Raw genomic sequence first — 72,089 nt, 5'->3', positions numbered from 1 at the left:
GCTCACCTGAGCTTCGATCTGATGAGTTCCAAAGAAATCAAGGAAAGAGTGGAAGATGACATATTTCAAGCTAATAAGGACCCAGTTGTTGTCATCAGTGCATGTAGAAACAGAGGCCATCTTTGATCTCGAAAAGTTATACCAGTACCGTCAAACCCTAGCGAAGTGATGGTGTTCATCGAAGCAACCATATCGACTTTGGAGAAAGGGTTTTTTACGTTCTCATTTTGGGGGTGGGGGATTATGTCAAAAAATTAGAAACAAAGAGGGAAATTAAAAGATGAAAATGAAAAACAAACTTTGGTGTGGCGGGAAGTTTTTAATTTTAGGAGAATTGTGAGCGCTAAAATGAAAATAACAATAAAATAATAATATAGTGGCACAAAAAAAGATATGCCACTAAAAACGATGATATATAGTGGCACAAAAACTCATATGGCACTAAATATATACTATAGTGGCACAAAAACGAATGTGCCACTAAAACTTTGTGCCACTAAATGTAATATTGTTTGTAGTGATAAAAGGTAATTCTTACCAACATGAAATCGAGATATGGTTGGATGCTCAAGAATATAATCATAAAGATCTACTCTCTTGAAATGTTAGCTCCATTCTCATACCTAGTCAATAGCAAGCAAATATAACTTATCAAAATGAAAAAAGATTAAAATTAGGTTTAACCATTGAACATAATCATCCTCTATTTGTTTCAGATAATTAATCATCGTTTTTCTTAAAAACATGGTAGATGCATAAATTAGGGAATAAGGGTTATAACATTAAGTCATATGGGTTAGGGTTTAAGGGTTAAGGGACTAAGTCACATGGGTTAGGGTTTATGGGTAAATTACATGGGTTAGGGTATAAGGGTTATGACATTAAGTCATATAGGCTAGGGTTTAAGGGTTAACACATTAAGTCACATAGGTTAGGGTATAAGGGTAAGTTACATGGGTTAGGGAATAAGGGTTATGACATTAAGTCATATAGGCTAGGGTTAAGGCATTAAGTCACATGGGTTAGGGTTTAAGGGTAAGTTACATGGGTTAGGGCATAACGGTTATGACATTAAGTCATATGGGTTAGGGTTTAAGGGTTAAGGGACTAAGTCACATGGGTTAGGGTTTAAGGGTAAGTTACATGGGTTAGGGTATAAGGGTTATGACATTAAGTCATATAGTAGGGTTTAAGGGTTAAGACATTAAGTCACATAGGTTAGGGTATAAGGGTAATTTACATGGGTTAGGGAATAAGGGTTATGACATTAAGTCATATAGGCTAGGGTTAAGGCATTAAGCTACATGGGTTAGGGTTTAAGGGTAAGTTACATGGGTTAGGGCATAAGGGTTATGACATTAAGTCATATGGGTTAGGATTTAAGAGTTAAGGGATTAAGTCACATGGGTTAGGGTTTAAGGGTAAGTTACATGGGTTAGGGTATAAGGGTTATGAAATTAAGTCATATAGGCTAGGGTTTAAGGTTTAAGGCATTAAGTCACATAGGTTATGGTATAAGGGTAAGTTACATGGGTTAGGGAATAAGGGTTATGACATTAAGTCATATAGGCTAGGTTTAAGGCATTAAATCACATGTGTTAGGGTTTAAGGGTAAGTTACATGGGTTAGGGCATAAGGGTTATGGCATTAAGTCATATGGGTTAGGGTTTAAGGGTTAATGGATTAAGTCACATGGGTTAGGGTTTAAGGGTAAGTTACATGGGTTAGAGTATAAGGGTTATGACATTAAGTCATATAGGCTAGGGTTTAAGGGTTAAGGCATTAAGTCACATGGGTTAGGGGTTAAGGGTAAGTTACATGGGTTAGGGCATAAGGGTTATGACATTAAGTCATATGGTTAGGGTTTAAGGGTTAAGGGATAAAGTCACATGGGTTAGGGTTTAAGGTTAAGTTACATGGGTTAGGGTATAAGGGTTATGAGATTAAGTCATATAGGCTAGGGTTTAAGGGTTAAGGCATTAAGTCACATGGGTTAGGGTTTAAGGGTAAGTTACATGGGTTAGGGCATAAGGGTTATGACATTAAGTCATATGGTTAGGGTTTAAGGGTTAAGGGATAAAGTCACATGGGTTAGGGATTAAGGGTAAGTTACATGGGTTAGGGTATAAGGGTTATGACATTAAGTCATATAGGCTAGGGTTTAAGGGTTAAGGCATTAATTCACATGGGTTAGGGTTTAAGGGTAAGTTACATGGGTTAGGGCTTAAGGGTTATGACATTAAGTCATATGGTTAGGGTTTAAGGGTAATGGCATTAAATTTATAATCATATGTTAAATTTTAATTTTATGTTTTTCCACGTAATTAATTAATAACTATAATAATTAGAAGTTCCCTCCATTAATTTCACCAATTTTGATTTCCCTCCTTTAATTTCAGCGATCTTGATTTCCCTCACCACTCAAAGTAATCTACTTCTCTTTTTCTATCTTTCTTAAAACTTTTTTTATTTTCCTTTTATTTATCTTAACCTAATAGATTTTCCTCTTTGACTATTTGTTGTATACAAACACTGGACGGCCCTTCTCCACGTCGTGCCTGTAACAATATTTCAGCTCCAATCGGCGCCACCATGTTTCTTAAATAGTAATTTCAATTTTCCTAATTTCTGATTTGTCTTTGACATTCATTATTTCAGTATAAATCAAAATCGACTACTCTGCCATCTCGTCTCTTCTAATTCTCTGTAATATATATCTATGCTCAGGCTTCTATTCTAAGGATTTTGCTTCTATGGACTTCGAAAAAAAAGGATTAAAATGGATAGAGACATCAAAAGTCATTTGTATTGATCTTATATGACCTTATTATAACTCATCACCTTATTATGACCTACAATCCCGACCTTAATATACTTCTAATTTAAAATGTTTATCTCTATCCCCAAAATTTCTCCCAAGTTATTCCCGCAATTTACGTGGCTATCCTTCACCATTCTCCCCACATTCCCCATATTTTTACTCTTTTCCTAAAGGGATAACTACAGTAAAGTCCCAATATTTTTGAAAAAGTTTAAATATGTTTTTATATGTATAAATATTTTTTCAAAGTATAAATATATTTCTATATAAAGTAAAAAAAACTTTTTTAAGGTATAAAAGTATATAAATTTGTTTTTATATGCATTTATTACATTTATACATATCTTTTATGTATAAATATGTTTTTATACGTGTAAATGTGTTTTTTAAAAATTTACATATGTGTTTATTTAATAATATTCCTTAAAACGAATTTAAAAAATATATGTATTTAATTTCGTTTTTAATAATAACAATAATAGTAATAATTGCATTAAATCCTCGGAACGGTATACAATAATTAAAATAGTAAAGGACAAACATATGAAAAGGCATGTAGATGAATCGGTAGGCTTTAGATTTTGGATGGTAAGGTCGTAAGTTCGACCCTTCCCAAGGTCATTTGTATCCTATCTGAAATCTTATTTTTATTAAGAAAAGAAATTTGGTAGGTATTATATATAATTGTTCAGCATGAGAAACGTTAACAGCTTTTAGCCCAGTTGGGGAATACCTATGTTTGGGATATTGAGATCATGGGTTCGAACCCCATCTAAGCCTTTTCTCAAAAAATCCAATTTTTTAAGTCTGCAAGCATTTTGGCTGACATGACATGCCACATCAGCTGCCATGTTAGCAATCCCTTCCAACCTGGTATGCCACATAGGTGTTTACCTGCTAAAAAGGTTAAAAAAAAGGACTAAATTGAAGAAATTAGCCGGTTTTCTGGACTTTTTTATTTAAAAAAAAATTATGACTTTTTTAAGTCATTTTAATGAACAATCATTATTCTCTATAAACATCATTTACACCCTTTACACTTGCATGAATAACTTACTTAAGAATATAATCATACTTTACGTGGTTAAGTTATGTATATCGACTAATATCAAATTTAATGATAACCGTTTTTGCCCATTTTTGCTCTAAGTAATAGCCACATGAATATTTCACGGTGTGACTAATAAAATATAGTGGACATATATAACCACCAAAATTGTTAGTTGTATGACTCTCCAAAATTGAAAACATTTTTACTTTAAAAAGTAGTTTTTTGCCCATATATATTTATACTTTTTCCCATATTATGTAGCTTTTTGCCCATAAATGTTTATACTTTTGCCCATATTATATTTTTCACAAAAATATAAATGTAATAACCTGTATATGTACTTGTATATGTACTGTATGTATGGTGGCTATTGTCCACATATAAGAAAGTTTTCACGAACGAATGTAGTAGTTTTTTTTATTTGAACATAATATTCTACAACAACACATATTTTACAATTTTGTAGCACAATTCCGTAGGTAAATAGCTATCAATGCTACTTCCATAGCAAAGCAACTATGAAATGTTTTTCCGTTGAAAAATTTTGTTGCAGATTAACAACGATTTTTAATTCCGCATCAGAATTACAACGGAAAGTATTTTCGTAACAGATTTTGTTGCAAAATTGCTATGGATGGTTTTTCCATAGAAATATTGGTAGCAATATAGCAACGGATTTCGAGGTGGTAACAGTTTCCGTAGCAATGCACATGTTTGCTACGGAAAATTAATTACGTAGAAATTGGGTAGCAAATTAGCTATGGAACGACATTCCATAGCACGAACCGTTGCAGAATAACAACGGAAATACATTCCATAGCGTCATTCCCTAGCAAAATCGTGTTTTTCTTGTAGTGGAAACTCATGATTTTTATTACATAAAAATGGTGTTTATGGGTTGATATATACAAGTATAACAAAAAATATGTTTATATAAGTCTAATATATTTACATATATAACTTTTACAAAGTAAAAGTTGTATAAGTATAAAGAAATGTGGAAGTCACCATATGGTTTGTTTTTATCAAAATCGTGAGCTTTATGGTAAAGATGACAAAAATTAAACTATTTTGTGATACGAAATTTTAACCGGAAAAATATGAGATGTACAACACTACAAATTCTTGAAATTTTTACTAAAAATAACCTTTCTAGTAAAAATGGTTGTATTTTAGTCGTCACTGTTTTGATGATTTAAAAACCCAAGAATATTATGTTTTGACAACTTTACAAATAAATAATTATATAACTATTTATATAAATAGGTTCTCACAAAAACATACAAAGTAAATTATTGAGGATAAAATTTGCGTGTCATAATACATATGTCATACAACCCATGCCATAGCATGCGTGTCGTAAAACTCATGTCATAAACTTCCAATAGTATAATTATTTTATACAAGAAAAAGGGAGTCAAAGTTCACGTAAATTCGTTAATGCTCTAGTGAGACACATTCATTTCACCGTACCTACCTAGCGTACACTTTAAGCCCTGTATTATAACCAGAGTCTCCTGGAGGGAGAGCGAGATAGTTGCGTATAGATCTATACGGGGATTGACAACCCCACACCTGAGTTGTTCGCTACAGCTAGACGGGCCAGTCTAGGGTAACAAATATATTACCGATTTCGACGCCTGAAGAACGTCGTACAGGCATAACAGTCACATTAAGTATGGTTATAATAACTCACCTAGGGATTTACAATACTATCATGGTTTACGGGAAGCTTACACTTCACTGGTTTTATAAAATATAAAACTACATACCATTCTTCAATACTCTATTGTTTACATTCCTGGTTTTAGGGTTTTAAAACTACAGTTTTCATACATCAGAAAATATTGGATTTTCTGGGAGCATACATTTTACAGTTATAAGGAACAGAAACAAAGAACATGCATTCATACATTTTTAGTCTTTGGTGTAAGACTTACAACCCATTTTTATGGAAAAATATCAGATTTTTCTGGAGATATACAAACCATTTTTAAACAAAGCAGTTACAAACCTTTTCATACAAATATGCTTATGAACTCACCAACATTAAATGTTAATGCTTTTCAAAATGACTTGTATTCTCAGGGAACCAGTAACAGGTAATCAACTCTGTTTTGAGATCAAGTGATGCAGCATTATGGAATTTTACTTTTTGTCACTTTTATGTAACTTATGAACAAGTACAATAAGTAAACTATGTAAGTTAGTATTCTCAATGTATGCCGCTTAGGTTGCTATGTTTCATTCATATTCAACTGTTATGATAATATACAATGACGTCATCCGCCCCCGGACGTTTCCGTCGTCCTGGTTCGGGGGTGTGACAGATTAGTATCAGAGCATGTTTTGTAGTGAACTAGTATATCTAACCATACAATATATACAACTATAAATACAATGGGACTAAAAACACCTTGACCAGAAGTATACTTTAAAAATATAAGTATTTTATAAAAGTATACATACATGTGTGCATATTAAGGGTAGTGTCATAACAAGAAACAAATAAAAAGTCTCTAGAAGAGTTGGACATCACGACTAAACTTAGACAGTTATGTAATCACATCTAGGTTAAATATAGTCTGATCAACTATATTTATTCGAGATATGACCAACATGTGTCTAGGAGTGGTCGAGGTGGACAACAAATCTAAAACTTACCAACCTTATACCAAAAAGCACTAGGGAACCAAACATAAAGAATTAAAATACTATAGGAGTATTTTAGCGCATTATGAACCTTTCATGTACTTCTTATACTTATATTCTCGTACAGACTGATGCTAGGATTCCATCTTCCGGGAGACCCCTACTTCCCCAACCAAGGGAACGGGGGGTGGATCGAGGAGGATCAAGAGGAGGACCCCGAAGAGCTCATGGAAGAAGAACCAGAGGAGATCGAGGAGGAAGTAGATGAGGAGATAGATGGCGAGGAGGAGGAAGATGAGTCGGACATGGAGTCCGAAGTCATCGACCCTCCCTACATGGCCAGAGTACTTGCACACCGATTGGGCTACAATGGCCATACGCCCCCTAGGCATATGACCTTGAGAGATGGAGCCAGCATCAGGGGAAACGCCCACCTTTCGGGATGGAACGAGGATTTTATGACCTTCACTATGGAGGACTTGCTGACCGAGCCCTCCCCGTCATGGTTCGGAGGATTTCGGACATTGGAGATCAGGCGCAGACGACAGCGAACCGAGTTATGGAGATGAGAGCTGATGTAGAGGTCACGGCGGCGCGCACTCGAGACCTCGAGAGGCATTACTACCCTATGGACCGACTCATCGAGGACCTTACAACCGCACGAGCGGATGTGGGGGAATATCAGGAGAGCCATGCTGCTCTTGAGGAGAGAGTGCTGGTAGCCATGCGCCGACTAGCTGAGCTACACGGTGCTTCTACTTCATCGCAAGCACCGCAGGGGACTACTCGACATGAGTAGGATCTATCCTACTCACCAGCTATGATAGACTATATATTTGGGTATGCGTTAGTGCTACCCCCTTTCTTTTATTTTGTATGTAGGACCGACCCTACGTCAAAGTGATTACACTATTCAGAGGGTCGTTAATGCTGCTAGATTGTTATCTTGATGTATTGTAGACCTTATAAAGGTCAATTTTCCAAAAGTTATGTACCTTTACTTTATCATTAATGAAACGAACATGTGTTTTTATTTATGGATGTTGTTATCTCCTATGTCTTATCAATTCATTTTTATTTGGTAAAACAAGATTTTAATTATATGTACAAATAACGCTCGATAACCACTAGACTTGACATATCTAAATGCGATGTTTCATTACAATAGTATCCACATCATAACCCTTATCAAAAACTTATCAAATTCCACTTGGGCAGTAGAATGCCGCCCCGGAGATACAACCGACACAAGAACAACACGACAACACCACCGTCACCGCCGCCTCCACCACAAATGGATTCGGCCATATTCCAGGCAACAGTTATAGCCGCAGTCATTGTTGCTCTTGCACAGATCAGCAGCAATGGTGCAAATGGAGGCGGAAGCGGAAACGGAACGGGCAGTTCCAACCATGGGGTTAATCAAGGGCTTCAGCGAGCATGCACATATAAATACTTTACAAACAGAAAGCCAAGGCCATTGAACAGAAGTGGAGGTGTTATATCCCTAACTCGATGGTTTGAAAAGACAGAGTCAGTCTTTGAGATCTGTGGCTGCCCAGATGAAAGCAAAGTTAAATTCGCATCCTGTACTTTTGCCGATAGAGCCCTCACATGGTGGAATGGCCACATCAAGGCTCTAACACTCCCAGTGGCAAACTCAATGACTTTGGAGGACCTTAAAACCATGATGCTTGAAGAGTACTTCCTTAGGGGTGAGGCACATAAACTCAAACAGGAATTGTGGAATCTCACTATGAAGAACTCCGACATTGAAGCTTACACTGCCAGATTCAGCGACCTGGCGATCCTGTGTCCAGGAATGATCACTTCTGAAAGCAAGAAGGTCGAACGTTTCATTTGGGGACTAACTCCCCTGATTCAAGGGAATGTGATTGCTGCAAACCCAATAAAGTTCGACCACGCCAAGCGCCTCGCTGAAAAGCTTATTGACCATGGGGTACAAAATGGCATGATGACTTCCGTCACTGAACCGAAAAAGGGGATTGATAACAAGAAAAACTCTGGAAACAAGAGGAAAGGGCAACAAACTCAGGAGTCTGCAAGGAAGCAACAGATCGTGGCGGTTCATGCTGCTACCACTCCTACCACGCCAGCACCTACCAAGCCATATGCGGGAAATCTCCCAAAGTGTGATAAATGCAACTTTCACCACAACGGTGCATGTTGGTAGATGCACTGCACCAAATGCAATAGGAAGGGGTACACCGCCTGATATTGTAGAACACCAACACAACAGATCAACCAACCTACAATTACTGGTGTGAGTCAAGCATGTTATGGGTGTGGAGAAACAGGTCACTACAAAAGAAACTTTCCAAAGGCCAACAACAAGAACACAGGGGGAATGGGAAGAGTCCTAGCAATAGGACATGAAGAGGCAGTAGGGATCCCGCAGTGGTCACTGGTACGTTCCTCCTCAACAACATTTATGCATGCATTTTATTTGATAGTGGGGCAGAAAGAAGCTTTGTGAGTCATAAGTTTAAGCACCTACTCAACCAAAATCCTCAAGCATTAAACGAAACATTTACGGTGGAAATGACTAACGGAAAAATAGAAACAACAAAAAAATGTATTCATAGGGTGCACACTAACTTTAAATAACCATTCCTTTCAAATTGACTTAATGCCGGTTACGATTAGGAGTTTTGACGTGATCATCGACATGGACTGGTTAAGCCCCCACCGTACCGATATTATGTGTTATGAGAAGGTCGTTCGCCTTCACCTACTCGACAATGAAACCCTAGTTATATATGGCGACAAACCCGGTACGAACCTTCGCCTCATCTCGTGTATCAAGGCACATAAGTGTTTACACAAGAAGAACTACTCCTTTTTAGCTCATGTGGTCAATAAAAAGAAAGAAGAAAAGAACATTAAAGATATTCCGGATGTGTGCGATTTTCCCGACGTGTTTCCCGAAGATCTTCCGAGAATACCTCCCGAGCGACAAGTCGAATTTCGGATCGACTTGATACTCGAAGCCACACCAATCGCCAAGTCGCCATATAGATTAGCTCCTGCAGAGATGCAAGAGCTTTCCAGTCAATTAAGCGAATTACTGGACAAGGGGTTTATAAGGCCAAGCTTCTCACCCTGGAGAGCTCTGGTCTTATTCGTGAAGAAGAAGGATGGGTCGTTTCGCATGTGCATCGATTACCGATAACTCAACAAGCTCACCATCAAGAATCGATACCCTCTTTCCCGGATCGACGATCTATTTGACCAGCTTCAAGGAGCAAGTTACTTTTCAAAGATAGATTTAAGGTCCGGGTATCACCAACTATGGGTCCAAGAAGAAGACATCCCCAAGACTGCATTCTGAATCCGCTATGGTCACTATGAATTCGTAGTGATGCCCTTCGGTCTAACGAATGCGCCTGCAACATTTATGGACCTGATGAACCGAGTATGCCGACCCTACCTCGACAACTTCGTGATCGTTTTTATCGATGATATACTCGTCTATTCACGAAGTAAAGAAGAACACAGTCAACATCTGCGGCAGGTTTTGGAAACACTAAAGGCAGACAAACTGTATGCAAAGTTCTCCAAATGCGAGTTTTGGATTCGAAGGGTGGATTTTTTAGGCCATGTGGTCAGTGAGGAGGGAATACATGTGGATCCCTCCAATGTTAAAGCAATTGAAGGTTGGGCAAACCCAAGAACTCCAATGGAGATCAGACAATTCTTAGGCCTCGTTGGTTACTAAAGGAGGTTCATACAGAATTTCTCTAAGATCGCCAAGCTGCTCACCGCTTTAACTCAAAAGGGTGTACCCTTTATCTGGGAGAAGAAACAAGAGGTTGCTTTCCAAACCTTGAAACAAGCTCTATGCAGCGCCCCGGTCTTGTCTCTCCCAGAAGGGACAGAAGACTTCGTGGTTTATTGTGACGCATCCAATCAAGGATTAGGCTGTGTACTCATGCAGCGAGGAAAGGTCATAGCCTACGCGTCAAGGCAACTAAAGAACCATGAGGTGAACTACACCACACATGACCTGGAGTTGGGAGCAATTGTGTTTGCATTAAAGATTTGGAGGCACTACCTGTATGGTATGATGTGCACCATTTTTACGGATCACAAAAGCCTCCAGCATATTCTAAATTAGAAGGAACTAAATATGAGGCAGCAGCGATGGGTTGAGTTGCTGAACGATTACGAGTGCGAGATCTGGTACCATCCGGGCAAAGCCAATGTGGTGGCAGATGCCCTAAGCCGAAAAGAATACTCGGGTCACCGAGTCAAGTCGCTAACAATGACCATCCATTCCCACTTGACTTCACAAATCAAAGACGCTCAACTGGAAGCCTTGAAACCGGAGAACATCGCAAACGATGCCTTGCGTGGGATGGACAAGAACCTTACGATCAAAGAGGACGGAGCCTACTATCTCATGGAACGAATCTGGACCCCAAAATTTGGTGGTTTCAGAGATGTAGTCATGAATGAAGCCCACAAGACAAAGTACTCCGTCCATCCAGGCTCCGATAAAATGTACCTGGATCTCAAGCAACATTATTGGAAGCGGAATATGAAAGCCAAAATTGCTACCTACGTAAGCAAGTGCCTGACTTGCGCCAAAGTTAAGGTAGAGTATCAGAAGCCCTCGGGTCTATTACAGCAGCCAAAAATACCCGAGTGGAAGTGATAACGGATAACAATGGATTTCATAACCAAGTTGCCCAAGTCAGCGGGCAGACTTGACACTATTTGAGCGATCGTGGATCGATTGACCAAATCCGCCCACTTCCTGCCAATAAAGGAAACTGATAAAAATGAGAAGTTAACCACAACCTATATAAAAGAGATCGTTAGATTACACGATATGCCAGTATCTATTATCTCTGACAGGGATAGTAGATTTACCTCTCGGTTTTGGCAGTCACTTCAGAGGTCATTGGGAACTCAGCTCGATATGAGTACTGCTTATCATCCCCAAATAGATGGACAGAGTGAAAGGACCATCCGAACATTGGAATATATTCTAAGATCCTATGTGATAGACTTCGGTAAGACGTGGGATACCCACTTGCCACTGATCGAATTCTCATACAACAATAACTATCACACAAGCATCAAGGTCGCTCCCTTTGAGGCTCTATATGGGCGTAAATACAGATCACCTCTCTGTTGGGATGAGGTGGGAGACACACAACTGGCAAAGGGACTGGTACCTAACAGCACTCTCACGGGTCCTTAGATCATCAAAGAAACAACTAAGAAGATCGTTCAGATTAAGGAATGACTAAAGGCGTCCAGAGGCCGACAAAAGAGCTATGCGGATAAGCGTGGGAAATTGAACCCAAGATACATCGGACCATTCGAAATCCTTGCTAGGATTGGTCCGGTGGCTTATAAACTCCAGCTACCACCTGAACTCAGCAATGTACACCCTGTTTTCCATATGTCTAATATGAAGAAATGCCTATCTGACAAGACTCTCATTGTCCCGCTTGACAAGATTGAAATAAACGAGAACCTTGTTTTCGTTGAGGAAATCGTTGAAATAATGGATAGGGGTGAAACAAACAAAGCAAAGCCGCATTCCCATTGTAAAGGTCCGATGGAGTGCCAAACGAGGACCTGAGTTCACCTGGGAACGCGAAGACCAAATAAAACAGAAGTATCCACATCTTTTCCCTAGTTCTTAAAAGCCGCTTTAGAACTAATTTCGAGACGAAATTCCTTCTAACGGGGGGATGATGTCATAACTAGCAAAATTAGGGTCAAGATTGTATTCATGTACAAACAGTTCCTCTATGTAACCTTGTTGCATTAGATTATTGAATTTCAAAAATGGCTATGTTATATGAATAAATATGTGCATAAACTAAGAATCAGGTTGTAATAACCTTTTATAAGCCCAAGTTTGATCTAATAGCTAAACACAAAAACCAATTTTTGGGCTTGTGCTTAGGGTTCTCGGCCCAAATAACCCATGACCGAAAACCCTATTCTTTGGTTCATATTGAAAACGAAAAACCTCTTGGAATTAACCAAACTAAAACCGAAAACTCCTCTAATAAGAACCATGAGGCCGAAAACCCTTCTCCTAACCATGAATTTTTGGCTTGAGAGTAAGACAAGGATGATAGAATTGTTGGTGACACCTCACCACTTTACATCCCTTTGTCCATCAAAAACTATGCATGGCAAGCTAATACTCTTCATACTTCCATGCATGGCTCTTATGTAACCAATGTGTAAAGTTAAAGAGGAAGACCCCCCTCCCTTCTTAATACTCGGCTGAGAGTGGCGAAAGAACCCACTCTTGCCATTTTCTCTCCATTTCACTCTTACCTGAATACTCTTCCTCTCTCAAAAACTAGACAAGCTTCTTCAACTTCGATATCAGCAAGTCGGTCCTAGGAATTTTTGGTAAGCTCCTTGTAAAACTCAAGTGTTTTTATACATTCTAAGGTTAATATCATCATATTTACACACACATTCTCGTGTGCTAGATCCTTAGAACACTAGCATTTTCGAGAAGTACTTCAAGTGTGTGCAAGGCTAGGCTCGAAACCACTCTTCTTTTCCTTCCTACTACCACACAAAAATAACCAAGGTGAGCTTCATACCCCCAAGTTTTTCGTGTTTTTCATGCTTTAAGGGGGGGGGGAATACAAGTCAAGTTTCGTTTACCCAATGGGTTTTTGCATGCACCAACTTGTTTATGGAATGTTTTGAGCATAAGATGTCGAAAACCTCATACATACACACATGAAAATCGTGATTTACAAGCTTGTTATAAGTTAAAATGAGTTTCTCCATTGGACATTTGCATGCTCTATGATTATATGTTAAATGTGAACAATTTCTTGTATAAAATGGTTGATATCATTTGTTTACAACACAAAAATCGTGACATATGTGAAAATCATGATTTTTATTACATAAAGATCGTGTTTATGGGTTGATATATACAAGTATAACAAAAACATATGTTTATATAAGTCCAAATATGTCTGATCTTTGGATATTTACATGTATTACTTTTACAAAGTAAAAGTTGTATAAGTATAAAGAAATGTGGAAGTCACCATATGGTTTGTTTTTATAAAAATCGTGAGCTTTATGGTAAAGATGACAAAAATTAAACTATTTTGTGATACGAAATTTCAACCGGAAAAATATGAGATGTACAACACTACAAATTCTTGAAATTTTTACTAAAAATAACCTTTCTAGTAAAAATGGTCGTACTTTAGTCGTCACTGTTTTGATGATTTAAAAACCCAATAATATTATGTTTTGACAACTTTACAAATAAATAATTATATAACTATTTATATAACTAAGTTCTCACAAAAACATACAAAGTAAATTATTGACGATAAAATTCGTGTGTCATAAAACACATGTCATAATACATATGTCATACAGCCCATGCCATAGCACACGTGTCGTAAAACTCATGTCATAAACTTCCAATAGTATAATTATTTTATACAAGAAAAAGGGAGTCGAAGTTCACGTAAATCCGTTAATGCTCTAGTGAGACACATTCACTTCACCGTACCTACCTAGTGTACACTTTAAGCCCTGTATTATAACCAGAGTCTCCTGGAGGGAGAGCGAGATAGTTGCGTATAGATCTATACGGGGATTGACAACCCCACACCTGAGTTGTTCGCTACAGCTAGACGGGCCAGTCTAGGGTGGCAAATATCTTACCTATTCTGACGCCTGAAGAACGTCGTACAGGCATAACAGTCACATTAAGTATGGTTATAATAACTCACCTAGGGATTAACAATACTATCTTGGTTTACGGGAAGCTTACACTTCACCAGTTTTATAAAATATAAAACTACATACCATTCTTCAATACTCTATTGTTTACATTCCTGGTTTTAGGGTTTTAAAACTACAGTTTTCATACATCAGAAAATATTGAATTTTCTGGGAGCATACATTTTACAGTTACAAGGAACAGAAACAAAGAACATGCATTCATACATTTTTAGTCTTTGGTGTAAGACTTACAACACATTTTTATGGAAAAATATCAGATTTTTCTGGAGATATACAAACCATTTTTAAACAAAGAAGTTACAAATCGTTTCATACAAATATGCTATGAACTCACCAACATTAAATGTTGACGCTTTTAAAAATGACTTGTATTCGCAGGGCACTAGTAAGAGGTAATCAACTCTGTTTTTGAGATCAAGTGATGCAGCATTATGGAATTTTATTTTTTATCACTTTTGTGTAACTTGAATAAGTACAATATGTAAATTATGTAAGTTTGTATTCTCAATGTATGCCGCTTGGGTTTCTATGTTTCATTCATATTCAACTGTTATGATACTATACAATGACGGCATCCGCCCCCGGACGTTTCCGTCGTCCTGGTTCGGGGGTGTGACACACTCAGCGTTATGGTTCTTTACTAGAGTTGCAGGAGGCCGCCAGGCGACGTGAGATTGAGATAGAATTACAGACTAGGGAGTAGAGACCCGCTCCAATGCAGTCGCAGCTTACACCGAAGCGGTTCAAGGCCGCTGACACTAGATTTAGGAGTCAGAGGAGCCACACTTGTGGGAAATGCGGCAGGGTTAATAAGGGGGCCTGTCGATCAAGTAGTGGATGCCTAAAATGTGGTAGGGAGGGGCACTATGCGAGGGATTGTCGCCAACCGGCCTCATCTCCGAGTTCTAGGATTTGCTATCACTGTGATTGGATTGGCCATGTGAAGGTCAATTGTCCATTGCTCGCCGCCAAGCCGATGCAGGCCCCGACGCCAGCTACTCTGAGGATCACTGATGGGCGCCAGGGGAGGGCGGAGCCCCCGAGGGCTCGAGGTCGTGCTTTTCAGCTCACTGCCAAGGAGGCCAGAGCGGCTCCAGATGATGTGAATGACATGTATTTGTTCATTATTCTGTTGATTATGTTTTATGTTATGCTTATATATATATATATATATATATATATATATATATATATATATATATATATATATGTCTCTGATAGGTACATTCCTAGTGAACTCTTTACCTGCTCTTGTGTTATTTGACTCGGGTGCGAGTCGGTCTTTTGTATCTCGATCATTCAGTAAGGAGTTTGATATGCATATTAGGGATTTAGAGTGTCTGTTGCGGGTTTCTATTGCCAACGAGCATGGGGATTTTTCATATGCGATATATCATGGTTATGTTCTAGAGATATTCCGGGTGCCTAATCTGATTGATTTGATCCCTATCCTCATGGGGGATGTATGCGTGATAGTGGGTATGGACTAGCGGAGCAGGTTTGGTGCCATTATTTATTATGAGGGCCAGCGAGTGGTAGTTCAAAACCCAAGTGGGGGAGAACTGGTTATTTATGGAGAGGGCACCAGGGTTGGTTCAGGGTTTTGTTCAGAAGCCAAGGCTCGTCAGTATATGCATCACGGGTGTGCAAGTTATTTGGCCTATGTAGTTGACACTCGATTTGGGGATCAAATTCCAGTTTCATAGGTCGCGGTGATCAGGGAGTTTGTTGATGTATTCCCAAAGGAGTTACCCGGTGTGCCTCCTGAGACGCAGGTCGAGTTCAGGATTGACCTTGTGCTGGGTGCGGCCCCGATTGCCAAGGCGTCGTACCGCTTGACACCACTGAGGATGTAGGAGTTATCATCTCAGTTGCAGGAGCTGTTAGGCGAGCAGTTCATCAGACCGAGCAGTTCTCCGTGTGGAGCGCTGATATTGTTCGTCAAGAAGAAGGATGGTTCACACCGGATGTGCACTAATTACCGAGAGTTAAACAAGTTAACGGTGAAGAACCGTTATCCCCTTCCATGAATTGATGACATCTTTGATCAGTTGCAGGGTGTATCTTGGTTCTCCAAGATAGATCTGAGGTATGGGTTTCATCAGGTTAGAGTGAGAGAGGAGGACGTGGATAAGACCGTGTTCTTGACTCGTTATGGGCATTATGAGTTCGTGGTGATGCCATTTGGGCTCACCAATGCGCATGCTGTGTTTATGGATTTGATGAATCGGGTATGCAGGACGATGCTCGACCGATCGGTTATTGTATTTATTGATAATATCCTGGTGTATTCCAAGACCGGAGAGCAGCATGAATAGCATCTTCGAGAGCTTCTGGGGGTTTTGAGGCGGGAACGACTTTATGCCAAGTTCTTGAAGTGCGAGTTTTGGTTACGAGAGGTCCAGCTCCTGGGGTACCTCGTTAACCAGGATAGGATTTTGGTCGATCCGGCCAAGATCGAGGCTGTGATGCAGTGGGAGGTTCCGAAATCTCCCTCATAGATTAGGAGTTTCTTGGGATTGGTAGGGTACTATCGGAGATTCATTCAGGATTTCTCCAAGATTACGGTACTCGTTACTCGTCTAACGAGGAAGGGGGTGGATTTCCGATGGGGCCCTGAGCAGCAGTCGGCATTTGAGACTATGCGGCAGAGATTATGTGAGGCCCCGGTATTGACCCTCCCGGAGACAGTCGAGGATTTTGTGGTATTCTGTAATGCATCCATCACCGGTTTGGGGGCGGTCCTCATGCAGAGACGACGGGTGATTGCTTATGCTCTGCGGCAGCTGAAGCCGCATGAGTCAAGATATCCCACGCATGATCTAGAGTTGGGGGCAGTGGTGTTTTCCCTTAAGATTTGGAGACACTATCTATATGGGGTCCTTTGTATTGTATAAACGGATCACAAGAGTTTGAGATATCTGATGGACCAGCCAAACCTGAACATGAAGCAGCACAGGTGACTGGATGTAGTCAAGGATTATAACTGCGAGATCATTTACCATCCTGGTAAAGCGAATGTGGTGACGGATGCCTTGAGCCTCAAGTCGGTTGGATCTTTAGTACGGGAGACGTGTATGAGGATATCGGTTGATTCTCTGCTTTTGGGTTTGATCAGGGAGGCTGAGGCTGAGGGAGTTCGGAAAGAGAATTGGAAGTAGGAGAGGATCAGAGGTGAGATTGACAGATTTTTCACGGATAGTCGAGGGTTGTTGACCCGGTGTGTTCGGGTATGGGTTGCAGTGTCTGGTGGGGTGATACAGATTATGTTAGGGGAGGCTCATAAGTCTTGTTTTTCTATTCATCCGGGGGCCACCAAGATGTATCGGGATTTGAGATTGAGCTATTGGTGGTCGTGTATGAAGAGGGAGATAGCCTGATACGTTGAGAGATGCATGACATGTAGGATGGTCAAGGCGGAGCATCAGAGGTCGCATGGAAAGCTGCTGCCTCTTCATGTTCCCATGTGGAAATGGGAGTAGATTTCTATGGATTTTATCACCAAGTTGTCGAAGACGGCAAAGGGTTTCGATGCTATATGGGTCATCGTGGTCAATTATCAGGGTTAAGCCCAAACAACATGCTAGAAGCATTGGCTTGAGATATGATATTAGTTTTAGTAGTTAGTTGATAGTTTTAAAACTTTGTAACAAAATAAATGTAATTGATTTTGGTGAATGAATAATAGAGAATTATTAATGAGTATCGTATTGCCTTCTTCGATTATTTATTCTTGTGTTTCATTTTTCATGTTTAACTTCCTGAGTAATTTGATTATTCGAAACTCCACAGTCGCTCATACTTTTGGAAGTTAGTAATGATTTAAGATTGTTATGAATTGATTGCAGATTGTCTATAGTGATTAGACATTGCATAGGATTGCTGCAATCTTCATGAGAACTTTGAAAATAGAGATTTTAAGTATTGGATATACCCACGCTCAGATATTACTTCATGGATTTAGTCACGAATAATTCTAAGACAGTAATATCTTTTATTCTTCAAACGAAGACATGTATGTTGTGATTTACAAGTTGATTATGCATCTGTGTTGCGAAAACGCATTAGTAACATGATGTTATAAAATGCATTATCATGTATGATTTGGTAAGTAAAGGTCATAGTTATGTAGTCAAAGTGTATTCATTCCTTTTTCCCTAACGGGAAAAGCCATATCTTTGGGCCCCTCAATGATTTGGTGTTGACATAATAGTGTTGGGCTCAACCATGACTAAATTGATGTGTTCGGTTCATAGTCGTATGACGTCATCACGAATTTTGAAATCGAGAAACATAATTTTGGATAATGAGATTTGATTGGATTCCATGCCTTGTTTCTATACAATATCTTGAAGAACGAAGGGATAGCTGATCACTTATCTTAGGGCCAATGTTTTATTTGAATTAGAGTTCGACGGTGGCGTGGGAAGCTGATATTGTCATATATATACATTTATATATATATATATATATATATATATATATATATATGCATTATTTTAATACATTTAAGCTATATTTTGATAAAATGCAAAGATATTTGGTACTTATAATGTTAAATTGTATTTTGCAGCCAAAAAGACATTTAAAGAAAGAGCTGAAATTGACAAAAGTTGGATACTTGGAGGACTGGTGCTGAAAATAGGAGCTTAAGGAATAAGAAATCAAGTATTTTACATTTCCCACGACGTGGAGTAACAAATCTCACGGCATGACATTCAGAATATTCTCGATCCGTATATGAAGATGATTCTCACGATGTGACCGTCTCTTGGTCACAACGTAACCACGTGTCCTTAGAACATTCCTATACGGCGAAGTACAGTTTCCTTGGCACATATGGGATAATCATTTTTGTTTACGTCGTGACACCCTTATGGACACAACGTGAAGAACGATTTTATGGAAACTATAAATACCGAACATTATATCAGCTTTGGGAGATCGAGACGACTTCTGGACAGAAAACTGCAATTAAAAAGCGAAAAATAACCTTCTAAGAACCCTTGGAAAGAAAGAGAAGTTTAGAGATCAAGAGATTGGAGCAAGGAATTAACATCATTCATTCGATTTGTATAGCTCTAATCATGTCTAGCTTAGTTATCCATGTGATTATGTGTTTCTTTTAGGCAATTATGAGCTAAATCATTAGACTTTTCTCTAATACTATGTGTTAGTATCTACATTTCATGGATTTATGAAGTTGGTTTAGCTTGTATTTGATATATCAAAGCCTAACATGTTAATAGTTTCAAACATTGTTGTTTACATCTTCAAGTTTTGTGTAGTTGAATGATCAGTTTAATTGCATAAACTTGTTTATCTAGTTGTTTATGAATCTTAAATTGTTAGAGCTATTGATTGACCAAATCCTAAAATAGGTAATAAAGATAGTTACTTTAACTATGCTAAAGAACATAACTGGATCATAATTGTGTTTTGGTTATTTGTCTAGATCATAGATAATTAATTTTAGATTTATTGCGATCTGGATTCGGCGTTAAATACCAAAATTACTAAGAAAAAACATATAACATATTGTTCTTAGGGCTTAAGCACTTTAGTCGTAAAACAATGCAAATGATTTCTCTCATACTAATAAATGCAAAACAGAAAACAAGAACATAATCAATTTATATGGTTCACGTGATTAAGATGATCGGGTATATCCATGAACAAACACAAGAGAAATATATTATTGATATTTGTCAAATGACTTCAGTATATTAAATTACACGAATTCAAAGATCCTATTCTTTTATCTGTCTAGCCACTATATTACTATATGGTCAAAAGTTAAATCGTGCTCCACAACTCAACGGTAGTTTTTTTTTTTATCTTGTTTCCTTTATTATTATGTTTTTAGTTTTTAGTTTAATGGTAATGTAATTTTATTTTAAATTAATGAAATGTTTACTCTTATCTACATTTAATTGTTAAAATTAAAAAAGTAATATGACAAACCATTCCTTATGTTACCATTCCTTATGTGTGGAAAGTAGAGAAATTAAAACGTAGTAAAAGTAAAACAACGTTGATATTGTAGAAAAAAATAATAACAATTATAAAACCACTTCTACCGTTATACTTGTAAGGGTTCAACCGTTCAACCCCTATATCTAATAGTATATACCACTGCCGACGGATGCAACATATAAAAACACTGTGGATAAGATTTGTGGTCATAAAATTCCCAATACGAGCCCACACATGACAAATATCTATCTATTTCTGTCTATTCAATTCTCAACTTCTTTTTCTTTTTTCTCTATAAAAAAGAATGTCATTTACGTTTTTTATGTTGTAAATAATTATAGGAAGATGTAATCAGATTACGTTTTTTCTCTATATTATGCCATTATGGGAATCTCATATATATTAGCTTTAAACAAAGCACCATCGATTTTCTTAAAATACTTAATTGAGTTCCATGTAAAATGAATACAGCTATGGCTAACCATATATAGATTCAGCAGCGTTTGGGCAAGACAGCCACTTACACCGGCCAGTTTAATGGTTCCTACTCCTACCTGAAAATCAACTAAAGGAATTAATCATAAAATATAAATCAACGTTCTAAGGTGTCACAAGTCGCAACTCCCAAATTATGTCCCCACCACATCAAAAATGTTGTTACCTCAACAACATCACCACTTCCACACCATATATGCCTACTCCACATCACTACTTACCTATTGATAGACCTGTAAATGGGGCGGATTTGGAGCGAATCACCCTTGATCCAAACCCGTTTAAAAAAATAAAAACATGACCCGCCCCGCTTCAATAACCCTCAGGGTCTTGAATAGTCGAATCCATACCCGTATCCACCGGATCAATGAATACCCGACCCATTAACCCGACCCTTTTATAATATTAAATTTTCATCATTTTTATGTGTTCCAGAAAGTAATATTTCTCAAAAAGATAAAATATCTACTTAAACAAGATGTACATTAATTAATACTCAAAGTGTTGAGTGGTGAAGCCACTTGTTTAGTGGCAGACAAAAGTAAAGGCAGAAAACATGCAAGAAATCATTGCACCATGTTTCACGGATCATGATTAGCAGCTACTTTTGACAACTTGCAATTTCAATCTCTATATATAGTAATCATATGTATTTGTAAACTGTGTACCAAGATCAATAGAATATATTCCTAGTTACCAAGAGTGGACGTAGGTCAGAAATTCGACCGAACCACTATAAATCCTTGTGTTCTTGTTTTTCGTGAGCTGTGTGTGTGTTTAGAGTCGTGTGTTAAGTGTCTCGATCCTAACAAGTGGTATCAGAGCTTTGGTTTAGCTCCAGAATGTGATTTTCAGTTTTTTGGTCGAAATTTGTTTTCGTTAAAAACGATTTTGGTGTATACCGTTGGAAAGGTCTCGTTCCGAAGATTCCGAAAATATTTTTTTCTGAATTTTTTGACCACCGGAAGACGTCCAAATCGCCGGTCAAAGGTTGCCGGAATAGTTACCGGAAAAACCAGTTTCGCCGGAGAAGACGACACTGTAGCACCGGAGTTCTGCCGGAGAAGACGACACTGTAGCAGGCACTGTAGCACGACGTCAGCGGTGACGTCAACAGAACTGTAGCAAGCACTGTAGCACGACGTCAGCGGTGACGTCAGCAGGCACTGTAGCAACACTGTAGCAGATTTGAAAAATTGCAGTTTAGCCCCTGAACTTTCAGAAAATTACAGTTTAGCCCCTGAACTTTCAGAAAATTGCAGTTTAGCCCCTAATCTTTCAGAAAATGGCAGAAAACAGTAAGCTTCAGATTGAGAAGTTTGATGGGAAAGATTTTGGTTGGTGGAAGATGCAAATTGAAGATTTGCTCGTGCAGAAAGACTTGGACGCAGTTTTAGGTGAAAAACCGGAGGCGAAGGCATTTATTAGACTGACGTTGTCAAAGGATGTTGCCTTCAACATTTTGAAGGAGACCTCGGCAAAGGGAATCATGGAGGTATTGTCTAATATGTACGAGAAGCCGTCGGCAGCAAATAAAGTCTTCCTGATTCGGGAGCTAGTCAACACGAGGATGAGGGAAGGAAGTTCAGTTACAGTACACATCAACAATTTTGAACTCGATTTTATCCAGACTTGGGTCAGTGGGAATAAAATTTGAGGACGAAGTTCAAGCTTTACTACTGTTATCATCATTACCTGACAGTTGGTCCGGAACAGTTACAGCCGTTACTAGTTCCTCAGGATCGAAAGAGCTCACTTTTGAGGGAATTCGGGATTTAATTCTAGGCGAAGACGTCAGACGAAGAAATTCCGGGGAATCATCAAGTGAACAATTGAATGCGGTCAGAGGTAGAAAAAATAACAGAGGTAGTGGGAGCGGGAACAGGAGAAGGAGTCAGTCGAGGACTCGAAATGATGTGACTTGTTGGAACTGTAAAGAGATTAGACATTTCAGGAATCAATGTCCAAAAGACAAGAAAGAAGTTAACGCTACAGTAGACCATTCAGATGATGATGTTTTGATCTGTAGTGTGGAGAGCAATGTGGATTCCTGGGTTATGGATTCGGGTGCTTCATTTCACGCTACCCACAGCCGTGAAGCACTGCAGAATCTAAAAGAAGGAGATTTTGGTAAGGTAAGACTGGCGAACGATGAGGTTCTTGATGTGACGAGCATAGGTGACTTAGTTTTGAAGACTCCAATTGGTCCATGGACTTTGAAGGATGTCCGGGTAATTCCAAGTCTGAAGAAACAATTGATTTCTGTTGGGCAGTTGGATGAACAGGGACACGAGGTTAAGTTCAGGAATGGGCAGTGGAAGGTTGTCAAAGGAAATCTTGTGATAGCTCGTGGACATAAGAAGGGTTCATTATATATGGTCAGATTACCATCTGAGGGAGTAACCGTCCCAGTTCAGAAGAAAAACAAAATCCGGTTCATAGAGTCTCGTGGACAGAAGAAGGTTTGCTTTGCAGATGGCAAACCCAGAGTCACAGGTCAGATTCAGGTTGAACGTGTTTGGAACGGTTCAGAAAAACCAGTCAAGGGCATTCATAGCAGTGGGAGCAAGGGTTGTGCTTCAGCTAGAATACCCAGAACACAGTGGGTTAAGAGAACCAGTATTCCATCTGTAAAAGTCTCTCCAGATTATCTGCTTCATATGGAGAGTGTCGTTTGTTCTCAAGATGTTCCAGGATCGGGCAGTTCATTTCAGTGGGAGCCGGTGGAGACAGAGAACAGGTCAGTGGCAGACTTAGTCATGACTGATGTGTTGGAGCTAACGGAAGCTTCAACTGGCCTTCAGGATAATTGAAGAGAAGGCCGGGTAATTAGGATGGAGTCAAGGTCAAAATCGTTTTACAGAAATACAGATGCACAGTTGAAGCACAGGTGAAAATTGTTCCGTGGCTTCAAGTGGGAGATTGTTGAGTGGTGAAGCCACTTGTTTAGTGGCAGACAAAAGTAAAGGCAGAAAACATGCAAGAAATCATGGCACCATGTTTCACGGATCATGATTAGCAGCTACTTTTGACAACTTGCAATTTCAATCTCTATATATAGTAATCATATGTATTTGTAAACTGTGTACCAAGATCAATAGAATATATTCCTAGTTACCAAGAGTGGACGTAGGTCAGAAATTCGACCGAACCACTATAAATCCTTGTGTTCTTGTTTTTCGTGAGCTGTGTGTGTGTTTAGAGTCGTGTGTTAAGTGTCTCGATCCTAACACAAAGTCCAATACAATAAAAATCACATTTTATTTGGACATCGAGTTGTATATTTTGTTGTCATATATATATATATATATATATATATATATATATATATATATATATATTGTTGGACATCGAGTTGTATATTTTGTTGTCATATATATATATATATATATATATATATATATATATATATATATATATATATATATATATATATATAATGGGGCGGGTTATAAGTGGAGCGAATCGACAATGATCCATACCCGACCCATTTATTAAAAGGGTAAACGGGTATGGATCGTAAACGGGTAAACGAATCGAAAATTAAAATCCAAACCCGTAAAATTCTTACAGTTTTGGAGCGAATCAGGGTCAAAACCCGCCCAATTGACAGGTCTACCTATTGATTATTTAGAAAGAGAGAGGAATAAGAGTTGTGGCTCTTCCCACACCATGCCGAGCCCTTCCATGCCCCTAAGAGGCGGTGTTCATTTTCCAAAGCCCATGCCATGTCATCCCCACGCCCTTGGAATGGGTGATATACATCAAAGGTGAGGCTCTCACTAAAGAGGTACAAGAAGTGAAATGTGACCACATACAGTGGCGGATCCACAGTGTAAGAAGGGGGTCCATGGACCCCACTTAAAAGTTTATTCCAGCCTCCATTTTACTAAACCAGTCCCTCAAAAATTCATCTTTTGCTGAAATTATACCTATTGGCATCCACTTGTGCTGAAAAAAACTATTTTTATAGCATTTTTAACAGAAAAAACTCCCAAAAAATCTCAAAATTTCTGATTTTTTCTACTTTCAAATTTTTGTTTCATTTTTTATATAAGATGGACCCCGGTAATAAATTTTTCTGGATCCGCCACTGACCACATATGACCCGTGTCATCAAGGGCCCAAAATATTTTTTACGTATTAAATAATTTTTGTTGGAAATCTGTCGCTAAGCAGTCGTTGTAAATGAATAATTTTTCTATTTTTAATACTACTTAATAATATAATTAGTGACAATCTATGAGGTGGAATCTACACGTATTAATGAATTTTGTTTATATATAAAATTATTTAAGATATTAGTTTTTATTTTTCATGCAAGGTCATTATAATTAACGGACCAACCCTGGTCAAAGCCTACTAGATTTCATCATATCATCTATGAAAATTTTCTTCCTTCTAGAGCCTGGTCGATCAAATTATGTCAATCATTGTCAAACGGAATTTGCCATTACTTACCAATTTGTTGTTAAAGTCTTAAAGATGTAAACACCATTGCAGGTTCTCGATCAAAATATGTAGAATATTCAACCGATTGTTGTTAAAAATGTGAACACCATTACATAAATATTGCTTGTATCGATCAAAACAATAAATTTTACTAGTTGAAACTTGGGAACAAAGACAGAGCTAGGTTTTTCGTTCAGGGTACACTAGACAATCTTGTTCGACATGTATTCATCTGGAAGACGATAAAGGCCATCATTAGCTCAGTAACCCATGTACGAGTAAAAGTAATTTTTGATGTCAAATTTCTGAAAACTTAGTATGCATACTCAAAAACGAAATAAAACTCGTGACCAGTAAACAACTATAAGAAAGTCGTAACTGTATATTCTAACCAAGTCGGATAATTTTAAGAAAATAATTTTAAAGAATCCAGCGATACATGTAAGATAGAGTATGGGTAGAGGCTTAAATGAATATAGGTCCAACTCATAGACAGTGACAACATATAGGAACTCATATCAAAACAATTATGCCCATGAAAGTTGTTGTACTATGCACGTGTGCATCTTTAAATTATTGTCCACAAACCCTACTCCTAAGTCCTAACTCCAATACACTACCATTCATAATTGGGTAATTTTACACTTACCCCAAAAATTGTTTTGTGTGAGTACAAAATTGTTTTATGTATCCCTTTGAATGAAATAGGATTATCTTATGATGTCCGATATTGATTTTATCATCAATGTCAATGTCAACAAAGAAATTAAAACTGCCATCGCAACATTTACAACGAATCACAAATACGGTTAAAATTTTATATGGATTTATGGGGTAATCACGAAAAGGACAATATGATTATGAAAAATTATAGTAATTCGCCCAAAGCATTTGCCAAAAATGACCATTATTTTCAGACATATATAAAGTGTATTTATTTTTCATTTGCAAACAAACTGTTGAAAACTTTTCTCTCTACAACAAAATAGCAAATGTTCATGCCCTTATATCGGAATGTATTTCACCACTTCAATTTGGTAAGTTTTTAAATTTTTGTATTGTTGTTATCGAATTTCAGAAACTTTTTCCAGGTTTCGGACTATGAGATGCTAATTTTTAACATTTCTACTCAAAAATTACAATTGATATGTTTCTTTGCTAGTTATATTTCATTGGGTTAACACAAAAAATGATTGTATCAGAAATTTAGCATTTCAAAATTTCATTCCTTAGAAGTTATTCGTATTTCATAAATGTTCATATATATATATATATATATATATATATATATATATATATATATATATATATATATATATATATATATATATATATATATATATATATATATATATATATATATATATATATAGGTAAGTTCAATTGAGAAAATAAAAAATGTTGAGAATGGGAGAATCGTTCTCAGCCACTCATTTATTTTTGCCGCAAAAGCCTTTGTTGTACCAGCCGAAATGGATAAGGAATACACATGTGTTTCCAACAAAACATGTTTCCTTAAACTATGCTAATCATAACCTTAATATATACAAAACATAGTTTTTTTTTGTTTTTTTAATTTTTAAGAAGCTATTTATATCGAAAAATGATTTTAAATATACCAAAATTTATGATTTTTTATTCTCTACAAATAGACATCCATATTAATATACCTTTAAGATAAAATAAAAAAAATTATATTTTCAGCTATCGTTATTCATAAGTGAATAAAAATTCATCAGATTTTTGCTACAGTACATTCGTTATTCACTTATGAATAAAAATATATAATTAAATTTTTTTACTGTTTAAGTATCATTTATATTACTTATTCATATATGAATAACAAATTAACTGTAACAAAAATCTGATAAATGTTTTATTCATATATGAATATAAAATATGACGACAACTAATACACGTTTTATTCATATATAAATATAATATATGATGAAAGATGATGTAAAAAATATATTTTAAGTAAGAAAACTTTATTGCGTGTCATATTCATATATGAACGGTACTTAAACTATAAAAAAAGTTACGCATACGTTTTATTCATAAGTGAATAACGAATATACTGTAATAAAAATCTGAAAGATTTTTTTATTCACTTATGAATAACGAGAGCTGAAACTCTAAAAAAATAAATTTTTGATTTTATCTTAAAAGTATATCAATATGGATGTCTATTTATAGAGAATAAAAAATTATGAATTTTGATATATTTAAAATAATTTTTCGATAATAATGGCTTTCTAAAAAACAAAAAAACGAAAAAAAAAATATGTTTTTTTGTATATTAAGGTAATGATTAGCATAGTTTAAGTAAACATGTTTGGTTGGAAAACACATGTTTATCCGTTATCCATTTCCGACGGTACGCCTAAGTGTTTTGCGGCAAAATAAATGTGTGGCTGAGAATGATTCCCCCATTCTCAACCTTTTTTTTTCTCAATTGAACCCTCCTATATATATATATATATATATATATATATATATATATATATATATATATATATATATATATATATATATATATATATATATATATATATATATATATATATATATATAGGATGAGGTTCAAAATAGAACCATAATTAACCAAGGAACCAATCTGTTTTTCAACTTTTAGAACTTATTTTTTATAAAAAAAAAACTAAAAATACAGAAATTAATAACTTTTTATCCTTTTTCCAATTATATCAAATTCGATTTTTTTTTACGTCAAATTCACAATGTGAATCTTTGGAAATTCACAATGTGAATCCGGATTCACACGGTGAATCCGAAAAATATTTTTCACATTCACAATGTTAATATATGAATTTAGATATTTTTAGATTTTTTTTTTCGATAAAGAATAAACTCTACAAATTGAAAAAAAAAAAGATTTGGTTTCTTGAAGAACCAATAATTATGGTTCTCTATTGAACTTTTCCATATATATATATATATATATATATATATATATATATATATATATATATATATATATATATATCAATAGAGAACCATTATTAATCAAACAACCAAAGAACCAATCCAAAACGTCAAAATTTAAAGCGATCAACGGCAAAATGAAGAATTGTAAAATTTTATAATGGACGCACATGTATCGGATTATAACAAAACTCACTTCTTTTTTTTTTCATTTAAAATTTTTTTTAGGCCAAGTTTTTATCGAAAAAAAAAACCGAATATACCGTTGTTCACGATTTTCCGTCCTCTTTCCATAGAGATCTATGATGATATATAAAAAACGAACTTTTTTTTCGAAAAAAACCTACTTAATTTTCTTAGTTTTTTCAATATTTAATTTTATTTTTATCAAAAAAAAACTAATTATACCAAAAATATTAATTTTTTGTACTCTATTAACAAACATCAACACCGATTAAAAAAAAAAAAAACCTCAAACAGTGTAGATTTACACTGTAAATCTAAACTGTAAATATTTTAATTTTTAACATTCACAATATGAAAAATCTCGAACAGTTCAGATTCACATTGTGAATCTGAATTAATATTATGCAAACTGTGAATCTGAGAAGGTTCACAAAAAAAAAAAAAAAAACCCTCGATCAGTGTAGATTCACACTGTGAATCTAAACTGTAAATATTTCAAATTTTAACATTCACAATGTGAAAAAGCTCCGATCAGTTCAGATTCACACTGTGAATCTGACTTATTATTATGCACACTGTGAATCTGAGGAGGTTCACAATGTGAATCTGAACAGGTTTACAATATGAATCTGAACAGGTTCACAGTGTGAATCTGAACTGAAATATCGTTTTTTTAAACATGAATGTGAATCTATATTTAAAAAGTACAAAAAATATGAATTTTGATATATTGATTAATTTTTTTCTATAAAAAATAGACCTTCATCAAAGAAAATGAAGTGGGTTTTTTTCGAAAAAAAAAATTCGTTTTTTATATATCATCATGGATCTCTATGGAAAGAGGACGAAAAATCGTGAACAAATGTATATTTGGTTTTTTTTGATAAAAAACATGGCCTAAAAAAAATTTTAAACGAAAAAAAGTGGTGGGTTTTTTTTAAAGGGTGGATTTTTTGGTATAATCCGGTGTGTGTGCGTCCAATGTAAAAGTGTACATATATTTCTTTGGCCGTTGATCATTATGATTTCCGACGCTCACGATTGGTTCATTGGTTCCTTGGTTAATTATGGTTCTGTATTGAACCTCACCATATATATATATATATATATATATATATATATATATATATATATATATATATATATATATATATATATATATATATATATAGGAGGGTTCAGTTGAGAAAAAAAAAAGTTGAGAATGGGGGAATCATTCTCAGCCACTCATTTATTTTTGCCGCAAAAGCCTCAGTCGTACCAGCGGAAATGGAAAATGAATAGACATGTGTTTTCCAACAAAAACATATTTCCTTAAAATATGCTAATTATTACCTTAATATATAAACAAAAACATAGTTTTTTTCGTTTTTTTAATTTTTAAGAAGCTGTTTTTTTCGAAAAATGATTTTAAATATACCAAAATTCATGGTTTTTTATTCTCTACAAATAGACATCCATATTGATATAGTTTTAAGATAAAATAAAAAAAAATTATATTTTCAGCTATCATTATTCATAAGTGAATAAAAATGCACCAGGTTTAATTACAGTACATTAATTATTCACTTATGAATAAAAAGTATGATTAATTTTTTTTACAATTTAAGTATCATTCATATATGAATATAGCATATAATAAACATAGTATATTCATTTTTAAATATTAGACGATGCATTCACTTGTGAATATTAACATAGTATATTCACTTGTGAATATTAGATGGTATATTCACTTATGAATATTAAATGATATTTTCATATGTGAATATTACATGGTATATCACATGTGAATATTACATAGTATATTCACTTGTGAATATTAGATGATATATTCACTTATGAATATTACACAGTATATTCACATATGAATATTACAAGGTATATTCACTTGTGAATATATTCACTTATGAATATTAGAAGGTATTTTCACACACACACACACACACACACACACACACACATATATATATATATATATATATATATATATATATATATATATATATATATATATAATTTCCATATGTTATTCACATATGAATAACATACATACTTGCATATTTGTTTTGTGTTTTAATAATTATATACTGATTCATGTAAGAAAACATATTCATATGTGAATATAACGTGGTAATTTAGTTTATGCATTTCATCAAACAGTTGGAGTGCATACAATTTAACTATTTTAAAAATGTTAAAAACATGATACTTCCAATTCAAGATATCAATTCCAAATCATCATATACTTCCGATTTCGACTTCAGATGCGACATCCTATGTCTGATTGATTTCTCATTTTGATTTTGATTTCCGAAAATCCGATTGGGAACCTGTGAGTACCGATTCCGAGTCCTTCAATGTCGACTGTGACTGCGAGTCCAGAACTCCGATTCCAATTTCATGAACAACGAAGAAATTCTGATTCCAACTCAGTTCGTTTGCGAATCTGGGAAATTCCAGTTCCAAATCCGTTATGAACTTTAACAGATGCTTGCAAGCTATGAACATTCGGAGTATTCAACAAAGAAATCGATGAAATTGATGAATTTGGGTTGCGAATCTGTCTTGAACGGCGAACCTCCCAGCCACGAATATCGATGATTGATTAACACTGGATGACATTGATGATGATTTAGTTGAAGAAATCTGGATGATTGTTGAAGGTTGGAGGAGAAATTTTGATGATAAACGAACTGTTATCGAATTCTCTATAGTTACGTATTTGAGATTGAAGGTTATTAACATATTTACAAATTTGCCACCGTGTCTTTTTATGCTTAGATTAAATGAGTGGCTGAGAATGATTCCTCCATTCTCAACCTTTTTTAGTTTCTCAATTGAACTTACTTTTATATATATATATATATATATATATATATATATATATATATATATATATATATATATATATATATATATATATATATATATATCTTGTTTTACTTCGTTATGTCAATACATGGCAATACTTGTAGAATAAGGAATATAAATTTGTTCGTCACGTCAAATTTGCCTTTTTCCGATTCTATTGTATCTTAGACCAAGTGATTCTACCAATAAACATACGGGTGACATTAGGGTTTAGGGTAAAATGTGCACCGATAAATGTTGGTGATTTTAGTGTCACCATTTCATTTTATTTAACTGAAATTAGCATGTGAGCATAGGGACTTCTTAATTTGTATTCTAATATGTGTACGGGTTTGGTGCAGAGTGCACGCATGTATAAGATCAAATTAGTAGCCGGTTCGACGACTAGTCGGGGGTCAGGGGGCAGCGCCCCTGGGTCCGGGGTTTCCAAAGGGGCAACGTCCCTAGCGGGGTCCAAGGAGCAGAGCCCCTGGCTGGGGTCCCGCTGACTTAGTTTTGGTAACCCTAAATCCTCATTAAAATCCAGATTACCCTGACTTGTTTCAAAAAGAACCCATAGCGGCCCAACCCTAATGAAACCCTAATATCGTTTATTATATAAACAGCTCTTCTTTTCAGAAGATAGATACGAGCTTAAGCTCTCGTTTTTCATCATACTCTCACAGAATCCTCTAGCATATTGGCTTACGATTTTTGTGCCTAGAATCGTAAGTGTCCACTTGGATTATCCTAGGCTGAATTTCTTGTAACCCATGCATAGGGTAGAAATATCAGTTTGGAAAGTGATATCACGATCCAAGTTGGTATCCAGATCTCCACCACAAACCCGAAATTTCCTACAATAAATGGACTAATGACATATTTTAGTCTGATTGGTATATAATCTTTTCATCGAATATATGTCAGAATGAATCTATTAGGGTCTATTGTATGTTGTATTTTGTTTTCATTGAATCTATCGTATGTTGTATTTTATTTTATATAAATGAAAGTATATAGTTTTTAATATGTGTTGTATTTTGTTTTATATAAACGAAAGTACTTAGTTTGAATATTTATTTATGTTCTATCATGTCTTATTTAAATAAAAAGTATGTTGTATATAAAAAGTACGATGTTTGAAATACGATTACTTGTAATTACCTAAACACAAAATTTAATAACATAAGCATAAGCATAACACTCGATTACATAAAAAGTAAATAGCATGAAAACTTCAACATTTTGAAATAAAAATAATAATTTGATTACATAAACATAAGGGGAAAAGCAATGATTTGTTCATGGGTGGTAGTCTATCAGCGATTGCTTAACAACCATTAAATGACTGGCCATTTCTCATTCAACGGGGAACTGGAAATGGATACACTACCTATGTATGCAGCTTGATAAACTACTGAAGTGAAAAGGAAACGAAGAAATGGTGATAGTGTGTAATTACATTGTAGTGTTGTTGTTGTTGACGTTATCATGTGACTATGTAGTATACCACAACATTGATTTTTCCTACATGTACAAGTAATATCTTGTGTACTGACGACATTAATATTTATATAATAAATACTTAAAACATTTGAATGGAGTATAACTTTCAAGTTCTACACTTGATCATCCTCCTTCCAAACATTATTTGTGTGGTTGTAAAAAATATGTGATTTTGTCCAAAAATATTTGGTGGTGCACTAATGGTCCAATTTTGGATACCGTGTGTGGTTTTGGTCCCTATGATTGTCAGTGGTTTGGTTCTAACCCAAACTGATATGATGAATATGCCCTTAAATAATTCTTTTTTAATTTCTTTAAATTTATATTTAAAAAATTAAAAAAAAAAAACCCACCCATTCCTCTTAAGTAACACCCCAGAACACCATAAAATGATACCACCATCATGTAACATCCCAAAATTAGTAATAAAAAATTTCATTTTAAAAATCATTAATTTCATACACCAGATTTCTCAAAATCAACCACAATACAATGAAATCATTAGAGTAAAAACAGTCATAAATGCGGAATCATGAGGGGGATGTTGTGCAATCACGCCGAGCCCTTCCTTTTCGTATCGGAAGTACCTGAAACTATAAACATAAAACCGTAAGCACAAAGCTTAATGAGTTCCCCAAAATACCACATACCCTAAATATAAATTCCATGGGCTACCCCAATGGTCTTTTCCCTGGAATGCAATGGGCTACCCTCAGGGTCTTACAACCAAGTGTCATGGCTTACCCCCATGGTTTTTCATGCAAATACCACAGGCTACACCCGGGTCTTTCATGTAAGTATCACAAAGACAACTAGCATACTACAAAATCCAATGGGTCGACGTTGGTGTCTTCGACCTACAAATACAGTGTGAAGACTCACCTAACAGACGATGATCAACTGCTACCGCTCTAATTGCCGAGAACACGGATGCTATACACCACCTATACAGCTACACAAGGTAACCCTTGGTTATATTTCCAAAACTAGGAGTTTGACCAAAATTCAAATCAAGTCAACAGTCAACAGTCAAAGTCAAAGCTCAATAACCCTAATATTGAGTCTCACGTCGTGACCAGCTATTGGTCACATTGTGAGAGTTCACTCGGTCCAATTCCAGTAACTCGCTCCCGACTCAGCCAACTCAGTCATGGGTATCTCACTGGAATGACCTCACGACGTGAGCACCAATCTGTCACGTCGTAAGTCCTAAAAACTTAGGAATATATGGGCATTTTCATGGTCACGTCATGAGACCTTATGTCTCACATCGTGACTATGGTCTGAAGCCAAAAACCAAGGTTTTAAGTTCTTAATCCATTAAGCCTTCAAACACAACTCTTTCAGAAGCTTAAAGGGACCATAAAGGTCCATAAAAATGTTTACATTATGGATATGCATGCACCATGGATGTCCCTAATCCATTCTAGGTCAAAAGTAGAAATATGGAACCAAACTTTCATGCATGACTCCAATACTTCACCAACTTCGAGATCCGGATATTATGATGCTCAAAGGACCCTTAGAATCCATAAATTTGCTAATTTTATGGATCTTATTCACTCAAGCTTGCTTAATCATGAAGGAATGGGACGAAAAATTAGATCTAGCCATATAATGAAATAAATTTTGAGCCTTTTGCACTTACAAAGTTCCAACAGGAAGAAGAGATGATGATAATGATGCTTCTTTGCAACTCCACCACTAGAACACTTCTTCTCCCTTCTTCTCTTCTTCTTCAAGCTAACAAATGCACCAAAATGGATAAGGATCTCAAAGAAGGTTGTGATTAGGGTTTTTTGGAGGTTAGAGAGTGAGGGGGGCTGAGGATGAGCAAGTCTAGCCCCCTTATTCCTTTAAATACCCGAAAAAATTAGGGTTTTATCCATCTGACAGTTCTCACATCGAGAGACTCAAGAAATAGGAGTCAACGGGTAAACACTGACTCATGACGTGACTGGGCATAGATCACGTCCTGACCCACTTCCAAAATGATAAAATCTTCAAAAATTAGTACATCAAAGATCTGAATGTTACAACTCTCCCCAAATTGAATCAGAATTTGTCCTTGAATTCCTATTCCTCGAACAGCTTCAGGTAATGTGCCCTCATCTCGACCTCAGACTCTTAAGTCCATTCGGAACCCTTCCGATGCAGTCATTGCACCTTCACTAGATTCATCGCTTTGTTGTGCAAGGTCTTCGTCTTCCTGTCAAAAATCACAATTGGTATCTCTACGTAGTTCAGATGTTCATCAATCTGAATTTCATCCAAGGGAACCACTGCGGAGTTATCGGCCAAACACTTCCATAACTGAGAGGCATGGAAAATGTTGTGGATCTGACTGAGCTCATCAGGAAAATCTAGCTGGTATGAAACCTTGCCCACCCGACGATAATCCTAAAGGGACTAATATACATGGGGCCCAACTTGCCCCGCTTCCGAAATCGGATGACACCTTTCCAAGGTGACAACTTTAGAAGCACGAAATCCCCCACCTAGAACTCGAGGTCCGATCGTCACCAGTCAACATAACTCTTTTGGCGGCTCTACGCGATCTGCAAACGACCTCGTACCTGCTTAATCAACTTCATAGTCTTAAGTACTACATTTGTACTCCACATAACCAGATGCCCAACCTCACCCCAACAAACTGGGGTTCGACATTTTCTCCCGTAAAGCATCTTGAAGGGAGCTTGATCGATGCTAGAGTGATAACTATTGTTGTAGGAGAACTTGGCCAGTGGAAGATAAGTATCCAAACTCCCACTAAAATCTAGCAGACACGCCCTAAGCATATCTTAGAGCGTTTGAATCGTCCGCTTACTCTGTCCATTGGTCTGGGGGTGGTATGTTGTATTGAAATGCAGTTGAGTACCAAACTCCTCATGAAACTTCCTCCAAAAACTGGAGGTGAAACGAACATCTCGATCTGAAACCACCAAAACTGGCACTCCGTGCCGAACCACCACCTCCCGGATGTAAATATCGGATAACTTCTTAGCAGATATACTCTCAACGATTGGTATGAAATGGCATTCTTGTTCAATTTATCAACGATGACCTAGATAAAATCAACCCCACGTGTTGTCCTCGACAACTTTGTCATGAAGTCCATAGTGATCTCTTCCAATTTCTACATGGGAATGGGTAACGGTTGCATCTTGTTGTGGGGTATTTGATGTTCGGCCTTGACTTTCCTGCAAGTCAAGCACCACTCCATAAACCATGCTATCTATTTCTTCATACAGGGCCACCAATAACTCAACTACAGATCCCTATACATCTTTGTGGCCCCTGGGTGGATCGAAAACTTCGACTTATGAGCCTCCTCTAGTACTGCGTGTCTAACTCCACCAGCAGCTGAGACCCAAGCCCTACCACACTACGTCAACAAACCCGACTCTCCATGACAAATAATGGAATCTGACCCCTGATTCGCTCAGCCTTCCAATTTTCTTTCTTCAACCCTTCCACCTGAGCCTTCATGATCAAATCTAACAGGGTTGAAACAATAACCATCCTCAAACACAGATCCTTCATGGTCGTACTCATGTCCTTGCGCCTCAAGGTATCAGCCATTACATTGACCTTTCCAGGGTGATACAAAATCTCCTAATCATAGTCCTTCACCACGTCTATCCACCTCTGCTACCTCATATTCAGATTCGGATGATCCAACAAATATCTAAGGCTCTTGTGGTTAGTGTAAATAGTATAACTAAACCCATACAAGTAGTACCTCCAAATCTTAAGGGAAAAAACCACAACCCCCAACTCCAAATCGTTTATAGGGTAATTCGCCTTATTAGACACCTTGAAAGGTAAGCAATCATGTGACCCCTCTACATGAGCACTGCACCCAATCCCGATATCGATGTGTTACAATATACCATGAAATTATCCATGCCTTTGGAAAGACTAAGAATCAGATCCTCGCACAATCTCTGTCTCAGTGTCTCGAAAGTTGCCTGCTAATCAGGCCCCCAGCAGATAGTAACGCTCTTCTTTGTCAAGCGGGCCAATGGCAATGCAATCTTGTAGAAGTCTTGGATAAATCTCCGATAATAACCCGTCAGTCCAAGAAAACTCTGAATCTTAGATGATATCCTCGGAACCTCCCACCACATCACCGCCTCAACCTTGGCCGGGTTGACCAATATACCCTTCTGGTTGACGATGTGGCCCAAAAATTGCACCTTACGTAACCAGACACACATTTGGAGAATTTGCATAATTCCTCTCTCTCCTCAGAGTCTCCAATTCATCTCGAAAATGCTCCTCATGTTGTTCCTTGATCTTGTAGCAGACCATGATATCATCAACAAACACAATCACCGACCGATCCAACATCGGTCAACATACCTGGTTCATGAGATCCATGAATGTTGTCAGCGCGATGGTGAGCCCGAATGGCATCACCATGAACTCGTAATGACTGTAAAGAGTCCTGAAGTCCTTCTTCTACACATCGTCATCTATGACCCTCATGTAATGGTAACCTGACCACAAATAAATCTTGGAGAACAAAGATGCACCCTGAAGCTAGTTAAATAAGTCCTCGATCCTAGGAAGCGAATAACGGTTCTTCATCATCAACTTGTTCAACTTGCGGTAATCAATATACATCCGGTGTGAACCATCCTTCTTCTTTACGAATAGAATGGGTGCTCCCCATGTTGAACTACACGGTATGATAAGCCCCATGTCTAGAAGCTCTTGCAGCTTCAGAGACAACTCATGCATCTCTACGGGTGCTAAACGATATGGTGCTTTGGCTATCGGAGCCGCACCGGAAACCAAATCAATCTGAAACTCAACCTATCTCTTGGGAGACACTCCAGGTAAATCCTCGGGAAACACATCGGGGAAATCCTGAATGATGGGCACCTCACTCAACATCATCCTGCCCCTAACCCGAGTATCTGCCATATAAGCCAAAAGCGCAGAACAACCGTGCTAAAGATATCTCTTAGCCCTTGCAAATGAACAGAGGGTCGGTGCACACGGAGATCGCTCACCATGAATAACTAGTTCTCCCCCACTTAGGGTTCGAACTCTCACTAGTTGGCGCTTACAGTCAATAACGACTCCATTGGGACCCAACCAATCCATCTATATGATAACCTTCGACCTTTGCAAAAGAATCGGAACCAAATCAATAGAATATCTCTCGCGGAACAGGTTCAGAACACACCCTTGATGAACCCTTGAAGCACTCATCGAATGATCATCAGCACTCTCAACCTCCAGCGGATAATCCAAAGTTCCGGGAGCATCACTAAACTTATTGCTAAGTGCAAGAGATACAAAAGATCGGGTAGCACCCGAATCGAACAGGACATGAGCAGTCATACCATTGACTAAGAAATTCCCTATACGTAATCATATAAAACATAAGTATAAATAAATAAAGTAATATAGGATAAAGTAAGGAAACATACAGTGACCACATCAGGTGCTACCCGTGCCTCCTCGGTTGTCAACTAGAAAGCCCCGGTCTTCACCACGGAACCCTCCGCCTTGCCTTGGCGGCCGTTAGTAATTCTCAGAGTGGTTGGCGCAAGCACCATCACAACTCCGCCTGTCAATCTAGGGTACCTGGCCTTCTTATGGTACGTCTGATTGCAATGGAAACAAATCAGAATTGAAATCTGGGGACAATTCATGCTCATGTGACCTGTCTTGTCGAACCTGTAGCAGCTCAAACCACTGAATCGATTAAACGTCCTATTGTGTGGTTTCCCACACTTGCCGCATTGTCTTCGACCCTGGTGGCCTCTATATCGTGAGTCGAACACCTTAGGCTTCTTCCCAGAGCCCTCCACTGATTGAACCTGAACCAGCTTCCACTTCTTAAGAAGCTCCAAATCAATATCAAGTTCTTGAGCCCTATAAATTATATCCTCTAGGGTTTTGCAACCCGACAAACTCAAAAAATCACGGATGTTATTTCTCAACATGTCATGGTATTGTGTACTATTCATCTCCTCGTCCGCCACATACTGCGAAACCATCAAATCTCTCTCTCGGAACTTAGTAGTGATCTCCGCCACAGTCTCAGTAGTCCAGCGAAGGTCCTGGAACTCCCTCGCCAGTTGCCGTACCTTGATCGTCTCTGCAAACTCGACTTGAAACCTCGAAAAAAATCCTCCCATATCATGGCCGCCACACCCGTAGATCCCACAACGTGACCTACCTCCACCCACCAGTCATGAGATCGGTCCCACAGAGGGAAGGATGCGAACCCCACCATCGACCCCTGAAGCCAGAAACTCGTTCACTGATCCTTCTCCATGTCAACGATCCATTGGCGACTAGAAATTGGGTCCTTAGCCTCAAAGAACTTCAAGGCTTTGTAATCTTTGAACTCCCTGAATGAGAGAGTCTGTGCCCTAACTATCTAACCACGATCTGGACCCAAAAAGCCCCGAGACGCTCGTCCAAAATCTCCATAATACACTCATTGATGGTACTAAAGATAACTGGGGTGGCCTTCATGATATCGAGAGTAATCTCCGATGTGATAAATTCGCGCAACTGCTCATCGATTCATTCTGTACCAGAGCCAAAACCATAACTAGAAGCTCCTCCTTGAGTGGTCACTATACTAAAACATATAAATATAAATAATCAGTTTAATGTCATGGGAAACTTTCCCTAAGTCGAGTACAAATCTTGTGCTTTCAATAGTACGGCCCCAATACTACTTTCCACACCTATCCGTACTTTCCCTAAGAACCATCCCGAATCCTCTAAGTCACCCCTACTAAATCCAAAACACAATCCCTATGCTAAGAAGCATACATGTCCCACTATGGCACTCCCTAGGCTCTCTTAGGAATCCTCGACTCACCGGCCTCTGCAATACTAGGAACCTCTACCGAAACCATTGGTTACCTTATGCATGCAAATTATACACAAAATGGGACCACATAGACTATCAAATAACTAATTCTACATCAAGCTCACAAGAAAACAAGGAATATAAAATAAGACCAACCCAATCATTCTAGGGCCATATAATCCTAATCGTATATAATTTTTAAAGCATACACTTAGTAATTAACTGAACCGATATAAATCTCGAGTTATACATACCATCCAATCCTCCTAGGCTATAAGCCTATAAGGCCTCAAGCAAATCAGGAAATTTCATCAACGATTCTTGAAGGTATCCTTAGCCCTATTCTAGCATGCAATTCACATATTAGGCATACTAATCGTAACACATGGGTATGGGTAAATAGGGAATCACTTACTTGAGCTCGGTTCATTGCGTGCGTCATGCCCTCTTTTCTTCGTAAAAATGTTTTTAGAAAACTCAATTTTCTTTTGAAAAGATTACCAATTCCTCAGTTTGAGTTCTGACACACCCAAGAGTGTTCCTGAATCCCTCAAGCAAGGCTCTGATACCAACTTGTAACATCCCAGAGTTAGTAATAAATGGTTTCATTTTAAAAATCATTAATTCCATACATCAGATGTCTCAAAATCAACCACGATACAGTATCTCAAAATCATTAAAGTAAAAACAGTCAAAAATACGAAATCATGAGCACGATGTTGTGTGATCATGTCGGGCCCTTCCTTTTCGTATCGGAAGTACCAGAAATCATAAATATAAAACTATAAGCACAAAGCTTAGTGAGTTCTCCAAAACACCACATACCCTAAATATAATTTCCATGGGCTACCCCCATGGTTTTTTCCCTGGAATGCCATGGGCTACCCCCAGGGCTAACAAACAAGTACCATGGCCTACCCCATGGTCTTTCATGCAAATGAAAAGGGCTACCCCATGGTCTTTCATGAAAATACCATGGTATACCCCCATGGTCTTTCATGCAAATGCCATGGGCTACCCCCATGGCCTTTTTTACAAATGTCAAGGGCTACCCCGGGTCTTTCATGTAAGTATATCAAAGACAACTAGCATTTTACACAATCCAATGGGTCGACATTGGTGCCTTCAAATCGCAAATAAAATAAGAAGACTCACCTAACAGACGATGATCAACTGCTATCATTCTAACTGCCGAGAATACAGATGCTATACACCACCTATACATCCACACAAGGTAACCCTTAGTTCTCTTTCAAAAACTAGGAGTTTGACCAAAAGTCAACTCAAGTCAAAATTCAACGGTCAATAACCCTAATATTGAGTCTCATGTCATGCCCAACCATTGGTAACGTCATAAGAGTTTACCCGATCTGATTCCAATAACTCGCTCCCGACTCAGCCAACTCAGTCATGGGTATCTCACTGGACTGACCTCACAACGTGAGTATCACTCTGTCATGTTGTGAGTCCTAAAAACTTAGAAATATATGGGCCTTTTCATGGCCACATCCTCATACCTTATGTATCACATCATGACTAAAGTCTGAAGCCAAAAACCAAGGTTTTAAGTCCCTAGTCCATTATGCCTTCAAACCTAACTCTTTCATAAGCTTAAGGGGACCCTAAAGCTCCATAAAAGTGTTTAATTTATGGACATGCATGTACCATGCATGTCCCTAATCCATTCTAGGTCAAAAGTAGAAATATGGCACCAAACTTTCATGCATGACTCCAATACTTCACCAACTTCCAGATATGGATATTATGATGCTCAAAGGAGCCTTAGAATCCATAAAGTTTCTACCTTGATGGATTTTTTTCACTCAAGCTTGCTTAATCATTAAGGAATGGCACACAAACTTAGATCTAGCCATACAATGAAGTAAAGTTTGAGCCTTTGGCACTTACAAAATTCCAACAAGAAGAGATGATGATGATGATGATGATGATGATGATGATGATGATGCACATTTGCAACTCCACCACTAGAACACTTCTTTTCCCATATTCTCTTCTTCTTCAAGCTACCAAGTTCAATAATATGACTAAGGATCTCAAATTGGGGTTCTGCCCCTCTTATTCCATTAAATACCCAGAAAAAATTAGGATTTTGGCCATCAGACATTTCCAACATCGTGATCAACTATGATTCAAAACATAGCCCATATATCATAGCACATACGCATCCTAGATTCTACTAGGATTTCCCAACCTTCACTAGACTAGAAACCTTAATCAACGTCACAGGTTACCTTATGCATGCAAGTTATACACAGATAACATAGCATAGACTGTCAAATAAAGTTTCTACCCTAAGTCCACAACCAAACAAGGAACAGGAAATGAGGCAGAATTCATCATTCTAGGGTTATGCATTCCTAATCGTCTATAACTTTGAAAACATACATTTAGCAATTAACAGAATCAACCACGATTTCAAGTAATACAAGCATCAAAACTTCCTAGGCTATAAGGCATCACACAAGTCAGGCAATTCTATCATGTAACTCATGATGGTATCCTTATCCCTACTCTAGCATGAAATTCCACATATCAAACATACTAATCATAACACATAAACATGGATAAATTGGGAATCACTTACTTGGGTTTGGTTGATTGCACGCATTCCAGTCTCCCTTTTTAATTAAGAAAACCTTTTTCAGAAAAATTTTGTTATTGTTCTTTTTAAAGATTATCATTCCTCAGTTTGAGTTTTGACACACCTGAGGGTGTGCCCGAATCCCTCAAACCAAGGCTCTGATACCAACTTGTAACAACCCGAAAACCATAAAAAATATTTCATTTTTAAAATGGGAATTTCATTCATAATTTGTCTTAAAAATCCATTACATCAAGTCATAACAGAAGATTAGAGTATCCATAACAATAAATGCGGAAAATGTTGGAGAATGAATGTTGCGCCATCAAGCTGAGCCCTTCCCCTTAGTACCACTAGTACCTGAAAACACCCAAATAAACTGTAAGCAAAAGCATAGTGAGTTTCCCAAAATATCCCGCAACATATAACCACATAATATCATGCAACACATGTATAGTTGCCAAGGGCTACCCCTAGGATCTTAACCTGGAATGCCATGGGCTACCCCCATGGTCTAATATCCAGTTGACATGGGCTACCCTCATGGTCTTTACCTGGAATGTCACGGGCTACCCCCATGGTTTGATATCCAAGTGCCACGGGTTACCCCCATGGTCTTTACCAGGAATGTCACGGGCTACCCCCATGGTCTAATATCCAAGTTCCACGGGCTACCCCCATGGTCTTCACACAACAAACACATAATAATTTTCAATCCACTTGACAAATGAAGGGTCGACATTGGTGCCTTTGACCCATTTATATAGTGTCAAAACTCACCTCAGACTGCTGATAAAAATACTGCTCGGCTATCGCTCCAGAAATCTCACATTGAATATACTCAAGTTAACCTAATTAGAACTAAGTCACAATTCATGGCATAGCCCCAAAACCCTAAATCCAAACTCCTCCGATAAGGCCCAAAGCCTTTTCTTCCTTAATGGGCCCAACATCCGAGGTCCAAAACAATAATGGGCCACAAGGCCCAAAAGGCCCAACCATGCTACCTATGGTCCACTAATAAATTCCAAGGCCTAATTATTCTAATAGGTACAGGCCCAAGGTTAATTAAGGCCCTAATGGCTCCAAACCCCAACAGAAGCCCAAAGCCCACTAGAAACATACGCCCATCATACATCATCAGTATGCATAATGTACTAAGCTCTTGGGCAGTACGCACAACGTACAACCTAGTACGCCCAGCATACAAGCTGATTTTGCACAAAAGCCATTAAGTGCTTAATCTGTGAAGACACTTCGTCCAAATCCAGATATTGGTCATTTCTTAGGTCCTAGGGCATAAAGTTGGCAACTTTAGGCCTTTGCATGCCATATAGGAACCCAACACCACATTTTAGCCATTAAGACTTCCTTTAAGACCTTAATCTCTTGCATGGTGTCATAACAACCATCAAGTTAGCATTTTTATGCTTTTAACATAGAAAAGGAACTCAGATCTAACATTTCTAACCTCTGGAGTTGCTCAAACTCACATGAGAGAACCCATGGACCAAAAATAGACTTATTACAAAACGCTAAGTGAAACTAGCAAAAGAATGAGCAAAATTTGAGCTTTTTACCTCCAAAAGCTCCTTTAGATGATCTAGATGCAGGATCCAAAAGCTTTCCCACGTTCAAGGTTTGATCACCACTTCCTTCTTCTTGCTAACAAACTAAAAACGGTTAATCTTGGCACCTTCAAGGTCAAATATCACTCTCAAAGATATCTAGGGTTTTAGGGACATTTGAGGGTAATGGAGGTTGGTAAGGAAGAGGTTCCAAGGTCATAAATGAGCTTAAATAGGGCTCAAGCCACATAGTTGGGGTTTTAGTCTTTGGCCTTGTACGCCCCACGTACATGCTTGTACGCCCTGCGTACGAGCCTCAGCCACCTGATGCATATGCTTGTGTATGCTAAGTGTACATACATGTACGCACAGCGTACGAAGAGTCCTCAATTGCCAAATTGAAATACTTCAAGGCCTTAAATGAAAAACCTGGATTTTTGGATGTTACACGACATGTTAAGGTAAATTCTTAACTATTATTCCTTTTTAAATTTTAGCTTAAGCCTTAGTACATTGGGTGTACTTGGAAGGTTGCATGTGTCGGGGTAGCCCCTTAGTACGTTGGGCGTACCCATGCATACGCGGGGCGTACGTCAGTCAGGGAAAATCCTAATTTTTAGGATTTGCACCCTATTTAAACACATTAAGTTCCCAAATCTTTCACCTTATCAGCCTCCATTGCCTCTTTTGAGTTAAACCTCGAAGCCCTAACCAATTTCTCAAGAGATTGATCGTTGTGTGTGTGTGTGTTTTGGTGTGTGTAATGCATATAGAAGAAGAAGAAAACTTGTAGAAAAGTATTGGACAAGTGGGAGCTTGTAGATCCAGGGATTATTCACTTTTTCAGGCTTATTGGAAGTATAAATTCTGAACCTTACTCATCCTATATCTAGATCTATATTTGAGGAAGATTTTAGCATATTTTGGTCCCATGGATGAGCCTTGTGAGTAAATGCTACTCCAAATGTTGTGAGATGTTTCTTTTGATGTTTTTGAGATCCTTGGTCCATAAATCTTACATCTTGATGGTTGTAGATCAACCATGCATGAGTTAGTGATCATTTAATGATAGCGGAATGTTAAATCTAGGATTGGACGATAGGTCTTAAGGACTTTAGAGCTTAAAGGAAGGTTTTGGCCAACTGGGGCATATGTTAGGCGTATGAAAGCATACGTTGAGTGTACGTACCTAGGATCCCGATCCATGCGAAGCCATCGAGTACGTCGGGCCTACTGGTGGTACGCTTAGCATACTCACGTGGGAAACTTTTTTGGCCTTTGATTTCGGGCCACCTTGTACTTTAGGGTGTTGGGCCCTTGTTGGGACATAAGTCTTTTTAAGTTGGTCCTTTATAGATTAGGGACCATATTAGGCTTTGAGTGTCTTTTGGACTTTGGGCTAGTTTGGACTTTGACCATGATATGTTAGGCCCATTAAGGGAAGGGTAAAGTGGCCCTTTTACCCTAGGAGTCGGGAGTTAGCATTTGGACCCTCGGTTTGGGTTAATGACCTATCAGCTAATTACGATTACATTATTTATGAGTTAGTGTAGGGATTTTCGATTCAGCGGCCCGAATGTGATTTGTTGATCTTCGGACTGAGGTGAGTTCCTTCACCGTACTCATGGGTCGAAGGCACCAATGACGGCCCACTTATTTATGTTTATAGGATGAAAGTGTCTTCGTGACTATTTCCTTTTATGTCTGTTTTATGCGTGTTGTCTCTATAACTCTTGTTGTCATGGTTATATGCTAGTTATAGGGGGTGAAATAGACCCGATATCAGTTGAAAGAGAGCGAAGGGGGTGAAATATACCCAATACCGATTGAAAGAGACCGAAGGGGGTGAAATAGACCCAGAATCGATTGAAAGAGACTGAAGGGGTGAAATAGACCCAGTACCAGTTAAAAGAGACCGAAATGGGTGAAATAGACCCAGTTGTGTTTTGATCACTATGTATGTATGGTAAGGGGTATTTTGGGGAGCTCACTAAGCTTTGTGCTTATGGCTTTCAGTTTATGTTTCAGGTAATTCCATCTCGAAAGGGAATGGCCCGACTTGATCGCACCGCATCCACCCATGTTTTCTGCATTATGTGATTTTGAGATTTTATACTCTGATGTCATTTCACTACGATACTCTTTCGATCGTTTTTGACATGATTATTGGATGTTTGAAATGAATTAAAAATGAAATTTTTGTTTGAAATTTTTGGGATGTTACAAAAGCTACTGGATGAAAGCCATTATGAAGAAAAGAAAATGATTTCTAAAGAAGCCCCATGGAGTGGCCAAACAGTAGCCATGGCGTGGAGGCTAGAAACCTCATGATATAACGGGGAGAAAATTAGCCCCACGATGTGGCAATCAGAAGCCCATGCCATGGCCAGTGAACAGAGCCAAAAATCGATTCTCAAGCCCTTACCTTATCATTTGGAGTATGCTTTCCTAGAAGATAATGAACAGAATCTTGTGATCATAACAAACGATTTGAAGCCTCAAGAGAAGAAGAGTTTGGTGGTGGTATTGAAAAAAATGAAAGAATGTCATCGTATGGACAATTTTCGAGGGGATAAGCCCTTCGTATTGCTCGCATAATATCATTTTAGAAGAAATGGTGAAGAAGGAAGTGATGAAGTTATTGGATTCTGGGATTATTTACTAGATTTCGGATAGCCCTGGGGTAAGTGCGGTTCATGTGGTTCCAAATAAAGGAGGGATGACGATAGTAACAAATGAGAAGAACGAGCTTATTCCTACTAGGACGGTAACTGGTTGGTGATTATGCATCGATTATCGCAAGTTAAACAATGCTACTTGCAATGACCATTTTCTTTTACCCTTTCTTGATCAAATGATTGAACGTTTATCCGGTCACCTTTTCAATTTCTTTTTAGATGGATTTTCAGGATACTTTCAAATTCTGATTGATCCAAGAGACCAAGAGAAGACCACATTCACATGTCAAAGTGGAAATTTTCTTATCGACAACTTCACTTTGGTTTATGTAATGCATTGGCCACATTTCAATGATGCATGACCTCTATCTTTCATGACATGGTGGAGAAGTTCATGGAAGATTTATCAATTTTTGGTCATTCGTTCTATGATTGTCTCTCTAACCTTGATTTAATGCTTGCTAGGTGTGAAGAGACCAATTTATTCTTGAATTGGGAAAAATGTCATTTCATGGTTAGAGAGGGAATAGTACTAGGACATAAGGTTTCTAAAAATGGGATAGAGGTGGACCAAGCAAAGGTTGACACAATTTTAACCTTGCCACCTCCAACAAAAATAAAAGGGTTGCAGAGGTTTTTGGGTCATACAGGATTTTACCGCCGGTTTATAACAGATTTTTCAAAAATAACAAGACCCTTAACTCAATTACTTTTAAAAGATGTTGCTTTTGATTTTTCTAACGATTGTTTGAAAGCTTTTGAACTTTTAAAGGAAAAATTAACGACCGCCCCCATTTTGATAGCCCCAGATTGGAACTTTCCATTTTAGTTGATGTGTGATGCTAGTGACTTCGCATGAGGCGTAGTTTTAGGACAAAAGGTTGAAAATCATTTTCAACCAATCTACTACGTGAGCAAAACACTCAACCCGACTCAAGAAAAGTACACCACCATGGAAAACTAATTATTAGTTGTTGTTTATGCATTTGATAGTATCGCCCTTACTTAATCTTGTCTAAAACAATTGTGTTTACTGACCATTGTCCCTTGAAATTTTTGTTTTGCAAACAAGACGCAAAGCCAAGGTTGATACAATACGTATTACTACTTCAAGAGTTTGAAATTGAAATAAAAGATAAGAAGGGAATGGAGAACGTAGAGGCCGATCATCTCTCTAGATTAGAAAACCCGAACCTCGAAGATCTAAAAAGAATAAGAGATTGATGACAATTTTCCGGATGAATATTTGATGTTGATCGAGGGAGAAGAGCCTTGGTTCGTGGATATAGTGAATTACCTTGCAAGCAATTACCTTCCAAAATGTCTTTTTACCAACAAAAGAAGAAATTTTTTCCGAACTCAAATTCTATTTTTGGGACGAGCCATATCTCTTTAGAAGTTGTACTAATGGGATCATTAGAAGATGTGTTTTTAGGAAAGAAGCTAGAGACACCTTATATCATTGCCATAGTGGACCTAGTGGAGGACATCATGGAGAAAACTACACGAGAAAGAAAGTGTTTGATGCGAGATTCTTTTGGCCTACCATATTCAAGGATGCAACAAACTTTGTCAAGGAATGTGATTCGTGTCAAAGATCGGGCAACATCTCTTTATGTAATGGAATGCCTCAAAACATCATTCAATTTTGTGAGGTGTTTGATATTTGGGGAATTGAATTTATGGGACCTTTTTCGGCTTCACGTGGTAACAAGTACATACTAGAAGCGGTTGATTATGTGTCGAAGTGGGCGGAAGTGCAAGCTTTAACCACTAATGACGCACGTGTTGTCGTTAAATTTCTTAAAAATCTATTTTCTCGTTTTTGGATGCGTAAAGCAATAATTAGTGATCGGGGAACCCATTTTTGCAATGAACAACTAGCAAGGGTGTTACAAAAATATGGTGTACACCATAGGTTTGCAATACCTTATCATCCTCAAACAAGTGGGCAAACTGAAATAACAAATGGGGTACTAAAAAGAATTCTCGAAAGGTTGGTAGGCAGTAATAAAAAGGTATGGCCTGAGAAGCTTGATGATACATTGTGGGCGTTTCGAACCGCTTTTAAAACTCCAATTGGTACTACGCCTTATAGGCTAGTTTTTGCAACAAAAAAAAATTGTCACTTACCGGTGGAAATCGAGCACAAAGAATTTTGGGTTTTGAAGACTTGTAATTTTGAATTATCCGAATTACACACTAACCATTTGATGCAGATAAACGCCTTACAGGAGTTAAGAAATGGAACATATACTAACTATTTGATTTATAAGGACAAAACCAAAAAATGGCGTGATGCTAGGTTAAGAGGGAATAAGAATTTTAAACCCGGTCAAATGGTCCTACTTTTCAACACTAGGATGAAACTCTTTCCGGGAAAATTGAAGACACGATAGTATGGACCATTCGTGGTCAGGGAAACTTTTACCCATGGAGCAATTGAACTGTATAAAGGAGATGGGACAACTTTTATAGTAAATGGGCATCGTGTGAAACATTATGAGGAAGGAATGTCAAGGGAAGATATGGAAGAAGAAGACGTATTCTTGGCAGAAACTACTGCAATGTAGAGCGGGAAGGAGTCCAACTCATGACTCCTCAAAAAGGAGCGCTTACGGGCGCAACCCGCAGTATGCATTTTCTTTTCCTTTTCCTTTTACATTTTGTTTTATTTTGTTCCTTTTTCGTTTGTTTCTCCAAGGATTTTCACTCTTTTGTAGTTGTTATTGATTGTTTCTGTGAGGGCAAGTAACGAACAACTGTGGGGTGTGGTGAATTTTTTTTTTTGAAAAATTAAAAAAATTTATGAACTACAGTAGCCACGGCACAGATGAGCTGTTCCCACGCCGTGGGCTACAAGGAAGTCCATTAAATTGTAGAATTTTAAAATGCCACGGCGTGGCCCTCATAGCCACAACATCGGGCCGATTATTATGAAAAATATTAACTTTTAAACCCTAATCGGTCATTTCTCTCATTTTTTACCACACGACTTCCCCCATGCCATCACCTCTCCTCCACAATAGTTTTTCTTCATTTTTCTTCGATTTTAACTTGATTCATCAACAAATGTTAGTGATTTCTTACTCTAAACTACTTATTATTGCATAATATATGTTGTTGGTTCTTTGATTTAAAGATTATGGTGGGTTTCAAGAAGTAGAGAATTCTAGGGTTTGTTAGTTCCGTCGAAATTTGCCTGATTTCGATGGTTTATGTGGCTTGATTCATGCTTAGTAGTCTCAAAATATACCTTAAATAAAACCCATTTGATGGAATTGGATTATAGAAGCAGATTGTGCCCACCGAATGTTCTTACTTGTTCATACGCCACGGCATAGCCATGTTAGCCCACCGCGTGGGCACTGGGTAAGGACAACAAAAATTTTCTTGCTTAAATTTATGATCTATGGTATGTTGGTGGATATGTTTTCATGATTTATTTTGCAGGAATGGATCCCGGAGGTAACCATCACAAATGGAATTCCCATGGTATAATTTTCAAGAAGTTGTGGCGCCGAGTGTTTATTTGGAATGGAAAATAAGTTGGTCTAGCTACGTACGAAATATGTTAGTATTCCACCTGTATTGGACTGGAATTGGATTCAAGATACAGGACTCTTGGAAGAAGTCGATCCATATTTAAATAAGTTATTTTTTCAAGACGGAGTGCGACTTTCTTATATGGGGTGGAGGCGTTTGTTTAGGATGCAAGAATCGGTATATGTTGAACTTTGTGTGGAATTTTTTTCTATGGTTAATTTTAGGCGAAGGGAAGATGTTAATGTTCCATAGAATTTCACATTTTGTCTTTGGGGACAAAGGAGGGAACTGAGTCTTGTTGAGCTTGCATGGCATTTGGATTTATACAATAGATCAATGGCTATATCTCCTGAGTTTGTAATCTTTTTGGATCACTTTCATAAGAGGCTTTTGGAAGGGGTTACTGAGTATGGGTATTGGAATGAGATTGCTAATGGGTCTTATACAGGAGGAACTGCAAGTGAAGGGAAAATCAGAAAGGCCATGCACCGCTTTATCCATCGGTTGATCATATTTTCCATCAACCAGAAAAAGAAGGGGGGTCGAGTTCCTCAATTACATGTGTTTTTTCTTTGGAGTATTATTACACCGAATGTATTATGTCCCCTCCCCTACTGTGTAGCATATTTCTTGGTAGAGCGGGCAGGAAAGAGTCGGGTTGGGACTCCCATTTTATAGTCGTATGTTGGTTACCAAACTTGCTATATCCATTGGAGTGTTTGATGAGCCTGAGGCTGGGTTTCTGACAAGTAAGGAGGGTCGCCCGTTTTAGCCAAGATTATTTAAAATCGCCCGGATAGTAAAAGATTTGGGAAAAAACACTTATTCTCTACCGGAAGATGATCCGGTAGTGGTTCCAACAGGTCGGAGGAACGTGAGGCTGATAGTAGAGGAGTGGGATCCTAGGCATGCATATGTTGGTGACGAGCTACCTATGGACCCATATCATGTTATGGCTAAACAATATGATGATTATATTAGGACATTAACTACTTCAAGTACTCTATAGAGGCTGTGATGCATCATCTTTCGGTAGCACCTTTGGCCAGACCACCCGCGCACTACACGTACATACCATCCTAAGAGGAACGTTTGGCTGAGCACAGAGGAAGTGCGGGCACAAGTGGGGCTAGGGTTGTAGATAGAGATGGAGATGATGATGAAGAATAGTGATTATCCTTTATTTATGTTTATTTTCGTTTGGTGTGATTTGAACTATTTTTATTTTTGTTTTTGGTGTGTTACGATTTTTGTAATGTAGGATGATGGTAGTATTTGTGTTATGTTTTCCTTTTTATTACCTGTTTTGTTTTTTTTTTCAGAAGTTATGTTGGCATTAAGTTCAGCGGGTTGATAGGAGTGTGCGATTTTGTTTCCCAAGAAACATAATGAGAGCCTAAGTGAGGGGTACGATGTGTGATCGAGAAGAGTTTTTGAGAGAATTTTCGAGTCTTATCCACATATTAAACTGAAGAATTTGATACAACATCAGAATAGAAGGGTATGTCATCCTGGCATTACCTTTCTTCACCAGACATCGCATTGGGCAGAAATATTCTTTTTCTGAGCCACGGTGTGGCGTCAAAGAATTTATGTGAATTACTGAAGATATTATTTGAAGGCCACAGTGTGGCTGCACTATGGCACGGCTTGGGGAGTCTCAATGACACTTATTGATTATTCATTTTACCACTATTTGGAGTCCATTTTTCCGGTATATTTAAAGATTAATTCCTACTGAAGTCCAGAAGTATCATTTTCCAACTATTATACGAGATTTCAACCACACAACATTCTGGTTCGACCTCACCACTTCTATCCCAGGGGAGTCTGTTCCAATTTTTCTCTTTACTTTTATGTTCTTTCATTGTCTAAGCATGCATTGGGGACATTGCATGAATTACATGTGGGGTTGGAGTCGCATATAGGAATACAAGCATATTGAATATATATATATATATATATATATATATATATATATATATATATGACTAGGATTTAAAATTTTTAGAGAGACTGAAAACAATGGTCTAAAACTGAATCTAGTTAAATTATTCTTATATTATTATGTCGAGACATAGGTTGCTAGCGTTGTGTGGGACGATCGGCTGAGAGCTTTGATGCTTAATTGAGCCTATATATATTCGAGTGTATTTGTGTCTTCCCTGTCCTAGTGAAATCATGGGACAATAACATAACTTTTTTTAGTTTGAGGGACATAATACATTTAGCATTGTGTACCAGAAATGTATCATGGGACAAAAAGGTGAAAAAAATAGAAAAGAAAAAAAAGATGCAAACTTTGAGTGAGTAAGAGTATAAAAATATGAAGATAAAGAAGTATTAGGAAGAAAAACTCATAAAGTTCCAAATTATTGAAGACTCAAAGTTGATGAAGTTCAAGAATACGGAAAAAATGCCAAGTTATTATTATTGTATTCTTTTTTCTTTCTAGGTTATTTTACCATATGTATGATTGGGCGCTTAACCAAAAATAGCTTTAGTTTAAGAAATATTTATGAGAATATATTCGGAGGAATGAATAAAATGAATATCGTTGAGAATAAATGGGAAGTGTTTAAGAGGATTGTGAGTATTTACGATTGGGAAAGTTTTTAGGAAAATTAGACACAAATATATGCATTGCGGTCTTGATGTAATGGACGAGATCTAAATGTATTGTCTTGTGCAATGTTGGTGGCTAGGGTTTTAATGTGATGATATGATGATAATAAAAGCAGTTTTGTTTGGGAGGAAGCAAAAGTCAAGTGTTAGGTATGTTGATATGTGCATATTTAATTATATATTTTTGCATTATCTAAATATTTTTAGCTACAATTGTGTTCATTTTAGGTGAAAATATACTTAATATGTTTAAAATCCGTTTTGTAGCAGCTAATACATGCTCGGGATGAAAAGGAAACAAAATGAGGAATCTGAAGCTGGAAGCGGGAAAAATGGATCAAGTCAACCGAAGTCAAAAAGCGTAAGGAATCTGAAGCCCATGGCATGGAGAGCCTTGGCCACACCATGGGGAGAAAAATAATTGTGATCCTCTGACCAACTTGGAGAACACGTGTGGAAAAGTGACTAGCCACGTCGTGGAGGCTATTGGCCATGGTGTGGGGATCAGAATTAGGAAATTATAATTAGATCACCTAATCCTTCAATCCTACCTTATGCTTCAAGTTATTTTTGACTTTTGGAGGCCAGAGATGTACCGGAAGACAGAAGGAGATCTGATTTCAGTTGAAGTAGCGATTGAAGAGATTTTAAGGAAAAAACACTTCTAAACCTTCGTTTACTTGTTTTACATCATGTTTTCCAAGTTGAACTTTGATTTTGATTGTTTGTTTCCATAAATCATTGGCTAAAACCCTAAATATTTTTTAGTGTAGATGATCATTATGGCTATGTGTTGATTGAATGGATCTTGGATTGTTACTAGTTACTTATTTGTTATCAAAGCTTGTTAAAGATCCTTTGTGTTAATGATAACTACTTTTTCTGTTTACTGTTGACTTTTATTGAATTTAGATGATCATTCTTAATTGGTAGGCTTGTATCTTATGAATTTGTGATGATCAAAGTTATAAGACTAGTGTTTTGATCATAAACCTAGGGTTAAATAGAAACGTGGGTAAATTAATGTGGAAGTTACTATGTAATGATCATTCATGTATTGAATTGATGTTATCATTAATGTCAATCATTAGTATAAGTCTAGCATAACTCGAACTTAATACTAGTATTCTTGTTTGTTTGTCCACCTAATCAATGAATGAAGGAATTGGTTTTACTAAAGGATTATTCTTTTGATCATAAAGTCTAATCACCTTAGGAATCGGTAAGCAACAACAACTTAATCCATTTCACCTTCCAAGAAATCAACCATATGAGTAGTGTGAATCGAATCTAAACATGAGTCTCTTTAATATCTTGCTTTAACTCTTAATTTAGATTGCTTTTTGTTAGTTAACTCATTTTAGTAATAACTGTTTCTAAGTAAGTTGGACTTATAAAACTAGAGAAACCCCCTTATTTAATTGCTTTTAGATTAGTTAACTTTTAGTAGAGAAATTAGCTTTTAATCATTCATGTTCCCCTTGTGTTTGACACCCTATTTTCTTACTACATCATGTTTGACACCCTATTTTCTTACTATATCACTACACTGTCTATCGTATTCAGCTAGTTCAGATAGTTTGGTTTATAAATTAAAAACTAGTATATAAATAACTTATCAACGGACAAATTTGTGTGGTGTGAAAATGGTACTTTAAGCGTTTTATTGCACTTTTTTTAAGCATGAAGCCTACATTGGAGCTTATTAAAATGGTTTGTGTTTCTTGGTTTGTCGAGTTGATGTTTGCTCATTATCGGTGGCCTGACAATCATCAAACCATATAGGAGATCTCATTCAAATGGGGTTGGCAAAGGATTCACAGTTTCCTCGTAGGTTTTCCTAAATGTCTTGGTATAGTAAGCTTTTAAAGCAAACATCAAATAGTCTCAATAATTTTTGGTTGTTAGCACTCTTATTACATGGCCACAAGGTAATCCATCAAGTTGCCACTGCGTACATATACATGTTTTTGTTGAAAATCAACAATGGCATTTTATGGAAATTTTACCTCGTATCTGAATCTTGAGATCAGATGGACCCTCCAATTACTAAATGCATTTTTATTTAATTTTAGAATGTTACCATCCCAGTAGGTGAGTGTTCTTGGTAATGAAGCTACAAACAACAACATTTGAAACAACTAAAATCAATAATATTTGACATAATCATTTATATAACATATTAATAACTGCAAAATTTTGTCTTTAAAAAGTCCATTGTTGCACTAAAAAGGTCAATCAACATCAACAACTATTGGACATCATAAGATTATATTGCTTTCCTAAAAAATATGTCGTTCCCAACTTTCAGGATTAATTCTTTGTAAGTACTCCCATACTTCTACGTTTTCTCTTCTCATTTGATAGTTTTCTAGCAATCTAAACACATGAATCTAGCAGCAAAAGCATAATAAAAATCCTATGTGTTCATGGAACCTAGAGGATCTAAGTTTCATACTATTAATGCAACTACTACTACAAAAATGAAAGAATGTACATACCTTTTTTGATGCCAATGATGTCCTTTCTTGAGATCTTGGTCTTACCATCTATTGAGTGAAGAGGACCCAAACCAAAATCCTTCATTTGGTTCACATCCAAGAGCACCCAGTGCTGATCAATGAAAACTATGAGAAATGATTAATTTCTACAAACCCAAGAGAGAGTTTGGAAATTGTCCATATTTAGAAAGAGAATGAGATTAGCAAAAACTCTAGCCAAGGAATAAGCAATTATGGTATGATCCTTAGCACCCTATTTATAGACCTTAAATTCTTACCCCAAAAGCAACTCCAAGCCCATGTAGGATAGCTCTAAAATTAGAAATGTCCTTATCCCTTAAGGATTCTTGAATATTCCAAGTAGTTAAATTTTAAGTAATTAATATTCAACCCCTTGAATTAATTAATTCCAAAATAGTTTCTAATTAATTTACCAAATAATGCCAAATCAATAATTTGATTTCTATCAAATTCTTTTTGCTCATCTGGGTCATAAGGGACACCCAAAAGGACCCTGTTATTATTAGAAATATTACCAATAGTTAATGATCTTGGACACTCTTTCTAACATCATTATATTCATGGCAATATTGAAATCTTCAACTGTACATGATTTTTAAGCCTCCCAAATAACCATGCCACCCCTGCTGTATTTAGATGTTATGTTGAAATACAAATGGATACCACATATTCCATAATGTGCATGAGGAAAAATGTTGGCAATGGATGTCGCTATAGATGGATCCCTATCATATATGAATGTAAAATCCTCCGTATTGCATATGTAATCATGCAGTTTATTAATAAACCATGACCAACAATATGTACACTTGCTTTTTCATATGTCATATGTAACTAGTAATATTTGGTTCTGTCCGTCCATTGTAATCAGTGTTATAAACTCAGCCAACTTGGTCGAGTACTCTGAATCAGATATACATCAAGGCAGTTTTCTAAGAATTAGGGAAAAAATAGGAAGCGATCAAACTTGATCAAACTCGGGGAAAATCAAGCCAACTCGATCAACTCGTCCAATCCAAAAAAACTCGATCAAACTCAGGAATTTTCACCTTTTTAAATAATAAATTATAATTGTTATTGTTATTGTTATTCATCTATTTTTTTATAAATTTTAATGAACTTATGATATATATATATATATATATATATATATATATATATATATATATATATATATATAGTTTCCAAAAATTTAATTTCTTTATAATTTACCTAATCGGAGTACTCCCCGAGTACTTCCCGCCTAGACCAAGTACTCGCTACTCACTAGTTGACCGACCTAGCAATTCCTAGCGACTTTTGCAACATTGATCGTAAATACAAGTAAAATGGTACCTTCGAACTTGTCCTTTAGGTGAGCTGCATCTACTACAAGGGTCAACTTACAATAATTGAGGAAAGAGCTTATCTACAAGACATTGGAAATGTATTTAAAATTACTCATTCATGTGGGGTATATCCAAAATATAATTATAAAAATTTGTAATACTTACTGAGCAACCAAGTACAATATATAGGAACACAAACCGATCATCATCGTATGTTTTAATATGTGTCACCATGCGGGGATTATGTTTGACTAAATTGTAGAAATAAGTCGGGTGTTTGGTAAATAATCCTCTTTGGTACCTCTTAACAACATGAGTGCATATTGTTTCGCCTATCAAGCTGGTTGGTATGTGATACTAATTTTGTATTTTGAATTCATATATGTTACAATCTCACCTCCTTGGTAGAATCTGCTATAATATCTAGCTAAAAGCCTTAGCAATCAAGTGACCTAACACTTTTTTGTTTGCTTGTGGATGCTAAGTGTAACACCGTAAATTTTCAAAACATATTTTTCATTTAAAATCACATATTTCACATAATGTATCTTACAAAAAATCTCATTTATTAGATTTACAATTCAAACTTCCACAATTGCTCGGTTAAAATCCAGGATCCTCAAAACGTAACTCTTTTACTGGTGTGTGTACAATCAAGCTGGTGCCTTCCCACGATCCTCTGAGATACCTGAAACACATAACACATAACACGGTAAGAACGAAGCTTAGTGAGTTACCAAAATACCACATACAACATATTAGCCACTCGAGGCTATAACTCTGTAAGACCTTCCGGTCAATGTGTCTCAGTGGGACCTTCCGGTCCACAACTCTGGTAGACCTTCCGGTCCTACCCATGATGACCTTCTGGTCCTAACTCTATAGACCTTCCGGTCCTAACTATGTTGACCTTTCGGTCTAAACCCTGTTGACCTTCCGGTCCAAACCATGCACGCTCAGGATATAGCATATACATATCACATAGATAAAATCATATATTACGTAACCCTTATAACCACATAAAAACTTCCGGTCACACATAATTACCACTCTAGGTAAGGTATAGTGAGAAGACTCACCTGACAAACAGCAAGTAGATAACCTCGCACCCGAATCTTGAACTAGTCTCCGCCTAACACAAGGGATGAATATCTCTAATTAATACTCTTTTCACAATTCAAACGACCGAAGACTATTCTTCCTCTTTCTAACTCTTTAAAGTGGATAAAAGACCATTTTACCCCTCCATGGTCTTTATTACTCATGTTGACCAAAACCCCAAAGTCAACAGAAGTCAACACTCGATTCAACAGTCCGAATTTGACCTGACTCGCCGAGTGCACCTTTGTGACTCGTCGAGTCCCATCGTTTTACTCAGAAGTTTCGCGAAGGTTGACTCAGCTCGTCGAGTTGACTCCCAACTCGCCGAGTCATCGCACGATTCATCTCTTCGGGACAAACCCTAACCAACTCATCGAGTCGTGTCACCAACGCGGTGAGTTCATTCAGACCCAAAGCTCATTCAGACGATTTAAAACAGATCTATCACTCCAAACACTAGATATGTCATCTCAAGGCTCAATAGTCACGTAAAGCTTTGGTCTTTACGTTCATGCATGATGTTATTGCACCAAAAATGCTAATACATGCCCTTCATGAGTGATTAGGCCGAAAAATCCTCCTATAGATGAATAAAGCTGGGACACCTAGACTCTAAGGAACTCACAAGGTCCAGATCTGAGGTCTAGACTTCTTGATAACTCATGCTACTCAAAAACCCAAACAAAAGATGGCAAAAGCCCTAAAACTCCATACATATGAGATCTATCCAAAATAAGAAGACAGGTGAAGACTTCATACCTTCCTCATGAGCTCTGGATAGGAAATCACTGGATCCAACAGCCTCACCTCCAGCTCCTTGCTTGATAACCTCCTCCTCTTCCTCAAATGATGCACAACAACCACAATATGAGCTTCTCTCTCCCTCTCTAGCTCCAATAGCAATTAGGGTTTTCTCTCAGGGGAAGGTAGCCGCAAATGAGGCTATAAGTACCTTTAAATAGGTCCCAAACCTGGGAAATTAGGGTTTCTCAACCCAGCAACTACTCGGCGAGTCCCTCCTCTGACTCGTCGAGTCCATTCATTAAATCCACACGAGAAACTTGACTCGACTCGGCGAGTTGGACCCTCAACTCGTCGAGTCTCTCCTTCAATATCAAGATTAACATACCCAATAATTGTTGGATTAGGTGTCTAAGTTCATAACTATTTCTGGAATATACTTGACCCGATTAGCATGGTCCATTTGGGTTGCATGGCATCATGCATTTGGATAGACCAAAATGAGAGAAATAACACTTAAGGTTTATTAATATATTATAAGTTCTAATATATTAATAATATTGTTTAATTAGTATTGATCAAAGAATTAATTTGAAATTAATTAAGTGGTCAAAAAGAGACTAATTAAATATATGGGTTGATTGTGTAAATCACCCATACTTGTATAGTGGGCTAATGCTCCATGGATTATCAAGTTGGGCTAAAACCCATAGGATGCTCCATGGTGCGTTTGAACCCATGGATCATGGAAATGAAGAGCCATGTCAAGTTTAGGGTTTACATGGTGTAACTGATGGGTTTTGAGCATTCTAACACTTCCTAAGTGTACATGCAACCCTAATAACCTTGGATCTATGTTTGTCTAATAATCATGCAAAGTTGAATTCCAAGGTTATATTCCTATCTAGCATACATGGGGAACATTTTTAACTTGAATGAAAGATAGAATAACTTACCTTGTTGTTGATTATGATCCTTGAAACCTTGTGAGCCTAGCACCCCAAGTGTGATGCCTCAAATGCTTCACACAACACCAAATGCTTTTGGAATGACTTTAGAGAGAATACACACTTCTAAAATCGGCCTAGCCCTCTTGTTTATTATGTGTCCCCAATTTTGGTGGAGAATGGGTTTCTTATATAGTGTTGACACATCTAGGGTTACACCATGTAAACCCTAATGTGTCATGACTCTTCATTTCCATGACCCATGGGTTTGTAACTCCCATGGAGCATCCATGGAGCATCCTATGGGTGGAACCCAACTTGATAATCCATGGAGCCTCTTAGCCCACTATATAAGATATGGAAGATTTACATAATCTACCCATATATTTAATTAGTTATCTTTTGATCACTTAATTAATTCTAAATTAATTCTTGATCAAACTAATTAAATAGTATTATTAATATATTAGAACTTATAATATATTAATAAACCATAAGTGTTATTTCTCTCATTTTAGTTTATCCAATTGCATGGTGCCATGCAACCCAAATGGACCATGCCGGGTCGGGTCAAGTACATACCAGAAATAGTTATGGACTTAGACACCTTATCCAACAGTCTCCCACTTGGATAAGTCTAATAACTATAACAGCAATACTTCAGGAACCGATCATATAATCCATTTTAGTTTAAGATCGGCAATCGTAGCTCTTTCAAGGTCTCTCGGAACTGAGAAGATGATGATACGCCATTTAAGATAAGTGATCATATAATCCTCTGTTCTAGATATCAGCCGGACAAATACATGGAACAATGTCTTACTTATTGTCCAGCAGTTTGTTTCCCGAATTCCGATTTGTTTGACAAAGAACTTAATTGAACACATCAACTTAGTTCTGACCGAGCCCGGTACATAGGTCAAAACAAAATCATCGAGGGGCCCAGATAACAGCTTCTAATCCAAGAAGGAACGGATAAACTTCGACTCATATGTTTGTTCTACCACTCATTGAATTATACACAAAAGCACGTTTTATAACATCGAGTTACCAATGCGTTAACGTACAATCAATGCATAACCAACTCATAAGTAACAAATCATATCTCTAGGTTTGAAGACTTATATGATATTACCGTCTCACGATCACTCGAGATAAATTCCATGAAGTGATTCCAGTGAGCGTGGGTTGAGTCCAATGCTCAGAACTTATGAGCACTCATGAGTGTTGTAGCCATGTCCAACAACTTAGACCTCTGCAACCAATCATGACAGTCTTGATTCATACCTACTTCCGACATATGACCGACTATGGAGGTTCGAATAATATGATATACCAAACATAATTATTCTGGAAGTCACATGCAAAAGAAATATAGTAAATGATCGACAAGAGATAGCAACACTTTACTCATAAATAAAACACCTTTTATTCATCATCTAATGTCAATTACACTTTACAAATATCAAGGTTATCTAACTACTAAATCTAATATCATCCTTCAGCCCTATGCTCCGAGCATGCTGGAGATGCTTAACCCGAGTCAGTCCCTTCATGAGGGGATCTGCTGGATTCTCATCCGATGATACCCTCTTTGCCACGAGGAGTCCTTCTTCTATTCGATGTCTGATGAAATGGTATTTTCTGTCGATGTGTCTGGATCTCCCGTGATCCCTTGGTTCCTTGGCTAAGGCAACTGCACTTTCACTATCACAGAGAATTTCCATTGGCTCTTTAATAGCTGGTACAACTCCAAGGTCTCCAATGAAGTTCTTCAGCCATATCGCCTCCTTTGCTGCCTCACTAGCTGCTATATACTCTGATTCGCAAGTTGAATCAGCCACTGTCTCTTGCTTGGAACTCTTCCAAGAAATTGCTCCTCCATTTAAGGTAAAGACCCAGCCTGACTGAGAGCGGAAATTATCCCTATCAGTCTGAAAGCTAGCATCACTATACCCTACAACTCTCAAGTCTTCACTCCCACTGAGGGTAAGGACCCAGTCCTTAGTCTTCCGTAGGTACTTGAGGATATTCTTTACCGCAGTCCAGTGTGCCTTGCCGGGGTTCCCCTGATACCTGCTAACCATGCTCAAAGAAAAGGCTACATCAGGTCGAGTACACGTCATAGCATACATGATCGATCCTACAGCCGAAGCATAAGGTATTCGACTCATTTCTGCTATCTCGGCCTCAGTACTAGGGCTTTGTGTCTTACTCAATCTGGCGTTACTCTGGATGGGTAACTACTTTCTTGGAGTCCTGCATGCCGAATCTCTTCAGCACCTTATCCAAGTAGGTACTCTGACTAAGTCCAATTAGTCTTTTACTCCGGTCTCTCAAGATCCTTATCCCTAGAATATAGGCAGCTTCTCCTAGGTCCTTCATAGAGAAACACTTCCCAAGCCAGGACTTAACTTTCTACAGAGTTGGGATGTCATTTCCTATGAGTAGTATGTCATCCACATACAATACCAAAAAGCTAACTATACTCCCACTAGCCTTGACATATACACAAGATTCATCTTCACTCCTAGAAAAGCCAAATTCCTTGACTTTCTCATCAAAGCAAAGATTCCATCTGCGAGGTGCTTGCTTTAACCCATAAATGGATTTCTCAAGCTTACACACTCTATTAGGGTACTCTGTGTTGACAAAACCCTCTGGTTGACTCATGTAAACATCCTCAGCCAACTTTCCATTAAGGAAAGCGGTTTTGACATCCATTTGCCATATTTCATAGTCATGAAATGCGGCTATGGCTAACAGAACCCTAATAGACTTAATCTTGGCCACTGGAGAAATGGTCTCATCATAATCAACTCCCGGAGTTTGTGAGAAACCCTTTGCAACCAGTCGTGCCTTATAAGCGTGTACATTACCATCTATGTCGGTCTTCTTCTTGAAGATCCATTTGCACCCTACAGTCTTACGACCTGGTACATTCTCAACCAAGTTCCAAACTTGATTGTCATACATGGACTGTATCTCGTTGTCCATTGCCTCTTTCCACTTGGCTGACTCAGGGCCTGCCATGGCTTCCACGTAACTGTTAGGTTCATCCAGACCTATCAGTGTCTCATCACTGATAAGTGTATCACCTTCTGCAGTAATATGGAATCCATAGTAATGCTCAGGTGCATTCCTAACCCTTGTGGAACGCCTCAGATGTACAGACTTGTCAATTGGCTCAACAGAAGTTTCCTCCTCAAGTTGAGTGCTAGGGTTTGAAGTTCCTTCACCACTTGACTCTTGAATTTCTTCAAGGTCAACTTGCCTCCCACTGTCTCCTTGGCTTATGAACTCTCTCTCAAAAGAAAGCCCTCCTAGCTACAAAGACCACATTCTCACTAGGTTTGTAGAAGAGGTAACCAAAGGATTTATGTGGGTAGCCGATGAAAATACACCTCTCACTTCGTGGTTCGAGCTTATCATGAGTCGTGCGTCTCACGAAAGCCTCGCAACCCCAAATCTTAATGTGGTCTAGTTTGGGTACTTTACCAATCCACATCTCATGAGGAGTTTTGGCAACTTTCTTTGTGGGAACTAGATTAAGGATATGGGCGGCAGTCTCTAAGGCATACCCCTAAAATGAGATTGGTAGCGAAGCTCGACTCATCATGGAACGAACCATATCCAACAAGGTTCGATTACGCCTCTCAGCTACACCATTCAACTGCGGTGTCCTGGGAGGTGTCAATTGTGAGACAATCCCACATTCCCTAAGATAGTCGAGGAACTCTGAACTAAGATACTCACCACCTCGATCGGATCGAAGCATCTTAATGTTCCTGCCCAATTGATTCTCGACTTCTTGTTTAAACTCTTTAAACCTCTCAAAAGTCTCTGACTTATGCTTGATTAAGTAGACATATCCATATCTACTGTAATCATCAGTAAAAGTCAAATAATAACGATTAGCATCCCTTGTGGCATGTTTGAAGGGCCCGCACACATCCGTGTGTATAAGATCCAACAAACCTTCACCCCTCTCACAAGAACCTGTGAAGGGTGACTTTGTCATTTTTCCAAGTAAGCATGATTCGCAACTATCATCTGACTTTAGGTCAAATGACTCCAATACTCCATCCTTTTGGAGTTGGCCTATGCGTTTCTTGCTTATATGTCCAAGACGACAATGCCATAATGATGCTTTATCCAAGTTATTATCATTAACAGAATCAATACACAATACATTATTTCCTAAGTTATCAACCACAGATACAGTTTCATACACACCATCACAAGGTAATGCTTTAAAATAAAGAACATTATTAAAGAAAGCATTAATCGAACCAACTTCATTATCAAATGAAAAGGTGAAACCTTGTTTATACAATGCATGAAAGGAAATAATATTTCTTGCCATTTCTGGCGAATAACAACATTTATTCAAATCTAAACTAAACCCACTACTTAGCGATAAAGTATAAACTCCAATCTTGGTGACAGGTAAAGCTTTCCTATTCCCCATGATTAAGTTTATTCTTCCATGCTCCACATTCTCACTTCTTCTTAGTCCCTGCAAATCAGAACAGATATGAATACCACAACCGGTATCAAGGACCCAAGAGTTAGAATGGGGTGAGTTATTAGATAAGATAGTGTAAATACCTGCATTGTTGGGTTTAACTTTCCCATCCTTCACATCTTGCTGGTACTTTGGGCAGTTCCGCTTACAATGTGACTTTTCATGGCAATAGAAGCATTCAGCCTCTTTAGGGTCAGAAGAAGGAGTGACAAAACCTTTCTTGGTTCCACTTGAAGAAGAGCCATCAAGGGTCCTAGCCTTGGTACCCTTCGAAGAGCTCTTCCTCTTCTTCCCTCTACCTTTCCCGATTGCCAAAACCGGGGCGGAGTTTGGAGTAGGAGTGTTAACAACCGACTTACCCTTAAGACATGTTTCTGCGGTCTTGAGGAGTCCCTGAAGTTTGCTGAGTGTGACCTCTTCCTTATTCATGTGATATGTCATGCGGAATTGATCATAGCACGATGGTAAGGAGTGCAAAATGATATCTATTGCAAGCTCCTCAGGGAAGTTCACATTAAGCTTCAACAACCGATCCACATACCTTTGCATTTTCTGCATGTGGCTCGTGACGGATTCCCCGTCCTTCATCATGGTTGTTATGATAGAGCATATGATTTCATACCTCTTTTGTCGTGCACTTTGATGGTATCTTTCCATCAGATCTTAGTGCATTTCAAAAGGGTAGAAGTCCTCATAGGACTTTTGGAGTTCCACTGTCATGGTGGCCAACATGATGCATGCCACTTTTGTAGCATCCCTTTCATGTGCCCGGAAGTCAGCGATCTCCTGGGGAGTTGCAGTGGTCTCATCAATCTCCTTAAGCTCGTTGTCAAGGACATATTCTTTGTCCTCGTAGCAGGTAATCATCCTGATGTTTCTGATCCATTCATTGAAGTTGGATCCATCAAAAGTGACTTTCCCACACAAGTTCATAAGGGTAAAGGAGCCATTAGGATTAGAGCCAGAAGCAGCATTGTTTGAAGACATCTGAAAGAAGAGAACAAGATTAGTTTAGATATTAAGAGAGTCCTTAATAAAACACCCAAATGTAATATTAAGGCTAGGATCCAATCACAATATATTATAACTTAGAAGAGGTATGTCATAATCCAAGCTATAACATATTTGAAAGGTAGGTGAATGACGATTCACCAATTTCCACCATGAAAAACGAAATATAAATATTAGGTTTTTAATTGGTTCTTAGAAATTCCTAGATTCTTTTGAGATTCAATGAACTTTTCAAAGGCATGTTTCAATCTCGAGTGTGCCCTCCAAGTTTTGTGACTGGGATACCGAGGATCACAAAACGAGGTGTGAAGTAACCATGCAAATCACTTGGTACCCTCAAGGTTTATCACTCAATCGATGTGCCGGTAAACCACACACGCTCCACCGATGCTATGGTAAACCTTAAGTCACCCTTTACCTACCTTGTTAAATCGAAGTTAGTGTGCCGGTTAACCACACACGCTCCACCAATGACTTAAACAAAGTGTAAAGTGTAATTTCATGGATTAGCACCTTATTCACATTTTCCTAAAGTAACTAAGATTGGGAATTTAATAAAAGCATTTAGTTACTTTATAATATTCATCATACTTTTAATGAGAATTTATAAGTCCTTGTCTTACCCGTTCGGCTAACGACCCTCCACCGATCAAGGAAGCGGTGGGTGAGAGTGGACACCCATTAAGTTGCCATTTTATAGGCAACAACCTTATACCCCCCTTATAGACCGGCTTCGTGAATGAGGCGTACTAGCAGTAAGACGACTTGACATTATACATATATATATTAGTAACTTATAATATTATAAAGTATAAGGGTTGAATTTTAACTTTTAAAATTCTAAGGGTTGGAACTAAAGTTTTAATCAAGACTTTACATGTTCCAAAACTTGAGGGCAAGTTTTGTAAACTTCCAAAACTTTTCATTTCTTATAACTTATGAATTAATTGAGTAATAAAAATGAAGACTCTTCATTTTTATAACTCTTGTGTTCTTTTAATGGCTTTAATAAAAGTGAGACTTTTGGTTTTCCATAACTTGAGGACAAGTTATGGACTCCATTAAAACATATTATGATCATGAATTAAACTACCATGAAGGTTACAAACAATTCCTATGATCATCTAATCTTCATAAGTTCAAGAACATGAATATGAACACTTTCAAGAATCAAAAAATTACACTTAAAAAAAACTTGTAATTTTAATAATTGTCATTGTAAATGGATTAGCATAAACATTACACCATCTAAAACAAGCTTTAAAACATCAAAACAGTTTAGGGTAATGTTTCTAGTCCATTTCCAGCAACAAATGTGCAAACTTTCATACGAGCAGAAAACAGAAAAACGATTTTTTTTCAAGCTGTTTGCACACAAAAAAAACCAACAAACAAACCTAGGCTCTGATACCACTGATGGGTTTTGAGCATTCTAACACTTCCTAAGTGTACATGCAACCCTAATAACCTTGGATATATGTTTGTCTAATAATCATGCAAAGTTGAATTCCAAGGTTACATTCCTATCTAGCATACATGGGGAACATTTTTAACTTGAATGAAAGATAGAATAACTTACCTTGTTGTTGATTATGATCCTTGAAACCTTGTGAGCCTAGCACCCCAAGTGTGATGCCTCAAATGCTTCACACAACACCAAATGCTTTTGGAATGACTTTAGAGAGAATACACACTTCTAAAATCGGCCTAGCCCTCTTGTTTATTATGTGTCCCCAATTTTGGTGGAGAATGGGTTTCTTATATAGTGTTGACACATCTAGGGTTACACCATGTAAACCCTAATGTGTCATGACTCTTCATTTCCATGACCCATGGGTTTGTAACTCCCATGGAGCATCCATGGAGCATCCTATGGGTGGAACCCAACTTGATAATCCATGGAGCCTCTTAGCCCACTATATAAGATATGGAAGATTTACATAATCTACCCATATATTTAACTAGTTATCTTTTGATCACTTAATTAATTCTAAATTAATTCTTGATCAAACTAATTAAATAATATTATTAATATATTAGAACTTATAATATATTAATAAACCATAAGTGTTATTTCTCTCATTTTAGTTTATCCAATTGCATGGTGCCATGCAACCCAAATGGACCATGCCGGGTCGGGTCAAGTACATACCAGAAATAGTTATGGACTTAGATACCTTATCCAACAGTAACCCTACTTATGACACACTATAAAAGGAATATGTGAGCAACCACAATCAAACTAAGTGAGAACCAGAGGGCATAACCAATTTTAGAAGTGTTCCATTTCTCTCAAGGTTATTCCAAATGTATTTGGTGTTGTGTGAGACATTTCAGGCATCACACTTGAGGTGCTAGGCTCACAAGGTTCTCAAGGAATCCAAGCAACTAAAGGTATGTATTTCTTACTATCTTTTATGTTTAAAGTTCCCCATGTATGCTAGATGGGTTATGAACCTTGGAAAATCAATTTTGCATATAGCATAGATAAAACATAGATCCAAGGTTTCTAGGGTTGCATGTACACCTTAGGAGTGTTAGAATGCTCAAAACCCTTCACTGGTATCAGAGCCTAGGTTTGTTTTCTTGATACTTGATACTATTTGCAAAAAAAATTGTTTTTTTGGAATCTGCCAGTTTACCACGAGGTGGTAAATTTTACAACGAGGTGGTGACTGTTCAGTGAAAAAAAAAAGTTTAGTTTTTGGCCTATTTTGGATTAGAATCATTACCACAAAGTGTTTTTGTTCATAAAACTTGATTTTGATGGTATGGTAATGTTTATTCTCATCCAAATAAATGGTTATTATCAAAATTTGAAGCTTTGTATGGTTTAATTTTATGATTCTTGAAATTGTTGATATGCATATTCATGAACTTATGAGTTTAGAAGATCATAGGAATTATTTGGAACTTACTTGTTAGTTTAATTCTTGATCATTATGTGTTTTAATGGAATCCATAATTTGTCCTCAAGTTATGGATTACCAAAAGTCACTCTTTTAAAGTCCATTATTAAACACATAGGTTACATAAAATGAAAAGTATCTCTTTTTAATAAACCACTTAACTCATAAGTTATGAAAGATGAAAAGTTTTGAAAGTTACAAAACTTGCCCTCAAGTTTTGGAACATGTAAAGTCACCTTAAAAACTTTAGTTCCAACCCCTAGAATTTTAAAAGTTAAAATTCAACCCTTATACTTTATAATATTATAAGTTTAATAATAATTATATATGTATAAGAACAAGTCGTTTTACCGTTAGTAGGCCTCATTCACGAAGTCGGTATATAAGGGGGGTATAAGGTTGTTGCCTATAAAATGGCAGCTTAATGGGTGTCCACTCTCACCCACCGCTTCCTTGATCGGTGGAGGGTCGTTAGCCGAACGGGTAAGACAAGGACTTTAAATCTTCATTAAAAGTATTAATGATAAATATAAAGTAACTAAATGTTTTTTATAAATTCCCAATCTTAGTTACTTTAGGAAAATGTGAACAAGGTGCTAACCCATGAAATTACACTTTGCACTTTGCTTAAGTCGGTTAGTGGAGTGCGTGTGGTTAACCGGAACACTAGTTGGACTTAACAAGGTAGGCAAAGGGTAACTTAATGTTTATCATAGTATCGATGGAGCGCGTGTGGTTAACCGGCACATCGATTGAGGGGTAAACAGTAAGGGTACCAAGTAATTTGCATGGTTACTTCACACCTTTTTTGTGATCCTCGGCATCCCAGTCACAAAACCTGAAGGGCACACTCGAGATTGAAACATGCCATTGAAAGTTCAATGAATCTCAAAAGATCTAAGAGTTTCAAATCCAATTAAAACCTAATAATTATTTCGTTTTTTCATGGTGGAAATTGGTGAATCATCATTCACCTACCTTCAAATATTTTATAGCTTGGATTACGGCATCCCTCTTCCAAGTTATAAAATATTGTGTTGGGTCCTAGCCTTAATATTTCATATTGGGTGTTATATTAAGGACTTTTAATCAACTATCTTGAATATCTCCCAAAAGATGTCTGGTTCAGACAATTATGATCTTCCCAAATCTCTTGGAATATGCTTTCCTAATGAAGATGATGTCCCGTGACTGGATCGTGGAAATCATACTTCAATTCCTCCACCTCCTCCAATCATTCTCCCTAACCCACAAGTTCTTGAATAGTTCAAAGTTCACTCAAGCCCTATTGGCAAGCAAGGTCTATATGTGATCACATCTTGGAGATGAAATCACATATTGACAAGCCGGGAGAGTTGGGTGTCAAAGTCTTGAGGAAGTTGGTTGTTCAATCACTTTCTAAGTCTCATAGTGAGTGTCCTTTTGGGACTACTATGTAGAAGACTATGACATGACCCTTAATGATCTTATCTATTTGCTTGATGTTGCTGAATCAGCAATGATTTGGAGCACTAGTAGAGCAAATTTGATTAAGAAGATCAACTTCCCAGACTTCAATGGACATTGAAAATTGGTAACATTGGATATCTAGAAAATATTTCTCTTCCCAATGAAAGGGATAGCCCATAGTCAACTCGGTTGACTAAATGGTAAAGAGAAAGGCAAGTCTGAGATAGTTCAGTGCACCATTTCCAAAGGGTCCATATGTTTCTGTTGCCAAAGGAAGGGGCATTGGTTGCAAAGCTGCCCTAACTACCTGAAAGATCTGAGGGAAGGTCTAGTCAGAAAGTTTGATTCTGCTTCAGGTAAGTCCACTATCTAACTCTGTTAAGTTCCTTATTGATGATTCTTAATACACAATGTGACTCGGTTACATTTTGGTGTTTGGCAGAATCAAGCAAAGGGAAGGACACTTAAAGAAAGAGTATGCTGAATCTGATCGCGAAGATGGATTTCAATCGCATGGTTCGAAGATCGGATTCTTGAGATACTACTCAGGAGTTATGATAGATTGCTAGGAAATATGTAATAGCATAGTTTTCATTTAAAGTTTCATTGTAAGGAAAAGTTTTTTCCGCATTTTATAAATAAATAAAATTTTGATTTTATTGAAGCTTATATCTCCTTGCAATGGCTTTTATGGAAAATTGATGTTTATATGGTTCTAGCAATAATGGAAATATGAATTTGATTCTTTCATTTGTGGTAGTGTCTAAATTTACCAAATAAGTAAAGATTCTCATCACCCAAGTTTTCAGTTGGATAGAAACTTGGAATCATACAAGTTGTATAATAGTATGATGAATGAGAATTGTCATCTTTGGAAAATTAAGGCTAATTCCTTGTTCACGTTTATATGTGAGTCAAGTGAAGGGCTAAGGGATCGAGTACACATTCTTGTGCACTGGTCAAGTCCACCACAAAAGATCGATTCACCATGATTTACTAAAGTTCAGTAAATATGGTTATACTTACCAGCTTAAGTATAATTCTGAAACATTAGAAAAGTTTCGATGTTTTGCAGGACGAATGAGAAGAATCAAATTAGGCAGAAGGATAAAAGTTTCTCAAATCTGAAAAGATGGGAGAGTACTTTAGTATCATGTTTAGTGATTATCTTAGTGATTATGAAACCATATCACAATTGATCCTCTAAGGACAACTGAGTACATTTATTTGACTAAGAAGAGGAATCGTGAATTGTAGAATTAGTTAAATCAAAAGATGAATCATACTTCGTTCCAAAACAAGTCTTAGAGTTATACTCTAAGATTGTAATTTGAGTGACACATCTTAAATAAAGGTTTATAACACTTGTCAAATGTAAGAGTAAAATGATTCCTACTCTTGCCCATTTGAAGTTGGTAAGTTGTGATGTTTTGGAAAAAACAAAGACCAACTAAGGCCAATTATGTGAAGTGTTTGTCTTGATAAAGAATCCGCACTATCTCTTGAATATTTGGCAAGTGAGTCTTATATGTCAATAGGACAGTGGGAGTCTTAAAGATCTTGAAAAGGCTTCTAGATCTAATCAAGAAGAAAAACCTATAGTTTATCACTAGCACACGACTTGAGGTTTATAACCTATCGTGTTGACATATTCCTATTTTTGTGCCCATTCCAGTTAAAGTTGGCTTTGCATATGAGTTCTGAGAGTTCTCAATTGGTTGCATAACAACTTGGAAGCAATGGCAGGCCCTTGTGCTGCCAGGTGGCAAAAAATTAAGACTGCACAAGTTCAATCCATATGAGTTTGGATTTGTCACTAACCTTGTCTTGTGATAATGGTTTTGACAAATTCACATAGATAGGAACACATACACAATAAAATCTAAGTGCCATAAGGTTTCTCTCCGATTCATGAAAATGATGGTGAGGAAACACTTTCACTAAGTAGATTTTAGGTAGATAGCAAGTGTGATATTTGCATTCTCAAAGTCGTTAGTGGAGCGTGTGTGGTTAACCGGCACACTAACATGGACTTGTGAGGAATGTCAAAGGTCAAAACAATTGAGACTATGATTACGGCATCCCTCTTCATAGTTCTGAAATTGTTTAGACACACATGTGTGCTATCTAGGGAAAGGTGTATGATTTTGATAAAGTTTTATCAAAGAATCTCGTATCAGAAATATGAGCTTTGGTAAGAAGGTCAATAAAGTACTGATTTCTAGAAGTCTAGCAGATTTATGAGTACATATCAAAGCTAGTGGGAGCATAAGCTTCATGCTAATAATCATCATGTAAGTGGGAGCATGATAATTATAATAATTGTTGCAAGTTAGCAATGTTAATTATAGAAAACAAAAGGTTTCAATTGGGAAAAAGTTGTTTTGCTATAATTAAGGGAGAGGAAATTATACTTCATTTCAATTCTAAAAGCTTAGATTGAGGTTTTAATCATCTTTAGTCAAGGATATATATATATATATATATATATATATATATATATATATATATATATATATATGAATTTTATGTTGGAATGGCTCAACATAAGGAAATTCTATATATGGGTCCATTATTTGCGTTCTAAAATTCGATTATGATTACGGCATCCCTTTTCATAATCTGAATTATGAGAACTTGGAAAATAAAATTAGAAATATTATAGCAAAAGACTGGTCTAGTATCATGTCTTTATGAATCGTGTCCCATATGCTTCGGATATAGAATCGATTGCATGTGCTATAATATTCACCTGTTCTAAATGCCTAGTGCATTAAGAGGGAAAAAGTACTAGAACTAGATATGACTAATTTGATTAAGCGATTGTTGTCACACCCCAAAACCAAGAACGGCGGAAACGTTCAGGGGTGGAGGACGTCATGTAAAGTATCATAACAGTGAAAAGTAGTAAACAAGCAACAACATCATCCATTGCATTAAAAGTAAAGTTTTAATACATGAGTGTTC

This window comes from Lactuca virosa, chromosome 7 (assembly GCF_052849685.1).
Source record: "Lactuca virosa cultivar CGN04683 chromosome 7, Lactuca_virosa_CGN04683_v6, whole genome shotgun sequence".
NCBI classification, from domain to species: Eukaryota; Viridiplantae; Streptophyta; class Magnoliopsida; order Asterales; family Asteraceae; genus Lactuca; species Lactuca virosa.
Note: the sequence above shows the minus strand (reverse complement) of the source record.